This window comes from Cryptomeria japonica, chromosome 2 (assembly GCF_030272615.1).
Source record: "Cryptomeria japonica chromosome 2, Sugi_1.0, whole genome shotgun sequence".
NCBI lineage: Eukaryota > Viridiplantae > Streptophyta > Pinopsida > Cupressales > Cupressaceae > Cryptomeria > Cryptomeria japonica.
In genome coordinates, this window is record NC_081406.1 from 604,603,182 (window position 1) to 604,675,270 (window position 72,089).

The 72,089-nt window shown below is 35.3% G+C and overlaps 1 protein-coding gene, 1 long non-coding RNA gene and 1 pseudogene across 2 annotated transcripts; all 3 read left to right on the forward strand.

Annotated features, from left to right (window-relative positions):
• Nucleotides 1–34,741: 34,741 nt before the first annotated feature.
• On the forward strand, nucleotides 34,742–36,271 carry LOC131873666 (uncharacterized). Its single transcript, XR_009371593.1, has 2 exons — nucleotides 34,742–35,118; nucleotides 35,424–36,271. It is a non-coding gene; the product is annotated as an uncharacterized LOC131873666 (long non-coding RNA).
• A 5,769-nt stretch (nucleotides 36,272–42,040) lies between these two features.
• LOC131043856 (expansin-like A1) lies at nucleotides 42,041–47,733 on the forward strand (annotated as a pseudogene).
• Nucleotides 47,734–62,994: 15,261 nt separating this feature from the next.
• LOC131043855 (expansin-like A1) lies at nucleotides 62,995–65,776 on the forward strand. Its single transcript, XM_059215545.1, has 6 exons — nucleotides 62,995–63,061; nucleotides 63,121–63,336; nucleotides 63,428–63,537; nucleotides 63,782–63,960; nucleotides 64,369–64,501; nucleotides 64,706–65,776. Exons 1-6 carry the CDS (start codon nucleotides 62,995–62,997, stop codon nucleotides 64,976–64,978), a joined length of 978 nt encoding a protein of 325 aa, XP_059071528.1. The 3' UTR covers nucleotides 64,979–65,776.
• The last annotated feature ends 6,313 nt before the right edge of the window (nucleotides 65,777–72,089 follow it).

Genomic DNA, 72,089 nt, shown 5'->3' on the forward strand with positions numbered 1-72,089 from the left:
CTAATCATAGCCGACCTCCTTTTACACCTCTCAATCTTATCCCTCCATTTCATATAGTGTCTTCTATATAAGGAGATGCTTCCCTCATTATAAACCCTAATTATTCATTCTAATGAATCATCTTTTATGCAATTGACTACACTACGATCCTACTTGCAACCACATTCCATTCTTTGTTGAGCTCTTGTGCACATAAAATCTGAGAGCAAATACATCAAGCAAGATCAATGGAGATAGGAAGAATGGAGATCAAAACCCTATTGGACATGTGATGGTATAATCTTGGTGATTTTGTTTGATTTGCATTGTCTTAGGTAATCTTCATATGTTATGGTGGATCTTTGTTGTTGTTAGGCTAGGGTTTTGTGGTTGAATTCATTTAGCTTTTCAATATCAATATTGTTGTTATCCATTTTCACCATATACACACGCACTAAGTACAGAGTGCCAAATCATCATTTTGGGGGGGTTCTTTGATTGAGTAAATCTGGGGGGGTGTCTTGTATGATTGTGCCTCTCTTTCCTTGTGCTATTTCATTTTTGTTTCTATTCCACATAAATTTCCACCTTTAACTCCTCATAATTATGCATCTTGGAAAATTAAAGCATGAAGCAAACTAATGGAAAAAGAATTCACGCATTACATAGATGGAACAATAGTAGCACCACTTGATCCTAATGATCAGTTAGAATGGATCACTAAAAATTGCATGGCTCTTGGAACTTTACATAAGTATGTATCAGATCACCTCATTTTTCACATTGAGAAGTGTTCTACAATCAAAGAGGCTTGGGACATCTTTCAGAAATTGTATGGTCAAGTTGATGAAATCAGAGGTTACAAGATTGACAATGAGCTCACCAGCTTGGATCCCAAGAGTTTTGATACAATCCAAGATTATTTCACCAAAGCAAATGAGCTAAGAGCAAAGCTTAAGGATTGTGGAATTCACAAAAAGGATTCTTAGTTGATATTCAACTTGTTGGACAAAATTTCACCTGAATTTGCAACATTTGTTTCTATCTTCCAAACTTAGCGTTTCACAGTGGGGAGTTCCTACACTATGCCTTCATTTGATGTTTTCACAGAAATGTTGATGTTGGAACAATCTAAGTTGTTGAACATGGGGATTCTCAAGTCTTCAAAGTCCAAGGCTTTGGTGGCTAATCAAGGGAGTCAAGGGAGTCAAGGCAAAGATTAGAACAAGAAGAAGAAGGAATCTAAGTCAAAGCCACAACAGGAAAAAGGCCAATCATCCTCTCCATCACAAGGCGATATTTCATCCTTTTCCAAGAAGGGGACTCCACCTAAGAAGGATAAACCAACTTGTGCTTATTGCAAGAAGTATGGTCATGATGAGCATCAATGCCACACCAAGCAAGCTGATGAGTTGACACATCTTCTTAAGAAGAACAACATCAATTTTCCATCCACCTACAACAAGAAGGATACATCTCCTTCCACTTCATCATAGTCTAAGGGAAAAGGGAAAGCATTTGTAGCTAAAAAAGGTTCTTCACAGTAGTGGATACTTGAATTTGGGGCCTCTTATCACATGGGTTCTGCAAAAGACTAGTTTTCTTCATTGGAGCCATCAAAGGTACCTCACATTTAAATAGGAGATGATACACAAGTTGAGGTTGAAGGGAAAGGTTTGGTTGACATTGATGATGGAACAGAATGTTCTTTACTTTTCTACCAATCTCGTCTCTATCTATGAAATCACTCACTATGGGAATGGGAAAAAGGTTGAGTTTACATCTAATTCAGTTGTGGTAAAGGAACTTGATAGTGATGCCTTGGTAGCAATGGGACAAGTCAATGACAACTCAAGGCTTTATTCATTCTCCCACTTTGTGCCAAGTTCTCCTTCTAGGGCCTTGCTTACTCATTCAAATTCATAAAGTAAGCTATGGCATGAGCGGTTTGGTCACCTTAACTACCATTATCTTCAGTGGCTTAGCACTAAAGACATGGTCACGAGTCTACCTCGAATAATTTTTTTAGAGGGTGTATGTTCAGGATGCTCCATGGGCAAGCATCCCAAGGAGAAGTTTGATAAGGGGAAAGCTTGGAGAGCTTTGGAAGTTGTTCAACTTGTTCACAATGATGTAGAAGGTCCATTTCCATCACTTTCATTTAGTAGGTCCCGTTATGCCCTCACCTTCATTGATGACTACTCTTTCTTCACGTGGGTCTATTTTCTTATTCATAAGAGTGAAGTGTTTGACATATTTCTAGACTTCAAGGCTTATGTGGAGAAGCAATCAGGGAAAATGATCAAGATTCTTCACACAGATAATGGAAGGGAATATGTGAACAAAATACTTGAGGATTTTAGTACATTTGAGGGGATTGATCTTCAACATTCTATTTCTTACACTCCACAATAGAATAGAGTTGCATAATGGAAGAATATAACTCTCACAGAAATGGCTAGTTGTATGATTCATGCAAATTCTCTTGATCCCTCCTTTTGGGAAGAGGCTATCAGTTGTGCCACACACATCCAAAATTGGGTTCCTCACAAAGATTTGACAGGTATTACTCCTTTTGAGGCTTGGGCTAGAAGGAAACCGATTGTGAGACATTTCAGAGTCTTTGGGTGTCCAGTATGGTCTCGCATTCCTCTACAAAAATGCAAGGCATTGGAAACTCAGAGTCGGCCTTGTATTTTTTTTGGATATCCTGAGGGTGTTAAGGCATATCGATTGATGGATCCTGAGACACATGAGGTGTTTATTGCGAGGAGTGTTCATTTTGAGGAAAGCTCTCCTAGCTTAGCCTCTCTTCTTCCTCTATCTTCCTCCATTGTGGATAGTGATGATAGTGATTCAGATGGGCTTGACAAACACTTGAGTCCACAGGTTCTCTTATTGGGGATCCTTCAGATACATGGAGTGATGGGATGGGGTTTCGGATAGACTAGCCTAGTCTATGCTCTTGGATCCTTTCCTTGGATCACCAGGTGTTCTAACCACCCCTAAGGTCTCTAGGACTTCCTCTGCTTGAGGAATCCCCTAACCTTGCCCAATCCACCCACAATCAACTTGAAAAACTACTCCTAAGATCTCACCTACTCATGAGTTTCAAGGAACCCTTACTTAGGATAATAAGGGTTTGGCTTGTTCCACACCTTCCTAGGTCTTAGAAAGGATAGTTCAGGACTAATACAAGGTTTTTCCACCCATTCATGTGCCCCCAAGAGGTTTCAAGCTTCCTACCTCTTACCGATTTCACAATTTTGTCTTTTGCCTACAAAATAGGGCTACAAGGATTGTCACCAATTAAGCCTCCTACCCAGTCCTTTAGGGCTCCCTCTTGCAAATGATGCACATGCTTGTGAAAATTCCTAAAAGAACTACTATTCATTTGGCAAGGGCTCAAGGATTTTCCTAGTTTTGGGCCTCCAAGTGTTCGTACACTGCCCTAGGTGGATTTTAAGGTTTTTAAGGGTTTTTAAGAGGGTTTTTTTGGCCTGCCAGGGTCACAATGTAGGTTTGGTGCTCTTACCACCTTATCTTGATTGGTGAAAGCTCCTCCTTCACACCAATGGTGCTCCACTCACCCCTCTACAACTCCTCCAAAGGGAGCCTCCTCCTCTGACCTTTCTTGCTCTCCAAGACCTCTGCAACTTAACCCTTCCTAGTCGGGCACTGTCCAGTCTTGCCTAGGAGTGGGTCTTTAAATGGCCTCCCTGCATCTTCAAGGGCCCTGCTTGCTTTGAAGTATAGTACAGGGTCTATACTCTCATTCACCATGGTTTCATGGTGATTTCACAATGGGGAATGGAGTTATGATCTCATTGACACAAACCAGTCCAAAACTGGACAGTGAGAAGCAAGTTTACAAACTATTTACAAATACACACAACCTGCAAAACAAAACCTAATCTAAATGATCACAATGAGAGTAAATACACCATACAAGACACTACACATATTTTTGCTTGAAAATAAATCCATTAACAATCTCCTTTTACTCCATTTGTGTCGGCTGGCAACAAAATTGCAGTCACAGTCAAGTCACTTTGCTTGGGTCGTACAACATCTGACATCCAACCCATTATCTTAGGGTTTGCAACTACTTATAATACCCTTTCCTTGGTCTGTGTTCCCATATTAGGTTTGTACATGCTTAAACTAAAGATTTTGACCACTAGGTGGAAAAGTTGCTTGACAACTTTGAAAAGTTGTCATGCAACTTTTGAGCAACTTTCTCAATGTTGCTTTTCTTGACTCCTAGGCCCACATTGGGCTAACCTAAGGACACCACCATGCTAAGAAAGACCCCTAAACACCACAAAGGCACACCTACCCTCTACTTTCAAGAAAAACTCATCTTTGACTTATGACCCTAGGACCTCAACTAGGACCCTAAACTAGACCCAATGAGCACATGGCTCTTATTGTATATACAATGGCTTCTTAAAGAAGCAAGAACACAATCAAAATCAAATAGTGGGAGCCCTTTGAATGGTGCTCCTGCACCATACTCCCCCTCTGCAACAAACTAAGGAATTAGGGGAGTGAGAAGAGTCGGATCAATGCCAAGCTTCTTGAACTTGCTCTCCTCAACCCAAGTAGCTTCAAACATAGGTTGACCTGCCCATTTCACCAAGTGCTCCATGTAGACCTGGTGTCTAGTAGACTTCTTCACTCTTGTCTCCAAGATCTCTTCTGCTATAGGCTTCTTCACTTGAGGTAAGGCATTCACATCCAAGTCTTGTTGCACCTTGGCTTGGTTCTCAGTCTACCCTTCTATCTCACCCTTGTACATGATCAAATCAGCAACATTGAAGACTGGTGAAATGGCTAAGTCTGAAGGAAGTTCAACCTTATAGGCGTTCTCACCATATTTTGCCAGAATTCTACAAGGTCCTACCCTCTTCATTTGTAGTTTAGTAGGCTTGCCACTTTGCATTCTAGCTTTGCTCAAATGGACCATCACAAAGTCACCCACCTTGAACTGAACCTCTCTCCTTTTCTCATCGATTTTGGCCTTTAGTTTTTGAGTGGATTCAAGGATGGTTTTCTTAACCTTCTCTTGGACTTCCTTGAATGTTTGAGTGAAGTCCTCTGCTTGCCCACTCTTCATCTCCATGGAACCAAGTTCCCTGAGTTCACACACTCCTCTTGGATGTCTACCATAGACAACCTCAAAAGGCCTTCTTCCAGTGGTCCTATTTACACTGTCATTATATGCATACTCTACTTGAGGGATGATTAGATCCCATGTTCGCCCATACTCCTTAGTTAAACACCTCAACAAATTGCCTAACACCCTATTAATGACTTCAGTTTGACCATCAGTTTGTGGATGGTAAGCTGAGCTAAATGAGAGATTAGTTCCAAGTCTCCTCCATAATGTTTGCCAAAAATGGCCCATGAACTTGTTGTCCCTATCTGAAACAATGCTTAATGGGAGTCCATGAATCCTAACAATCTCCTTAAAGACAAGATGTGCAACATAGCTAGCATCATGTGTAGTTCTACATGGAATGAAATGGCTCATCTTGGAAAATCTATCTACTACCACATAGATGTTGTCCATACCTATTTTTGTCTTGGTAAGTCCTACTACAAAGTCCATGCTTACACATTTCCAAGGCCTCCTAGAGACTAGTAATGGTTGATAGAGACCTGCATTACTTGATCCTCCTTTTGCTCTTTGACACACACCACTTTGCTCCACATACCTCTTCACATCTCTTGGCAACTTGGGCCACTAGTAGTACCTTTGTACTAAATCCAAGGTTTTGTTGACTCCAAAGTGTCCACTTAAACTACCATTGTGTTTCTCTTGGATGAGGTTTTCCCTCATGGATCCTCTAGGCACACACAATTGATTACCTTTGAAAAAGAGACCATTTTGGAGAGTGTAATATGCATACTCACCATGGAAATGGTTCTCAAACTCCTTGCAAACCTTGTAAGCTGATGAGAAGTCTTCATCTCCTTCATAGAGGTCCTTGAAACCTTCTATTCCTATGCTCTGCAACTGTAGTTCTTGAACTGTCAACAACTTCCTGCTTAAAGCATCTGACACCTTGCTAAGTTGCCCCTTCTTATGCTTGATGGTGAAGGTGAAGGATTGGAGGTATTCCATCCATTTCAAATGTCTATTGCTAAGCTTCTCTTGAGTGTTAATGTAACTCAACGTCTGGTTATCTGTGAACACCACAAATTCCTTTGGGAGTAGGTAATGCCTCCATTTCCTAAGAGACTGCACTAATGCATACAACTCTAGGTCATAGGTTGAGTACTTCTTCTTTGCTTCATTGAGCTTCTCACTAAAAAATTCCACAGGTCTTCCCTCTTGACTCAATACACCCCCTACTGCAATTCCACTTGCATCACACTCCAATGTGAATAGCTTGTCAAAAGTAGGTAGGAGTAGGATAGGTATTGTGGCTACTTCTTGCTTCAATAATTCAAATGCTTTGTCAGCCTGCTCAGTCCATTTAAACTTAGTTTTAAGGCCTCCTTTTATGGTGTCAAGGACTGGTGCACATATGCCACTGAAGTTCCTCACAAACTTCCTATAGAATTGAGCTAAACCATGGAAACTCCTAACTTCAGTCCTTGTTCTAGGGGCAGGCCAATTCAAGATTGCCTCCACTTTTCTTGGATCCATCTTCAAGGTCCCCTTAGACACCATAAAACCTAAGTAGACCAGCTCTTGCTTCAAGAAGTCACACTTCTCTAGGTTGATGGATAGCTTCTCCTCATGCAACCTCTCTAAGACTAACCACAAACCTACCTGTGAAGTCTTTTAACACCTCATTCATCAACCTTATGAAGGTGCTTGGGGCATTGGTGAGTCCAAATGGCATCACAAGCCATTCATACAACCCTTCTGTGGTCTTGAAAGTAGTCTTCCACTCATCTCCCTCCCTAATTCTAATCTGGTGATAACCACTTTTAAGGTCCAATTTAGTGAAATACATAACACCTCCTAGACAGTCCATCAAATCCTCTATTCTAGGAATAGGAAACCTATACCTTATGGTGATCCAATTGATTGCCCTTGAATCAGTGCGAAGTCTCCACTTGCCTCCCTTCTTTGATGCTAGCACTACCAGGACTGCACATGGGTTGATGCTCTTGTTGATCAGTCCTTGTTCCAACAACTCCTACACTTGCCTTGCCACCTCCTTGTTTTGGTCAGGTGTGAGCTTATATGTAGCTTTGTTAGGTAGGGATGCACTGGGAACAAAGTCTATTTGATGGCTTATAGACCTTCTTGGTGGGAGTGTTGCAGGTGCTCCATCACTCACTATGTCCTTATACACTTGCAACATTTGCTTCACCTCCTTGGGTACTTCTGTCTGCAACTTGTCTTCCTCCTCCTTTGGCTTCACAAAGATGGCACACATCACTATCTCCTCCTCATGTAGAAAGTGTAAGAACTCTTTACCAATAGCCAATAAGACACTAGGTGTTCTTGAGGTTCCCTCTTCATTCTCTGTCAAAGACTGAATCTTAGAGGTTTTGTTGACCTTCTTGAAGGAAATGGAGTTCTCCTCTCCATCATAGATCACCTTCCTATCAAATTGTCAGGGTCTACCTAGCAATAGGTGATAGGCATCCATGGGTAATACATCACAAAGGATCTTATTCTTGTATCCTCCAATAGAAAACTCTACCCAAGTCTATTCATTGCCTAGCACACTCTGCTCTTGATTCAACCATGTCACCTTGTAAGGGTTAGTGTGGAGTATCTGTTAGGGTTTCAAGCAGATCCGAAGCAAATATGAACTAACAATTATATGCAGATTTAAATACAAAAGATAAAGAAATAAAACAGGACACAGATAACACAGAGATTTAACGTGGTTCACCCAGAATGGGTTACGTCCACCATACACAGCCGTCCAATCTTTCTTATTATCCAACAAAATAGTACATCAACCTTACAATGCCTTAAGCATCCCAGCCGCTTATAACATGCATTTTTGGGGCAACAAACAAAGTCGGCCTTTTTTAGGTTTTTATTACAATGTCAGTTTTCATCAACAAAAAACGGCAAAAAAAAATTTCTCGGGGGCTACCGCCCCCAAACCCCCGCTTTCTTGGGGGCTACTGCCCCCGAACCCCTGCCCAGGGCTCGGCCCAGCCCCAGACCCCGACAAAGGATACGTGTTGAGTGTATAGTAATTTGCTTATCAGTCGCCACATTTCAACAATCTCCCACTTGGAGACTGATACTACACGACACCACTATACATGCAACATCCACTAGATAAAACACTAGGACTTGACTGGTATAAATTTCACAATTATCAATCAAGAAGACCAATAGAAACTGATGAAGAAATCAACTTCTCCTGTGGAACTGCCTTTGTGAACATATCGGCAGGATTCTCACTTGTGTGAATCTTCTCAAGCCGTAACTGACCCTCCTCCAAAATAGTCCGGATGAAGTGGTACCTGAGTTGAATGTGCTTTGTCCTTGAATGAAAAGCAGAGTTCTTCGCAAGATGAATGGCACTCTGGCTATCAGTATACAATGGGCTATCCTCTTGTGTCTAACCCAATTCCTTCAGAAAACATTGCAACCAAATCATCTCTTTGCTGGCTTCTGTAGCAGCAACATATTCAGCTTCAGTGGTTGAAAGTGCAACAACCTTTTGCAACCTAGAAATCCAACTGACTGCAGTTCCCCCTATAGTAAAAACATACCCTGTAGTACTCCTCCGTGAATCAATATCACCCGCCAGATCAGAGTCAACAAATCCACTTAGAGAAGCATTAGATCCTTTGAAACATAATGCCTTCGTAGTAGTTCCTTTCAAATACCGAAGAATCCATTTCACAGCATTCCAATGTTCCATACCCGGATTACTCATAAACCTGCTCACAACTCCCATTGCATGTGCAATATCTGACCTTGTGCATACCATTGCATACATCAAACTACCAACAGCTGATGAATACGAGATGTTAGACATTTTATTAACCTCTTCCTGTGCCTTTGGGCACATCTCCTTAGTCAATTTGAAATGACTAGCCAAAGGTGTACTAACTGCTTTTGCATCCTGCATGTTAAATCTTTTCAACACCTTCTTTATATACTCACTTTGGGACAAATTCAAGGTTCTATTTTTCCTGTCCCGTGTAATCCTCATACTGAGAATTTGCTTAGCTGCACCCAAATCCTTCATAGCAAATGACCTGGCTAATTTCTGTTTAAGATCATTTATATGTTGCATGTTAGACCTAGCAACAAGCATGTCATCAACATAAAGAAACAGGATAATATAACTGCCATTATCAAATCTCTTAAAATATACACAATGATCAGAATGACATCTATGATAACCGTGTTCAGCCATGAAACTATCAAATTTTAAATACCATTGTCGGGGTGCTTGCTTTAGGCCATACAGACTTTTCTTCAACCTGCACACCAAGTTCTCCTTACCTTTGACCTCATATCCCTGTGGTTGCAACATGTAAATTTCCTCCTCCAAATCTCCATGGAGAAAAGCTGCTTTGACATCTAATTGTTCAAGATGTAAATCATCTGCAGCCACAAGACTAAGTACAGTTCTAATTGAAGTCATTTTTACAAATGGAGAAAATATTTCATCATAATCTATACCCTTTTTCTATACAAAACCTTTTACCACAAGTCTGGCCTTATATCTTTTCTGACCTCCTTCCTCCTCCTTCAGCTGATAAACCCATTTGTTAGGCAAGGCTCTTTTTTCTGCAGGTAAAGGGACTAAGTCCCAAGTCTTATTTTTCATCAAGGAGTCCATCTCCTCTTTCATGCCTAGTTGCCACTGTTGTTTGGCATCCACCTGCATTGCTTCTTCATATTCTTCTGGTTCACCAGAATCCATTAATAAAATAGAATACAAAAAAGGAGAAAATCTTTCAGGGGGTCTACTTGTCCTTGTAGAACATCTAACACTTGCAGGAGTTTGTGGGACAATCTGTTGTTGCTGAGCATCAGGTACCTGTGGCATTTCATTTTCAGGAATCTCATCCAACACCACATATTCTTGTTTGTCCTGTTCATGCTTCTTTTCCTGCATCTGTTCTTTATACATAACCTTCTCATTGAATATAACATCTCTACTTCTAATTATTTTTTTATTTTCAAAATCCCATAACCGATAGCCATATTCATCTATCCCATATCCAATGAAGGTACATTTCTGAGATTTAGCATCAAGCTTGGTTCTGTTTTCTTTATCAACATGGACAAAAGCTTCGCAACCAAAAGTTTTTAGAAAAGAATAATTTACCTTTTTACCAGTCCATGCCTCCTCTGGAATACCACCATCCAAAGGGGTTGAAGGTCCTCTATTTATCAAATAGACAGCAGTATGTATAGCATCTGCCCAAAAATGTAAGGGCAATCCAGCATGCAATCTCATGCTCCTCGCACGTTCCATGATGGTCCTATTCATTCTCTCTGACACACCATTTTCCTGTGGAGTTCCTGGAACCGTCTTTTGCTTTTGAATCCCATTTAAGGAACAGTAATCTTCAAATGCTTTGCTGCAATACTCACCTCCATTATCCGATCTGAGACACTTCAACTTTTTTCCTGTCTCATTCTCAACCAGAGCTTTCCATTTCTTAAAAGTTTCAAAAACATTTGATTTTTGTTTTAGGAAATATACCCATGTTTTTCTGGTTGAGTCATCAATAAAAATAACATAATAACAAGAGCCACAAAGAGATGATACTTGAGCCGGTCCGCATACATCTGAATGTACAAGCTCTAACTTCTCACTCTTCTTCTCTTTCCCAACCTTGGGAAATCTGACTCTTTTCTGTTTACCATAAACACAGTTTTCACAAAACTCTAAATCAATCTTCTTTAGTCCTGGCAATAGATTTTTGGAGTGAAGGATTTTCATCCCTTTCTCACTCATGTGCCCAAGCCTATGGTGCCACATTATCGAATCTGTGCTTGCAACATTTATTGTTGTTGTCCCTGCAGTAACTTTATCTGTAGTAGCTAAGGTAGAGTAAGTGTTACCAGTACACAGATATAATGTGCCTACCTTCGCACCTTTAGCTACTAATAATGATCCTTTAGTGACCTTCCACATACTATCTGAGAAGGTAACTATGCAACCTTCACTACCTAGTTGCCCTGCAGAAATTAAATTTCTTCTTAAATTAGGAACATGTCTTACCTCCTGCAGAAACCAGTCATTACCATTCTGCAACTTGATCTTTATCTTTCCTTTTCCAACAATTTGACAGGGCTCATCATCACCCCAATATACCTGTCCAAAATCACCTTGAACATAATCTAGAAAATATTTTCTATGGGTTGTAGCATGAAATGAAGCCCCGGAATCTATTACACAGGAATCATTAACATTATCCAAACATAAGATTAAAGCATCTTGTAAAGTATTACTTGCAATATTAGCTTCCTTACTGTCATTTTCATTTTTGTCTTCTTTGTTTTTCCGAGACCAACAGTGTTTCTTTAGATGACCAGGCTTTCTGCAGTACCAGCAATCTTTCTTTCCTCTAGATTGAGAGTGTCCTTTCTTTAACTTCCCTCGTGACTTCTCATTCCCAGGGCCTTTTCCTCTTTCCTTTGATCTTCCTCTATTCTCCACATTCAAAACACTACCCGATGATGTTGGAGTCTCACCTATGCTTTTTCTTCGTATTTCCTCGCTTAGGACAACACCAACAATATCATCAAATACCAAAGTATTTTTACCAGAGACAGAGTTGCTTACAGTCATAACCAAGCTATTCCAGCTTTCTGGCAAAGAACATAAAATCAAGAGAGCCCTAACCTCTTCTGCAAAGGTAATTTTTACCGAAGACAATTGACTGGTAATTGTATTAAATTCATTTAAGTGCTCCGCTATAGATCCTCCCTCCCTCATTTTCAAATTAAACAAACGCTTCATAAGAAATACCTTATTCGAAGTCGAGGGTTTCTCATATAGCTTAGCCAATGTTGCCATCAAATCTACAGTCGTTTTTGCTTATGTTATATAGAATGCTACAGACGACGCAAGGCACAATCGAATGGATCCCAGTGCCTTTCTATCTAAAATGTCCCACTCTTCATCTGATATTGTGGTCGGTTTCTTTGCCTTTCCTTCCAATGGCCGCCACAAATCCTTTTGATACAGGTAATCCTCCATCTGCATTTTCCATAACTGATAATTCTGGCCGTTAAACTTTTCGACCTTGAATTTGGAATCCTCCATTGCTCCCACTCAGATCTGAAAGTCCTGCCAATTTACAGAAAACCTCGCTCTGATACCAATTGTTAGGGTTTCAAGCAGATCCGAAGCAAATATGAACTAACAATTATATGCAGATTTAAATACAAAAGATAAAGAAATAAAATAGGACACAGATAACATAGAGATTTAACGTGGTTCACCCAGAATGGGTTACGTCCACCATACACAGCTGTCCAATCTTTCTTATTATCCAGCAAAAACAGTACATCAACCTTACAATGCCTTAAGCATCCCAGCCACTTATAACATGCGTTTTTGGGGCAACAAACAAAGTCGGCCTTTTTTAGGGTTTTATTACAATGTCGGTTTTCATCAACAAAAAATGGCAAAAAAAAATTTCTCGGGGGCTACTGCTCCCGAACCCCTGCCCGGGGCCCGGCCCAGCCCCGGACCCCGGTGAGGATACGTGCTGAGTGTACAATACTTTGCTGATCAGTTGCCACATTTCAATAGTATCCTTGTGAGTTTCAACTTCTTGGTTGCCTCCTTTGATATTATGTTATCAGTTGACCCTGAATCAACTATCACCTTTCAATCTTTACCAAGGATCTTACATCTCACCCTAAACGATGCTCTCCTATGGTTAGGTTCATTCTTAACTGGCTATCTTATCAAGACCCTATTGAACATTAGATTTTCTCCAATCCCTAATTCAATATGGTCCACCTCAGGTGTCTTGCTGCTTGATGTGTCTTCATGAGCATAAGCAACCCTCTTTCCACTGTTTGAAGATGTAGGCTTGTCAGGGCATCTATAGGCCGGGTGTCCCAATTGACCACAATTGTAACATTTCATGGTTGCAAAGTAGGAGTTACCCCTGTCGGTACCTCTACCCCTACTTGGACCACCTTGTGCACCTCTTTCTCTAGAATGGCCCACTCTGAGATTGGCTTCACTGCTATGCTCAGTCAACTTGGCTTCTCCTTGGTTCCTTTGCTCACTTACCTTGCTTTGGTAACCACCTCAGTGATTCACTTGATCTCTACCTCTGCTTCTACCCCTGTTATTAGAGTCTCCTTTCCTTTTGCTCCTCTCTTCCACCTTGGCAACAAGCTGATGACATTTTTGGATAATGGTATGGGTCCATAGGCTTATCTCCTCTTGAATGTTCCACTTTAGGTTGCTTAGATACCTAGCCACCTTGATAGATTCATCTTCTTGGACTTTGAATCTAAGACAAATCTTTTGCAATTCTTCAGTGTAGGAGGTCACATCAAGGTCTTTTTGCTTCAATCCTTGTCTCTTCTTATGAAGTTGGACTTCATAATCCTCTGGTAAGTAGTTCTCCTTGATCTTACTCACCATGGCCTTCCAATTAGCAATAGGTAGCTTCCCCATGCTAACTCTCTCTTCTTGCAGGTACTTCCACCATGTTAAAGTTGCTCCCCTTAATCTTGATTTGGCAACCTTAACCTTTTGAGCCTCTGTCACTCCCTCACACTCAAAGTGGTTCTCCATACCCTCAATCCATTCCATGACAATGTCAATGTCCATCCTTCCACTGAAATGTGACAATCCTTCAAAAGCTTTGGTGTTTAAAGCCTTAATAGCCTTTACAAAAGGTTCCTCATTGAACAAGGGATCTGGTTCAAGTATAATGTCATCTATGTCAATGGTTTTCTTGCCTTTATCCTTGGTGTCTTCAGCCCAAGGTCCATGTGTCCTCTGATCCACCACTTCCTGTAGCTTATCCCTTATCTCACTCATAGCTTCTTCAAGGAGTATATTCTTCTCCTTCTGCTCTTCTACCTCTCTAGCCAGCTCTGCATTATTCACCATTGTGCTTTCCCCTACTTATTCACTAGAATACAGAGACATACACGGTCCACCAAATCTTTAACTTGCTCTGATACCAATCTGATGGGATGGGGTTTGGGATAGACTAGCCTAGTCTATGCTCTTGGATCCTTTCCTTGGATCACCAGGTGTTCTAACCACCCCTAAGGTCTCTAGGACTTCTTCTGCTTGAGGAATCCCCTGACCTTGCCCAATCCACCCACCATCAACTTGAAAAACTACTCCTAAGGTCTCACCTACTCATGAGTTTCAAGGAACCCTTACTTAGGCTAATAAGGGTTTGGCTTGTTCCACACCTTCCTAGGTCTTAGCAAGGAGAGGTTAGGACTAATAAAAGGTTTTTCCACCCATTCATGTTCCCCCAAGAGGTTTCAAGCTTCCTACCCCTTACCGATTTCACAATGTTGTCCTTTGCCTACAAAATAGGGCTACAAGGATTGTGACCAATTAGGCCTCCTACCCAGTCCTTTAGGGCTCCCCCTTGCAAACGATGCACATTCTTGTGAAACTTCCTAAAAGAATAGTTATTCATTTGGCAAGGTCTCAATGATTTTCCTAGTTTTGGGCCTCCAAGTGTCCGTACACTGCCCTAGGTGGATTTTAAGGTTTTTAAGGGTTTTTAAAAGGGTTTTTTTGGCCTGCCAGGGTCACACTGTAGGTTTGGTTCTCTTACCACCTTGTCTAGATTGGTGGAAGCTCCTCCTTCACACCAATGGTGCTCCACTCACCCCTCTACAAACCCTCCAAAGGGTTCCTCCTCCTTTGACCTTCCTTGCTCTCCAAGACCTCTGCAACTTAACCCTTCCTAGTCGAGCACTATCCAGTCTCGCCTAGGAGTGGGTCTTTAAATGGCTTCCCTGCATCTTCAAGGGCCCTGATTGCTTTTAAGTATATTATAGTGTCTAAACTCTCATTCCCCATGGTTTCATGGTGATTCCACAATGGGGAATGAAGTTATGAGCCCATTGACACAAACCAGTCCAAAACTAGACAGTGAGAAGCAAGTTTACAAACTATTTACAAACACACACAACCTACAAAAAAAAACCTAATCTAAATGCTCACAATGAGATTAAATACACCATACAAGACACTCCACATAGTTTTTCTCGAAAATCAATCCATTAACAATCTTCTTTTACTCCATTTGTGCCGACTGGCAACAAAATTGCAGTCACAGTCAAGTCACTTTGCTTGGGCCGTACAACATCTGACATCCAACCCATTATCTTAGGGTTTTCAACTACTTATACTACCATTTCCTTAGTCTTTGTGCCCATATTAGGTTTGTACACACTTAAACTAAATATTTTGACCACTAGGTGGAAAAGTTGCTTGACAACTTTGAAAAGTTGTCATGCAACTTTTGCAACTTTTGAGCAACTTTCTCAATGTTGCTTTTCTTGACTTCTAGGCCCACATTGGGCTAACCTAAGGACACCACCATGCTAATAAGGACCCCTAAACACCACAAAGGCACACCTACCCTCTACTTTCAAGAAAAACTCATCTTTGACTTATGACCCTAGGACCTCAACTAGGACCCTAAACTAGACCCAATGAGCACATGGCTCTTATTGTATATACAATGGCTTCTTAAAGAAGCAAGAACACAATCAAAATCAAATGGTGGGAGCCCTTTGAAGGGTGCTCCTGCACCATGGAGGAATCGATCACAGCATCAAGAACTTCCACGTGCATACATTGCTACCACTTATGATCCACAGACATTTTAAGAAGCATCAGGGGTTCCTGAGTGGGACCAAGCTATGGAGGAAGAGTATAGTTCCTTGATGAGGAACAACAGTTGGGAGTTAGTCCCTCTCCCTAAGGGGAGAAAGATGGTTCAATGTATGTGGATCTATCGGACCAAGTTTGCAGCGGATGGTAGTGTGGATAAGTATAAGACTCGACTTGTTGCAAAAGGTTTCTCTCGGGTTCTAGCTATTGACTATACTGAGACCTTTGCGCCTGTAGCTAAGATGAACTCCATTCGCTTGACACTTGCTATTGTTGCAGCTCATGGTTGGGCTATACATCAAATGGATGTGAAGACTACTTTTCTTCATGGGGATCTTGATGAGGAGATATATATGGAGAAGCCATAGGGTTTCATCTAGGGTTCTTCCTTGGTTTTCAGACTGAGGAAATCTCTCTATGGCCTTAAGAAGGCCCCCAGGCCTTGGTATGCCAAGATGGATTCCTTGCTTCTCTCATCACGGTTCACCAGGTGTCATTCTGATCTGAATGTCTACATTTTGCAACATGATGACTCACACTTGATACTTGTGCTCTATGTTGATGATTTGATCATTACAGGGAGCACCACATCCATCATTATCAGTGTCAAATTTGCTTTGCATGATAGATTTTCTATGACTAACTAGGGTCTTTTGCACTACTTTCTCAGGATAGAGATTTCACAGTCATCTTCTGGGATTACTCTTTCGCAGCCCAAGTATGCTCTTGATCTACTTGCACGCTTTCATATGACTAATTGTAAGCCTGCATCGACTCCCTTTCTTTAAGGATTCAAGCTTGAGGCTAAGTTCTCTTCTCCACTAGTTGATGCCACATTGTATCGTCAACTTGTGGGTAGTCTCATCTACTTGACTCACACATGCCTTGACATTTCATTTGTGGTTGGCATGGTTTCCCGCTTCATGCAAGAACCACATGAGCTTCGTTGGAAAGCCGCCAAATGCATCCTACACTACATCCAAGGTACACATCATTATGGGATTCATTATGTAGTAGGCATAGGACTTCGCTTGGTTGGTTACATAGACTACAATTGGGCTGGCGATCTTGATGATCGTAAGTCTACTTCTAGTTACAACTTCCACCTTGGTTCAGGCCCCATTTGTTGGCAGAGCAAGAAGTAGCATGCTATTTCTCTCTCTTCAACTGAGGTTGAGTATCAAGGGGTTGTTAACATAGCGACTGAGACTATTTGGCTTCAGCATATTCTCACAGAGTTTGGGTTCTCCACTCCATGACTGACAATTTTGCATTGTGACAATCAAAGTGCTATTGCAATCTTGAAGAATCCAGTTCAGCATCAATGGACCAAACACATCGACATTCATATGCACTACATTCAAGATCTGATTCAGGAGCAGGTCATTGATTTGTAGTATTGTCCTATAGTGGAGCAGATTGTAGACATTCACCAAACCCTTCACTGAGAGTAAGTTCTAGTAGTTGCGAGCTCTCTTAGGGGTGCAGGATGTTTGAGCACAGGGGGTCAGCTAACTTCTCCTTCATCTCTTATGGGGGGGACTTTTTCCTCTTTGAGGTTTTGTCCTTCTTCTTTGAGAATCTTTTGTACATTTATCTCTCTTTTGGGTGGGAGTTTTTTCCCACTGGGTTTTCTCCCTTTCTCCTTTTGTGAGGGATTACATTGCATAGGTTTGCTTGCATTTGTATATTGTACATGGGTACCTATCATGTCCTAGTAGCCGGGACCCATCTTGCATTGTTGACTTGAGTCTTCATTCTCCTAAGTTGCACTTAAGGGGTGGTGTTGGTGTAATGATTTATTCCTATAGGATATAATTACACTTTACTTAAGTTAACTTAGGATAATGCATCTCATCGTAGTTTGGATATGAGACACTTAGAGAAGTGTGCACATAGGGATGTAGCTTGTAGGATAAATTTCATCTTTTGTGGTCTTATCTTTCTATTACACTCCACATTCGGTGGGTCATCCACCTCTTGTGGAATTTTATATTATTTCTCCTACCTACCCCTATTTTTTCTTACCTATCCTTGTTTCTCATTGAGCCACATGTCATGATTGTGTGCTCACATATCCATTTGGCCTTGCCTATATATGGAGGCCTATATTCATTGTATTGGTTAATACAATTGATCATTTGTATATTGATGAGAATATAGTTTGTTCTTGTCATACTTATGTCTCTTCTTTATTCTTTTCATTGAGCCCTTGATCTTGGCAAAATCTCACAAGATCAATATGGATTATCGTCCAGAGAGGTCATGAGACTATGATCAAGAATTATACCCTAATGAGGCTCAATAGACATCTAGATGGACCTCTCCATGTGCAGAGCTGAATATAGATTATTGCTGAATAATTTAGTGTCTATGATTTGAGAGTTCGATATTGAGAAATCTAGAATTCAACTTAGAGCTACAGCTTTACAAGGGTCACAAGGAAACTAGATGGAATTCCACTTGATTTAGGATTGGTTTATTCAATGAGAAATCTTCTAAAAAATATGTAATTATTTTATGTAATCAAGTTTTGTGATGTAATTCTTAAGGGAGGGTCCCTTGGTACTTTTGTAAGAACAATGTAATAAGGGGTGGAATGTTGGCGTATTACATACTATTATGCATGTTATGCAAGCAATTACTATTTTATAGCTTATTTAGTTGGTCTAACTACATTTCTCCTCTATATATTTCCTTGCTCTTTAATCAATAATTACAACAACAAACTGTTTGATCATTCAAAAACTCCTACACTTATTCTCCTTAGAAACTTATATATGCACATTCACTTGATATTGTAAGGGGTTGGGAATCAAGGGACATTGTTTTCATTCTTCTAGCTTAATTGTTTTTATTTTGATCTTTAAATTTCTAAGATAAGATAAATTATTCTATGATACTTTATGCAATTTTATGGAGTCTTGGATGAATTCAATTGAATTTTCATATCCTAGTGGTGTGTTGATTGTAAGGTTCTTTATGTGGTCAATTGAGTTCAAGTTAACTATTTATGGAATATCAAATTTTTACCAAGGTTGCGATGATTGTTGTTATTAACTTAGACATGATCATGAAGGTTTCTCACTAATTCTATCATAGTTGAATCATCCTTAGATGATTGCACCATCTTGTGTGTTGGCTAGTAGAAATCTAGTAATAGAAATCTAGTAAAAAATGAGGTTTTAAAATTTGGAGTTTTACACTCAAAAAGCCAAATTGAAGGATAAGATAATCATGTTCAGTTTTATCCATTTTCTCATCCTTGTTTTTCTTTATTTGTTCGACTAAGATTATTTATTTACTCAATTTGGGATTTTGAATTTGTGTCCTATTTAAAATTCTAATTTTTTCGGTCTACAAGTGTTCATGTACTAGATGATTAATGAAATCGTAATTATACATATGTTCATTTAATTTATCTCTTTTGTTTTAAAGTAAAGAACATGATTGCAATCAAAGCCTTGTATTTCACTCCCTAGCTTCTGTTGGAGCCTCTTGAATAGACTTGTTGATACCTACCTATTGGGTTGCTCAAGATAGCATAGAAGTCATAAAATAACCTTGGGAAATTAATTCCCTCTCAAGTAGGGAACAACCTATTCCACATGTTGTTGTATCAAAACACACACGATACTAGAAGCTAAATTTTTTAACAAGCACCATTTCACATGGTCTGGTATCAACCTATTAAGTATATTGTAGGCAAGCACTATTTCTTGTAAATAAGGTATGTAATTATTAAATTTGGTTCTAAAGTTTGATAATTTTTGTTAAGATTGATACATGGTTCGACATATCTAGTGAGGAAATTAATTGGTTGGGTATTTGTACATGAAGAGAGAGAGGGGTTCTTTAAAACACTTGTAGTTCAACAAAACTAAATTAGAGAAACATTGTGTTTTATAAGTCTTATACAAGTGTTTCGATTTCAAGGAGGATAGGTTTAAGTGTTGTTATAGTAGGAGGTTATAAAACTTTGTTCATTTGGTCATTTTAGAAATGGAGAAAATTTGATGAATGAACTTAATTTTCAAGGAGCTCACACCTTTGTAGACTTTAGTACAATATTCCTTTGTTATGTTATAGGGTATGCAAATGGTCATTCATGAGCTTTTTAGTTTTTACATAGATTTTATTCTTAATTTTTTGCTGTTTTGCAATAAGGGTTGTATTTGTTTATAAAATAGATCATATGAAATTGAATAAGTGATTCAATTATTTTAGTGCATATATAGATCACAAATACGTCTCTTGTAATTTTATTGCATAAATGAATTATTATTATAGCAATTTCTATCCTTCAAGCAATTGGTTTAAAGAATTGCATAAATTTAGTATCATCTTGTATATAATTCAAAATTTCACTATGAGGAAATCATCTGTCTATAACAAAGTTTTGTTGTAATAAAAAATTATTGATGTGCTCATTGTAAAAAGAAAGCAGAGGAGCAGAAACAACCTTCCTAATACAAATCCCTAGGAGAGTAAATGCAAATGTCTTTGCAAACCCTTGAACAACATTATAGATAAAAGAAAAAGCACACAATAAAATTTCAGATTTTCACATAAACACATAACACAAAAAATTGAACTTGGGAAAACCCTTTGAGCAAAAAACTTACCACATCAAAGTTTAGATCCTTTTGTATTATAGTAATAACAATTAAATACAAATGCATAGCCTATGCTGTTATAGCTGTCTTCAAATGTGATATAGAAATCTAGTATAATCTTGCTGGGTTTCTCTCAAAATGCATCATACAATTTCTTTTCTACAAAACTATGTATTAATAGAGCTTACATACAAAAAGTAGTGAATGTGTCCAAGTTTAATGTATCTACACAACATATAAATGGAAACTTCTTTTTGGATAGCTCTTGCATAAATATTATTAAATACTAGTATTAAATATTCCACACATACAAGGCATGAGAAAATCAAGCTTTTGTCAATTTAGAACTTTTCAACTTACTCCAAGTGTTAGAATATTTAATCTTTACTTAGCTTAGGTTTATTTGTATTTAGTTTAGGATATTCCTTTGGAATTCCTACATGTAATTTGTCCTCTAGTACATGTGTGAGGACAAGTCATTTCTTTTATTTTCCTTTATTAAGGAATATTAGATTTCCTCCATAAGAGGATGTGGACACATGGCACACACATTTTATGAATGGTGGCATTCATAGATTTGGGAGTTACTTTGTAACTCCTCTCCTCATCTCTATTTAAGAGATGTCTTCTCTCTCATTTTCTTCTTAATGACAATATTGTAAAGAGCTTCTTGCTCTCTCTCTCTCTCTCTCATTTTAGGCATTGCCTCATTCATAATATCGCAAGGGGTTTTTCTTTGCTTTTCCCCTTTCAAAAGTTCTTGTGCCTCTCTTCTTCACATTTGGGTGATGCTCCAAGGTTTTTTGCTTTTCTCTTGGTAACATTTACTTCATCAATAAAACTTTCTTGGATTTTATTTTTCTTTCTTTGCTCTTGTATTTCCTTTCATGGTATCAGAGCAGGTTTCTAATCCTTGTTTTAAGTTGACATTGATGAAGGTTACCATTCTGTGGAGTTTACCTTGTTGGAGGCATTCTTGAGAGGAGAAGAAGTTCTTTTTCTAATATTTTCTATTGTGCAGGTTTTGGTTTCAGATTTTAACTTTTTTTCAAACTTGTTAACAAGTTTGCCTGCATGTTTAATCTTCTATTCTAGTTATTTTTTATTAAAAAAAGGGCTTTGGAAGGCTTGCCGCCAAAGTTTCTAGTTTTTTTTTAGTGTGAATAGTTTGGAAGGTTTACCGCCAAACTCAGCCTCCTTAATCTATTTGGTCGGCTTGCCGCCAAATCTGATTTATTATTACATTGCATTAGTTCTCATAATTTGTTTCTTTGAGAGGAAAAATTTAAGTTTTTAATAGTTGTTCTTATCAGAATAACCATTATCTTTAGCTTTGATATCTGTGTATTCTTATATCTCTATTATATTTTGCCTCTTCTGTTTATATTTCAAATCTAATCTGTAACTTTCTCTCCTTAGTTATCTTTTGATTTCAAATCTAATCTGTAACTTTCAAATCTAATCTGTAACTTTCTGTTCATATTTTTTTTAGAGATACTTTATCTAAAACTTCAACATCTCTTCACCTGTTGAGGAGTAAGCTCAAACTTAAATTTGTTCTTCTCATTGTAGTTATCTTTGATTGCTTTCTTGAAAATATCTTCACCCAATGGTAAGCAGTCTTTATGAATACGAAAGCGAACCTGAGCAGGAAATTTGAACCCTCTAAAAGCATCTGGCTCCAAGTTCATAGCTCCAGTACACGTCCAAAGATACCATTACATCGACAAAACCCAAAAATTACCCATTACATGATAAAACCAATGAGTATTGGTCTATAAAATAATTGTCAGCAAAAGCCAATTATATAGTATACTAATATCGATTTCTAATACTAATCAACCCTAGAAAAATCAGTACTCCTCGCCATCATCTTCATCGCCTTCAGCAGACTCAGCTCCAACTTCTTCGTAGTCCTTCTCCAGAGCAGCAAGATCCTCACGTGCCTCAGAAAACTCTCCTTCTTCCATACCCTCACCAACATACCAGTGCACGAAGGCACGCTTGGCATACATGAGATCAAACTTGTGATCAATGCGAGAGAAGACTTCAGCAACGCTGGTGGTTACCGGTTCATTTTTTTGCTTTTGAACCACCTGTGTTGGGGGTTACTGTACTTTTTTCAACACTCCCAGGTGTTTGCTGATCGCTCTTAGATCTCTTCCTGTTCCTTCCTTTCCCCATATTGTTCACTGCCTGCCAAATGAGCTTCTCAGATTTGTAAGGCACTCAGTAAAACCTCGGCCTTTCTCTGCACCTGCGTTTTGTATTCATTTTTTGACATTCAACGTCTCTCAAACCTACGTTAAGGTGCTCAAAGCTTGCAATCTGTTATTTTCTGTAAACCAACCTAGATTAGATTCTCCAGTAGCACCCGTTGAGTTTGCAGTAACGTCACATGTGCAAAGGATCTTCCTGCCTCTTCTTCAGTTTGCAGTAACATCTCTGTTCTCTTCTACCGAATTCAGAATTAGACTGTAGAACACAGTGCATAACCGTTTATTTTCTTTTCATTATCATTCATAGGAATCTTAAAATGTTTTTTTATCAAGATTTGTCTATATTATAACGTTTAAATAGTATTAAAGTTTATAAAGTTTTCTATATATGACAAATTTATAAGTTTTTTTAAAACTTATTTTATTTAAATAGAGTTTATCCTTTCTTTAAATTCTTTCATATTTTAGTTTATTTTCAATAAAATTTAAAATTTAGTTTAATATTTAAATTTTATTAAACTTTTGTTATTTCTTTAAAAAGGTTTTTAATTTAAATAGTTTTATTTTGTTATTATTAAGATTTAAAGTTTTTTTATAAAGTTTGCTTAAATAAATTTAATTTTACTATTAAGGATTTGAAAATAATACTTTTTGTTAAATAGTTTTTTAAATTGTTATTTTAAAAAAAAAAAAGTTATTATTGAATTTTAGTTCAATTTTTAATCAAGGAGGTTAAATTTTTTTTTCATTTTTATCCAAGAGGGCATTTTTTTTCAATATTAAGCATAATTTGTTCATTATTTTGCTATCATGTCTACATTAATTCCAGAAATTAAATTAAATAGCTCCAATTATCATTCATGGAAAACACATATCTCGTTTATTTTTCGTTTCAAACACCTTTTGGATGTTGCGACTGATAAAACCTTTGAACCCGCTACAATTGCTCCTCAAGCCGACCTAGATAGATGGAAGGCTCAAAATGAGGAAGCACTTGGTTTAATTGGTATTTCAATGGTTCCTGATTTGTATGTTTTAATTGGAAATTGTACAAAAGCGCATGAAGCTTGGGAAATTTTAAAAACAACTTATGATAGCTCAAATGAATCTCGAAAAATTCAACTTCAAGATCAACTTGAAGATCTACGGTATACGGATTTTAAAACTATGGATGAATTTTTATTAAAGTTTGATTCTATTAATAGTCAATTAACTGGTTTAGGAGTTACTCTAGCTGATTTACGTTTAATTCATCTTATTCTTAAAAAATGTCTTCCTCGTCAATTTCAACAATTTATTACGAATATTCATGCTCAACTTGCTATTCCTAGCTTAGCTACTCAATTAACATATGATATTTTTCGTAATTTATTGCGTCAAGAGGAAGCTAAATTAATTCAATTTGGTACTCTTAAAAGTAGTGAACATGCTTTTATGTCTAAAAATCAAAATCATAATAATAATTTTAGATCCAATAATAATAAACATAATCATAATCATAATAATAATCATAATAATAATCACAAATCTTCTCATTATCAATCTCATTCTAAATCCTATCATAACAATTCTCATAATAATAATCATAATAATATGTACAATAATCAAAGGAATAATTCTCAAACAAGACCCCATTGCACATATTGTGGGAAAGATGGACATATTACTAATAATTGTTTTAAGAAACAAAATGGTAAAAAGCCCATGAATCAAAATAATCAAAATAATCAACATAAACCTCATTATAAGAAAGGTAATAATAATGATAATTCATCTCGTCATGCATTTACATGTACTTATAATGTTTCTCAACCACTTGAGTGGATTATTGATTCTGGTGCATCTCAACATGTTACTTCTCATAAAGAATGTTTTGAATCTTTGCATCCCGATACTTCTAATATTCCTATTCAATTAGCTAATAATCATAGTTGTAAAGTTGAAGCTATTGGTGATGTGAATGTTCCTAATGGGAAATTACATGATGTTCTTTATGTTCCTGAATTAAAATCAAATTTGATTTCAGTTCCTAAACTTTGTCAAGATTATAAGATTAACTTTTATAGGGGCATATGTTATATCATTGATCCAAACACTAATCATGTTATTGCTACTGCTAAAATGGATAGTGATAACTTATTCAAGTTCTATGAATTTGCTCCTCCAAAGTATTCTTTGCTTACTACTGTTGATTTTACTATATGGCATGAAATACTTGGCCATCTCAATTCTGATTATATTTCATTGATGCAAAAAGAAAATATGGTTGATGGATTGCCTAGTATTGTTCCTTCTCAAATTGTTTGCAATGGTTGCATGAGTGGTAAGATGCATAGGGAACCCTTTCCTCATGGTCAATCTTGGAGGGCATATACTAAATTGCATCTAGTTCATAGTGATCTTTTGGGTCCCATGGAGAATCCCTCCATCCAAGGTTCAAGGTATGCACTTACCTTTGTTGATGATTTTTCAAGGAGAACATGGATATATTTCCTTCATAGTAAGGATCAAGTGCTTGATGTGTTTATTGAATTTCATATGTTTGTAGAAAGGCAATCTGGTTCTAAAATTAAGATTCTTCGTACTGACAATGGAAGAGAATATGTAAATAATGCATTTAATGCTTATTTGAAATCGTTTGGAATTAAACATGAGCTTACTGTTCCTTATACACCACAACAAAATGGTGTGGCAGAACGGAAGCATAGAACAATTGTTGAAATGGCTAGATGTTTATTGCATGCAAAAAATATGGATTACAAGTTTTGGGCTGAAGCTATGGCTTGTGCAACTTATTTACTTAATAGAACACCTACCAAAGCCTTAAAGGATAAAACTCCCGAAGAAGCTTGGTCTGGTAGAAAGCCTAATTTGCAAAATTTAAGAATTTTTGGTTCCATAGCTTATGTTCACAAACCTAAGGAGAAAAGAAAAAAATTAGATGCTAAATCTTCTCCTTTTATTTTTGTTGGTTATGATGAAAATACTAAAGGTTATAGAGTTTACAATCCTATTACTAACAAGGTAAAAGTTGCAAGAGATGTTTGTATTGCAGAAAAAGGCATTCATGATTGTTCTAAAGTAGAGGATGATGAACTTGCTCAAAGTAAAGTTGTGCTTGTGGAGGACCAACCTCCTTCTCTTAACCCTACTCCTAATGCATCTCTTTCTATTCCTTCTAGTGATAGTGATGATGATAATAATAACTCTACTCCTCATGACTCTTCTTCTAGTGATGAATCCATTACTTCTAAAAGAAGACCTAAATGGTTTAAATCTTTAATTCAAGATAGTGATGAATACTTAGCTAGAATGGATAGACTTCAAGCTAGAAGAGTTAATTATTGTAATTATGCTTTAATGACTACTATTATGAATTCTAATGATCCTAAAACATTGGATCAAGCTAAAAATCAACCACATTGGCAAAAAGCAATGAAGGAAGAATATGATACTTTAACTTCTAACCAAACTTGGGATTTAGTTCCCTTGCCTCATGGTAAAAATCTTGTTTCTTGCAAGTGGCTTTATAAAACCAAATTGAATGCTAATAATCAAGTTAGTAAATTTAAAGCTAGATTAGTTGCTAGAGGTTTTTCTCAAATTGAAGGCTTAGATTATACTGAAACTTTTGCTCCTGTTGCTAAAATGCCTACAATTAAACTTGTGCTTGCTTTAGCTTCTAGAATGAATTGGCCTATTCACCAAATGGATGTTAAAAGTGCTTTTCTTAATGGTGATTTACATGAGGAAATTTATATGTCTCAACCTCCTGGTTTTATTAAAGAAGGTAATGCACACTTAGTTTGTAAATTAAAGAAATCAATTTATGGATTAAAGCAATCTCCTAGGGAGTGGTATTCAAAGATTAATGAATTCTTTCTTTCTCAAGGCTTTATTAGAAGTAAAAATGATCCTAACTTGTATATTAAACATAGTGAAGATGATATTATAATTATTATCTTGTATGTAGATGATTTGATTCTTACTTCAAGTTCCAATACTTTGATTTCTGATATTAAGTTTCAACTTAATCAAAAATTTCAAATGACTGATTTAGGTCTTTTACATTATTTCTTAGGAATGCAAATTTGGCAAACCTCTAAAAGAATTTTCTTATCTCAAAGTAAATATGCTCAAGATCTCATAGATAAGTTTAAAATGAATGATGCTCATCATGCTTCAATTCCTATTGAATTAGGCACTAAGTTAATGCTTGATATGCAAACTCCTCTTGTTGATCCTACTTTGTATAGACAATTAGTTGGAAGTTTAAATTATTTAACTCTTACTAGGCCAGATATTGCTTATAGTGTTGGTTTGGTTTCAAGATTCATGTCTAAACCTCAACAAACACACTTTAAAGTTGCTAAAAGAATTTTAAGATATATTAAAGGAACTATTAATGTAGGTTTGTTTTATGATGCAAATTCTGACTTTACTTTAAAAGGTTTTACTGATTCCGATCTAGGTGGAGATCCCAATGATGGGAAATCTACTTGTGGTTATTGTTTTTTTGTTGGTTCAGGAGCAATTTCTTGGAATAGTAAAAAGCAACAATCTACCTCTCTTGGATCCACTAAAGCTGAGTACAAAGGATGCACTAATGCTTCCAAAGAAGTCTTGTGGCTTAGAAGATTACTTGAAGATTTGGGTCTACCTCAACACGAACCAACTCAATTGTATTGTGACAACCAAAGTGCCATTGCCTTGGCTAAAAATCCAGTTTTCCATGCAAGGACAAAACACATTGCTCTCCAACACCACTTTATTAGAGAACAAATTGAAGACAAGCAAGTTTCACTCCTCTATTGCAAGGGGGAAGACCAAGTTGCAGATATTTTGACCAAGCCACTTTGTAAAGAAAAGTTCCAATTTCATTGTAAAAATCTTGGATTACAACCCATTGAAGGGTTTGATGTAAGCTCCCCAAGTAAAGCTTAAGGGGGGGTGTTAGAATATTTAATCTTTACTTAGCTTAGGTTTATTTGTATTTAGTTTAGGATATTCCTTTGGAATTCCTACATGTAATTTGTCCTCTAGTACATGTGTGAGGACAAGTCATTTCTTTTATTTTCCTTTATTAAGGAATATTAGATTTCCTCCATAAGAGGATGTGGACACATGGCACACACATTTTATGAATGGTGGCATTCATAGATTTGGGAGTTACTTTGTAACTCCTCTCCTCATCTCTATTTAAGAGATGTCTTCTCTCTCATTTTCTTCTTAATGACAATATTTTAAAGAGCTTCTTGCTCTCTCTCTCTCTCATTTTAGGCATTGCCTCATTCATAATATCACAAGGGGTTTTTCTTTGCTTTTCCCCTTTCAAAAGTTCTTGTGCCTCTCTTCTTCACATTTGGGTGATGCTCCAAGGTTTTTTGCTTTTCTCTTGGTAACATTTACTTCATCAATAAAACTTTCTTGGATTTTATTTTTCTTTCCTTGCTCTTGTATTTCCTTTCACCAAGCCTATTCGAGTGGAAGATATGGTCCCCTTAAGGATCTTTCCAAATTTATGCAAAGGGTGTGGTCAAAGCTTATTGCCACAAAGGGTTTCTTAATGTTTATCTTACAATCAAAAGTGTCCGATTACTCTTCTTCCCAGCCTGTCAATTGTATGTACATATTTCATAGACCCATAGATTATTTTTCTTGGCATAGTAGTTTATCCTCGTATCTGAGTAATAATTCTATTGTCTTTTCTATGTTATTGATTCACGCCCATCCACCACCCAACGGGTAAAAAGCATGAATGGTGACAGAAGATTGCATGGTTCAATTGAAGGAGAGCATAGAGTATTGCCTAAAAATGGAGGTATAGGTTTTGGGAGTGCATCTATACTCTAGAAAACGTTCCTGTTCACATGCGGAACATTCTTCTCAAAGGCCAAATGGTGTTATAGAGGTTGTCCACAATTATCTAAACGCAAACATGTTACATGCCTCATTCTGTAAGTGATTGACCTATCTTTGTGCAAATGACAAAGAATTTCTCTCTAGTCATTGTATTTCTCTTAGATTGTCTTGTCTGTAATACCAGCTAGTGCAGCAATTCTAGCTCTGTACTATCTAATCACTATTTTATTTGTCATGCCATCCTTCTTTGTGTTGTATTTTTTAGAAATGGTAATTTAAAGGTGAATGGTCATTTTGGAGGCTGGTGGCATCAGAGGATGGAGGATTTCCATTATTTTAAATTAGCTTCACACTTTGAGATGAAGTTTTTCTTGAGAAGTGTTTTTTGGTTTTTTCTTTCTTGCTTTTCTTTTATCTTTCATTGTTGGTGTTAATAGATTCAAATAACACATGTAACATGAAGATTGATTTTTCAGGACAAGTAAGGGATTTGGTGTTGAAGCTCAATATGGATTGTTACCCAAAGAGTTCATGAGACTATGATCAAGAATTATACCTTTATGAGGGTCAATAGGCAAATTGATGGACCTCTATGTGTGTAGAGCTCAATATATTCATTTTTGTCAAATAATTTGATTTCTGTAATTTGAGAGTTTGGGATCGAGAACTCTAGAGTTCAACTTAAAGCTACACCTTCATGAGGGTCATGAGATAGCTTGATGGAGCTCCACTTGATTTAGGATTTTTTTCTTCAAAGAAAGATCTTCAAAAAAATATGTATTTATTTTATGTAATTAACAAGTTTCGTGATTTAAGTCTTAAGGGGGATCCATTGGTACTTCTGTAGGAACAATGTAATAAGGGAGAAATGTTGACGTATTACATATTGTTATGTGTGGTTATGCAAGCAGCTATAGTTACATAGTTTATGTAGTTGGTCTAACTACATTTCTTCTCTATATATTTCATTATTCTTTAATCAATAATAATAGCAACAAAGGATTTGAAAATTCAAAAACTCCACACTTATTCTCCTTAGAAACTTATGTATGCAAGTACTCAATGTTGTAAGGTGTTGAGAATCAAAGGAGATTCTTTTCATTCTTCTAGCTTATTCATTCTTTTTTATTTTATTTTGATCTTTGATATTCTAATCTAAGCTCAATTATTCTATAATATTTTATCCAATTTCATGGATTATTGGATGAATTAAAATGAATTTTCATATCATTAGTGTTGTGTTGATTGTAAGGTTCTTTGTGTGGTTAGTTAAATATTCAACTTGACTGTTTATGGAATATCAAAATCTCATTAAGATTGTGATGATTCTTGTTATCAACTTATACATGATCATGGCAGTTGCTCACTAATTCTATCATAGTTGAATCTTCCTTAGATGATTCCATCATTTTGTGTGTTAGTTAGGGGGAACCTAGTAAAAGATGGGGTTTTAAATTGGATTTTTCTACTAAAAGATCCAAATTGGAGGATAAGATAATCATGCTCACTTGTATCCATTTTTTCAACCCCTTTTTTTGATAAGCTAATAGCTGCTAAGAGGCAACACCCATTATATTGATCACCAAAAATGATATTATAGTTTTGATAATTACAACATCTGCATGTATCCATTGCTGATCTATTTTGATCCCACCTATACAACATCAAAATAATATATAAATCCCAAACCTATCATATATCCTTATCCCCAATTGCAGAAAACTTGTATCCATACGCTAATCCAAAGTAGCCTCGATGTTTATAAAATTGGGGACAAATATCTAGTATCTTCTATATCTGTCACCCTTTAGAAAATGACAACATTATCAAATAACATATACAAAAAAAATACCATATTTTTAGTGACGCAGTCCAGTGGATGAGAACCACTGCCCAAGGTTAGGATTCTTCTTCTACTCTCAATTTATCTACCACGAGCACTCTAGCACCATTGGACACTCAATGCCGCACATGTCATGGGCATGACTCTTTGCCATTTCTTCAATGTCATGGCTATCATTCTCCACCCATTCTTCCCCATGATCTAGTCCCCAATCCTCACCATCCTCACTCCCTCCTTCTACCACCAGTATTTATGCTTCCATGTATTCTTTGACCCATTCTTCTTCTGAACCGGGAATGATTTCAGCCAAATGAAGCAAGAAGATAATGCTCTATTCCATCTCCTCCCATTGTGTTTCTAACATCTCCGGTTCTAGGGTGTGGACAATAGGGAATTTCCTCACTTCTCCACCACAACCCTTAGACATGTAGTAATTCTGAGGTAGTAGAATGAGCAGGTTGACATCCACATTATCTAGGACTGCATGAATTTCCCCTAGAAATGCATGCTCAAACAACATTTGACATATTTTCTTGGCCTTGGACTTGGTCATCGCCATATAAAGTAGAATTATCAAGAACATTGTCGTGAGATCAATATTAACCCGATAATGGTGGTAAGCATTAAAAACTCTCTCCCTAGCACAATTTTTACAGCATGCATCACCAGACTGTGGCTAGAAGAAATTATGGCCGCCATTCTTTTGTCTGTCACCTCCCCCAGATAATACGTCTTCTATTTTGTTGATATGAGTAGGATTGACATGCCCATCACTCGCAATTAGTTAGACTACTAAAAATAGGTAGAAATGAATGAGTCATCCATCATTGCTCACTCCTATTTCTTAACACTCGCCTTATGTCACCATGATGAGCCATTGAGCCGCTTAATAAATGTTATGTCATTTAGCTCATCATACCAAATTTGGACGCCATCTATGGAGACGAAAATTTGCACCCCTTCATAATGTATTTTCAAAATAGGACCCTTATAAATACACTATGAGAATGCAAATTTTTGCCCCATAACCATTTCACCAAATTTGTGTATTGCCTTGTAGGATTTCATTTGAGTTGTTCCACACATTTCTGCCCTCTTCCGTATGTTTGTCATCCATATGTGACACACCGCAACTGTCACGATGGACCATCCTCAATATTCCTCTATTCCTACACATAACATGTGTCTCTCAATCGGACACCCTCGTTTGATCTCTTCGTCATGTGTCCATTTGTGAAAAACACCCTCTCCATCTTATAATTACAGTAGTCTTTCTAAGAACCACCCACCGTATGTTATTTGTTGTGTGGGCAGAGATCTTGATTCATCACATCTCATATTGGGTGGTAGGGCCAGTACAAGTACGTATGAGTGACTGCGTTTTGCTTATTTTCATGCTCTAATTAGACTTACCTTCCTACAACCACCTCATCTCAATTTGGCATCCTGTCAACCTCCTCTTTTACTAGTTTATCAGCCACATCGTTGCCTTCGCGATAGACATGGCTAACCTTGAATTTCACAAATCTTCCAAGAAACTCCTTAATGGGGCAAAGCCAATGACTGAGCTTCTAGTTCAGTGTATGGTTGAGATGAATGTCATTTACCATTATAAGGGAGTCTCCCTCGAGATGAATACTGTTGGCTCCTATTTCCAAACCCATTTGTAGTCTGATCAAGGTAGATTTGAATTCTGTCACATTATTAGTGGAATATACACAGAGAGATACAAATCTTTGTGCAATTGTTTTTCCATTTTCATCTCGTGCAATGCACCGGACTCCATTTAGATTAGGGTTGTTTTTGGGCACCATCAAAGTTGATCTTAATCCAGTCTATATCGGGAGCAGTCCATCTATCCAGCTTCATTAATGAGCTTATTTTTCATTTTATATCTATTAGATTAAAGATTATGATCTATACATTTGATTTGGGATTTTGAGTTTTTGTCTTATCTAAAATTCTATTTTTTTGGTCTATAAGTATTTGTTCATGTATTAGATGATAAATAAAATCACAAATCAGACATTCATTTAATTTATCTCTTTTGTTTTAAAGTAGTATTTCACTCCCTAACTTCTATTGGAGCCTCTTGAATGGACTAGTTGATACCTACATATTGGGTTGCTTTAGAAATCCTAAAACTCATAAAAGAATTTTAGGAAATTAATTCACTCCCAAGTAGGGAACAACCTATTCCACATGTTGTTGTATCAAAGCACACATGGTACTAGAATCTTAAATATTTGACAAGCACTAATATTTTGCCAATTGGCAAGTGTATTATTTAATATAGTGTAGACATGCACTATTTCTTGTAAATAACGTATGCAATTATTGAATTTGGCTCTAACATTTGATAATTTTGTTAAGATTGATGTGTGGTTGAACATGTCTAGTGAGAAAATTATTTGGTTGGGTATTTGTAGGTGAAGAGAGAGAGGTGTTTTAGAACACTTACAGAAAAAAAAACTAAATGATAGAATGCTACTGAGCGGATGGGCTCTATGAACTACAATTTTCTCATTCAATTTTTTGAGGCCTTCAAGACTGTTGTTCATAGTCTCTTTACTAATCTCCACCAAACCCCTGAGATTACCCTTTGGTATATCCATACCCTTCTCCAAATTGGTTATTCTAGCTTCAAGCTCTGTTTTCATGACCTTCACATCTTCGGTTAGTTTCTGGGTCATTTTCAAGAGCTTATCGGTTTCATCAGGCATTGGGTTCTCAGTAAAAGTGTTGATAATATCTTTTATACCTTGTTTGATGAAGAGAATTTTGCTAGTCACCCAATGGAAGCATTTTTCCTGATTGGTGGTCGAATTTGCTAGAAGCATATCAATATCTGCTTCATCAGTTTTGCCATCTCCGGGGTCCACCTGATCCACATTAAGGGGAATATCTAATTTAATTTTGTCTTCCCCTTTGTCTTTTGTCTCCACTGCTTTCCCCACCTTTTTCTTTTTAGAGCTATTATGGCCCATCTCCTAGGGTTTGGAAGGAGGGGTTTTGTACTTTTTGGCTGCAAGTCTAGGGTGGGGTTTACTCTTTCTACTACTGCTAGTGCCGGGAGTAGCCTTTTGGGGGGTCCCCTCTTCCTCCTTCGAGGGCCAGTATTCAGGATCATCTTCTACATTGTTGTAGAAGTCTTATACAAGTGTTTTGGCTACAAAGAGGATAGTGTTGTTATAGTAATAAGTTATAACAAATTGTTCATGTGGTCATTTAGAAATGGAGAAAATTTGATGAACGATCTTGATTTTCAAGGGGTTTATGCCTTTGTGGACTTTAGTGCAACATTCATATGTTGGGTTATAGTGGCATGCAAATAGTCATTCATGAGGTATTTAGTTTTATATGGATTTTAAAAATAAAAAAATCTGCTCGTTTGCAATAAGGGTTGTATGTGTTTTGACAATCAATCATATAAAAATGAAGAAGAGATTCAATTAATTTAGTGCATATATAGATCACAAACAAGTGTCTTGTAACTTTATTGTAAAAATATAGAATTATCATAGAAATGTCTATCTTTCAAGCAATTGATTTAAAGAATTGTATAGATTTATATCATCTTCTAGATAATTCAAAATTTTACTATGAGGAAAACATTCATTTATAACAAAGTTTTATTGTAATAATTTTTTTATCAATGTGCTCATGAAACTTAAAAAGAGCTTAAACCACAACATGTTGACACTTTAGGTGAAGATGGTCCCCACCATAAAATGTTACACATTGACAACTATATATTAACTGTTTACCACAAATTATTTAACATTTAATTTTAATTACTGATATATAAAATTATGTAATAAGTCAAAGTATACAACCTAATAAATTTAGAAGTTATAAAGTATGATTTAAAATTAAAATAATAGTTCACAAATATCAAATCAAATGTCATTGCTACTTTATTTGGTTTGAAATAATCGAAATGGGCATTACCTGGATGCAACATTATCTGGCATATCCTTACTGCTATGCTGTCCTTGATCTTCTGAGAAAAAAAACTTCAATGAGAAACCAAGTTTCAAATTTTAACGGTACAATTTGTAGAGCCTAGTCGTTAAAAATAGTGAAAACATATGTTTCCTGTGCAGGAAGCTTGATAACCCCCACATTTGGTCATTGGGTCCAGACCTCAACATCCTCCCTCCTGGATGAGTCAAATGAAACCAAGTAAACAAACAAAAACACAGCGAAGAAGATTTTGTGCAGCTGGAATGAGTTCATTCATACCCATTGCCAATTGGCACATCACACAAATATATGTGGTTTCAAACAAGTGTTGAAATCCGTAGAGAATAGTGACTGAGTTAATTGCTTGTCAGCTGTCGGTGTAGTGGTTGCATTAAAATGTCAAAATAGGTTTCTGTTGTATTCTTATCATCCCAAAGCACCGACTGGAGATGCTAATTGGGTATATATGCTTATTCCAAATGGCTTTCTGTTGTATTCTTCTTTCAAATAGCACGCCCATACGGTCGGTGGTAGGAAAGGCTGTGGGATTACAGTTGGCGAGCAGATTTTTGTTTCCTTTCAATGGATGATTAAATCAGTGTTTCCAATGTGCAGCTGTCTGCATTTTACGCGGCTTTCCTGCATTATATTTTCCTATAAATCCTTCTATACTTGCCCCATTCTCCATCAGATAAACACAATGGAGTTGAAAAATGTGTGTTCTGCAGCATGGATATTAATGTTCATCTTGCCCACAGTCTTCTGCTGTGATCGGTGTGTTCACAAATCAAAAGTGGCCTATTACTCTTCCTCCCAGCCTGTCAATGGTATGTACAAATTTCATAAATCCTTTAAATCTTTTCTCTTGGTAGACTAGTTTTGTTAGCGTGAGTTTTGCATCCAGTTTGCATGATCCTCTCTAGCTCTCGGTGAATGATGGACCGCTTACATGATCCTCTCCATTATCTCCAAGAATATTGGATCTGTCTTCCATGCAAACTGCAGATCAATAAGTTTAACTAAGCATCTTTCACTGTTAATTTCATATTTTTGTGCGGAGCTTTTTTCTATAAATCATGCTTTTGAATACTGAATTAATATAATTTGGTTTTGCTTCTTTCTTTTCTGCTAGATCTATTTTATTTTGCAGGATTAGCTGCAAAATTCTACATGGTATCAGAGCCAGATTGTTAGGAAGAAGAAGTTAGACAAATTATTTGCAGGCAGATTTCTGAAGATTAGCATCACCATGGAAGCTGACGTCTATTTCTGAATGCATGCATATTCTTTTCCTAATTTTTGCATGCTCCTTGCTTTTTTTTCCTACATTGATTCTTTAAAATTGTATGTGCTTTGCAAGCACCACATGATGAAGATCTGGAAATTTTGGGGCTTTGTAAAAATTAAACTTTTAGAAAGTTTATATGGGGTTTTGCTTGATGCATTTAGTCTAGGTTTCTTTCAATAAATCGAAGATTAAAGTTTCTATGCACTCTTCCTCCAATTGACAACCAAAAATGTTCTTTTTTTCTAAATTCTTGTCTACATGAGATTCCAATGTTGCAACTTTGTTTGCTCCTAGAGATTCTTTCTAGCAGGGTTCCTGACTACATGAGATTCCAGAGTCGCATCTTCGAGTGCTTCTAGAGTTTCTTTCTAGTGGGACATTATTGAGCAATGGATATACAATGGCATCATCCCAATCGGAGGTCATCTTTGCAGTTCTTCAGCTTTGAGCACATTTATTCAGATTCATATCTTCCTGTCTTCAGATGATCAGTTTTTGTATTCAGAGACCGTGTACTTGTCTGTTCATCCATTTGAGCAATGCATAATATGTACAATTGCATTTTCAAAGTATCCTAGAGGTACTCATGCAGTGGTTTCTATGATTCTGTACAATCCTGTTGCAGTGTGGATTCATTTGCAGTTTGCAACTTTCTTCTCTAGTTTGAATAAATGGTTAGGAGTTTTTCTCAATTGAGATTTCTCCTTTCTTATTTGTAATTGGGTTCCTAATCAGACTTCGTTACCAGGACCCATATCTTTCCTCTTTTCATATATCTCCTTAATTAGACTTAAGGGGAGGTGTTAGCATGAGTTTTGCATCCAGTTTGCATGATCCTCTCTCGCTCTCCATGAATGATGGACCGCTTGCATGATCCTCTCCAGTCATTGAATATATAGTTGCAGTTGCAGTACAATCACATATATATTTCAAGTTCAACAAATTCACTGTAGATCTCTGTTTTACACGTCATAGAAGGAAATTGCGCTCCATTTCACTAGGGAACCCCGCACTGTATTTAAAGTGTTTTGTAATGGTCTAATTCAAAACGATCTTAAATGTTATAATGAGTGACAATCATTTGATATGGATAAACCTTGTTGATATAGAACGTACATCACAAAAAAAAAGGCCACATAAGTTCAATTCAATTCAATACAGTCTTCTATTCTCTTAAATGAGGGGTCGCTAAAGTTTGATTTTACTTACGAAAAGCTTTCACTGTGCATATGATTTTTTCCTCAAATAATCAAGCCAAAATTTAACCTTGCTAATAGGGCAAGACAAGTTATTCAGCAACAATTGTTCTAAAACATAACTAATTTGCACACAAGTAGTGTTTATATTCTAATTTTAAAATAGTGTCATATATTCATTAATAAAAAATGGTAGGAAAAAATATATTCCTAATGTAATTGATCGTGAGTAAGATAATTTTCACTTTAATTTTTTAATTTGAATTTTTATCTTTTTTATTTTGATATTTTATGAAATTGTCAATTAGTGTTTTAGCTTTTTCTTAAGTCAAGGGATGCGTATTTTAACAAAGGATTCATCTTCTATGATAAGGAAATAATTTATTTACTAAATTTATTATGGAGACTCAATTATTGAGAAAATGGTTAAAAGAGTCATAAGGCATTTCTAAAATAAAAACATCTTTTTAGATGATAATGAGGAAGATAATATACACAATTTAGGTGGTCCCAATTGTCTTCCTCTAAATGGTGAAAAGAAAGAGGTGGGAAAAATGTAGCAACTGTCCTTTGATCTACAAATGAAGATTTCATATTATGATTTTTTAGGTCCACACATGAAAATTTAGATTGTCCTTTAATGTGTAGAGAATATTAATTTTAAAATAAAAGCATCTTTTTATATGATAATGAGGAAGATAATGTACAGAATTTAGGTGGTCCCATTGTCTATATCTAAATGGTGGAAAGGAAAAGGTAGGGAAAATGTAGTAAGTGTCCTTGGATCTATAAATGAGGATTTTATATTATGCTTTTTGTAGGTCCACACATGATTATGACTTTTGTAGGTCCATAAATGAAAAATTGGATTGTCCTTTAATGTGTATAGAATAAAAAAGATAAGATAACAATCTAAACGTGACATTATAACATTTGGATAGTGTTGACCACAATAAGGGAGAGATATTACAAATAAAACATATGTTATTGTTTTTATTGGTGGTGTAAGTAAAAACATGGAGCCATTGACACCTAACCTATGTATTTATTAAAAAAAAATGTGCCCATGGTAGAGCACACACAAAAATTTCATCTTATGGAGTATGAGTCCAGGATTTTTAAACTTTAGTAAGACTGACATTTGAAAATAGTTATTTCCCTACCTAAAATAGGAATTTTTTTCTATTGGGGATCTTATAAAGTGAATTATCAGAACTCGTTAGAAATATTTCATTTGAAAAGAAGGGGGGTAAAGAAGAAAACTTGAGTGCTCTTATTTTAAAAATTATAGTCATTATTGTGAGTTTAAGATAATGATGGGAAAAATAGTAGCAATGACAAAGAATTATTAGATGAAAAAGTGAACATTTAGATGGAAAAAATTATTAAAATTTTAACTTAAATTTTGGATTCATTCTAATTTTTCTTTTGAAATTACATTGATTTTAGGAAATTTGGAATTCCAAAATTAGAAAATCAAGAGCTTAGTGTTATTTTAAAAGTTTCCATGACTTACTGTCAGTGCACACATTTTCCTAAATTGATCTAATTTATCACTTTGAGAAATAAACTAGAAAGTACATCAAAATGATAAAAAAATTATTAGAATAAAAAATAGTTTGGATTAAATCTGCTAAGGTTTTATGAGTTATTTTCTTTCATCTTCTTTCATGGTATTACTAGTTTTTGTTCTCTTTTTTTTTTGTTTACCCTCCAACGGTCTAGTTAGAGGGGACCTATACCTCCTCAAATGTTCTTATAGGATTTGGATCCTTGGTTCATTGTAAGGAAATTGATGCATTGTTAGAAACTAAGGACAAGTGTAAAATTGAGTAGTTAAGATCAATGCATGCTATCACTATAGGACTCTCCAATCATCAACATTAATGACTAATTTTTTAAAGAATATGTTTACTTTGCATGGTATGATCCTATATTTTAGATTCCCTACTATGTAATTTTCTCCCAAATACTTGTATCTTTGGGTTTGCATGCTTGTAATAAAGATTATTTTATTATTATATTTGTAATGAATTTGATAGAAATAGATTCTTTTGCAGGAATTTTTTTTTCAAATACTATACTCTTTATGAAGCACTAGCAATAGATTCTAAATTGTGCAATAAAATTCCCATGATTAAAAAAGTTTGATTTCACATGTATGCCTCTCTATTTTGAGTTTTGGTTATTGTATGGTTTTTAAATAATTGTTAGGGTAAAATATTAAAATCTAGCCGTTACCCTTTCATAAATTATTACATTGAAGGATAAAGAGATCAAGTGGATCTAATCTCTAGATTATAAATCATAGGTTTTATTTCTTTCATGAATATGGACATCATACTATAAAGTACCCAAATACTAAAGGAAAAATATAGAGACAAAATATTCAAGAATATTTCAAGAAAGATATAGATATTTTTATAAAACCTAGAAAGAAGAGTAGTGTTAGGAAGAAAAATATTTAGAATATTAAAAAATGGCCACTATCATAAAATATATTAATAATATATAATGGAGAGGACAAAATTTTAAGAAAGTGGGTATGAAGACAAGGAGGATTTGTTAATAGCCTACAAATTCAAACAAGATCTCAAAAAGATAGTTGATGAACAAGAAGCTAAAAAAAAACTCTATATCTAAAGAGTAACGATAATAGAACCAATCCCCTTAAATATACCTTAAAATGTAAGGATCGATATAATCTTGGACAACCCTTACATCTTCAAGAAGAATTAGTCCAAAATCTAAGGTTCAAGTAAAGCTGCCATATATAATTAATTTGAAAAAAGAGAAGTATAATTTAGTTAATCTAAGGTGACTAGAATCAATAGATATTTATTTCTTTAAAAAATGTAGTTCTTGGGGATGTAGTTATTAGGAACCTATTATAGCTATATATTAGTTTAGTAAGCACTAAGAAATCAAATGTTACCCTAGAGCTAATGATATTTGGGAACATTTAGGGATTGAAGGAACCCCACCCCCCTAAGAAAAGGATTCTATAGATATTCTTGGAGAATTTTAATCCAAATATTAGTGCTATAAATAATAAACTTATAACAATTTATTTTGATAATGTTTATATTCGAAGAAAAAATAGTTTTTCTACACAAAACTACTCGATGTTCAGCTGATGGTACAACTATTATCTAGAATACATATGAAATCAATTTATAATAAATAATTTATATAAGTTGTTGGCTCACTGGGTTGGTTTAATTTCTAGCCCCTAATTCATGTTTCTCCTTCATTAATGTTTATGGACCATAATCACCCTAGGACAAGATTCACTATTGGGTAAAATCAAAATTCTAAGAATAGATGTAGAAGATAATTAGATTATTGTTGAATATTTTGATGTTGGACTTGATTCCTTATAAAAAGGTTGGTCTCTTTCACCTGGGCTTATAAGAAGGGAATATATACTCTCTTTATACTTTATTCTCTCAAGGATATTTATCTTCAAATATTTGTTTTACTTGGACAAAACAATTTTGAGGGATCAAATTTTGGGAAAGATTGGTCATTTCTTGGCATCTCTCTTATGGTTGGACAACAAACTAATTTATAGGTCCAAATTATTGATAAAATGGGGCTCAAATCCATCAAAATCCCTAGACCATTTATCTTGATAATTTTCCCCAAAGTCCTTTTGAATTGGAAAAAATGTTGGAAACACATCCTAATTTGGACCGAGTAGTGTATTCTTCTTAATTAGGTCAAAATGACTACTATGTGATGAGAACTTATTTATTTGATAGATAAAGGTTTTCAAGATAGGACACAAAGAATGGAACTATTATTTGCCTTAAAGTTTTTCAAGGAAAGGCTACTTGTGAGGAAAAATGACAAAGGTCCAATATTCACTCTTATATAACTATAATTTTGAATATATAGTTGAGAAATAAACTTCAAGATCTCTTGTGACCATCACACTATTTATAAATGAAAAGAGGGCTTTTAGAAGTAGATATCTATTATTAAATGACTTCAAGAGGGAGCCAAGAACACTAAGATTTTTGTTCTAGCCTATAAAACCAGGAGATAGATGAATCATGTTTATACAATTTAATTGGCAGAAGGAAGTCTCATTTGGGACCCTCAAATATTCCTTGGCTTCCTTCTAGGGTAAAATTATTTTTATGGATAATGAGGGAAGTATGAACAAGTAGGATCTATTTGTTGGCCAATTCCCCTCCTTGATTAGCCAAATAAGAAATGAAATTCTCATTAAAGATATCTCTAAATAAGAGGTTTGGGTTTATCTCTTTGGTATGGCCAAGGTTCCTTGGCCCAAAGATTCAGGGAATCTTAGTGCATGATATTTTGAAAGTTATCTAAGAATCTCAAATTTATTTATCCATTTTAAATTCTTCATTTTCTCTTTCCTTATCCTTATTCCCAAGAAGAAGGAAGTGATCAAATATTGAAGAATTTATATTGATTGCCTTGTGCAATAATATTAAAAAAATAAATGCTAAAGTTAAGTGATCCTACAATAATGAGTTCCACTTTTAACCAAAGTCAAACATTGAAATTAATATTTTTAAATAAATTCTCACTTTCTAATACTTATGGCAGCTATTTACCATTAAGAATTTGAAGATGACACGAGCTAGTGATTTGTGAGATTTTATCTATAGATTTTAAATATAAATTATTAAAAAACTAATAATAAATTATGATTTTTAAATGTATCTTTTAGTAACTTCAATTTTTATAGTAAACAACATTTTTTTAAAATGACATTTATATCATAGCACGTAACTTTTTCAATAGAGAGCATAAAATTATAATTTTTAAAATATAGATTTGTAACACCAATATCTAGGGCATGAATATTTTTTATTATTTAGGTGCATATTTTTTAAAATCAATTTTCAAAGTCAAAGTAATTATAATTTGGACATAAGTGTATTTAGTAAAGATTAATGTTTTTTTGTATATCAAAATATAATTTTTTTTGTTGAAACTAGGACACTAATACCTAAATTGTAGACATTTTCAATTCTTTTCTTACTATTTTACTATTTTTCCACTTGTTTAGAACAAAAAACTTGATGTTCAATGAAATGCCTATTTTTAGTAAAAAATAGAAAATAATATATAATAAAGTAAAAATATATTAAAACTTATATTTTTTGGAAAGCTCAATTAAAGGTCTACAATCTTGTAAATTATCTTTTCAAGTTCATTCCATTTAAATTTTCAACTAGAGGTTTGAAATATAAATTTCTAAGGAACTTTTTGGGTAGAGTGAAAATGGCGAGCCAATTGAAGGGTGTGAAGGTATGCCATTCCCACAAAAAGGGAAAGGAAAAAAACCCTTTCAACAAAAATAATTTCCAAAGTGGAAAAAAGAGACCTTCCTTTGAAGCTCCTTTTTATTCCTCTTATGGCAGTTTTTTTGTATTGATATAGTGAATAAACTGTAGTACAAAATTGGGTGTAACTGGTTTATCAATACGTCATAACTGTGCAAAATAATATCAACTTGTACATGCTATGTCTATCAAGTTTTCTACACAACATATATGTCAGATTAATAACATCAGTTTTCCAAAAAAAAAAGTCTTGCCCATGGTGTAAGCCTAGTTTAAATCTAGGCGATCCATCCTACAGCTCCTTCCATCCAAACGAGTCAGCGATCATCCAACATCCTGGAAGATTGGATCATTTGTTGTCTCACCTAGTGGCCATTGCCCCTGATTTCCTCCATGAGAGCATCAAGGGCATTCACAAATGGAGTTCTCTCAGCATTGGTTCTTCCCCCTGTGTAACCATGAGACAGCTCGAAGATGAATACTGTGGCATGCCCATCTAATAGGAATCTCCAGAACTTCTCTTTGTAAATGGAATGAGAAACAAAGGTCCATTTTCCCCCCATTTTCAGTAGTTTCCATAAAAGGAATAAAAAGGTAACTTCAAATGTAGGTCTCTTTTTTTCATTTTTTGAAATTACCTTCATTCGAAGGTTTTCAACTTTTGAATGAAGGTACTTTATCATATATGTTCGAATGAAGGTGTTTTCAACTTTTCAACCTCCATATAAGTTAAAAAATGTGATGTCCCAAGTTTGGGACTCATTATTGTGGAGTCCCTTGGTTATATGAACCTTAGATTAAAAACTCTCCTTCTGCTCCTATCTTAGAGGAGCAAGGAAGTTTTTATGCAAGGTCAATATGTCACCAAAAATATAGTCATGATGCATGAGTTGATTCACTCCTTTTAGGCCAACAAGAGGAAAGGAATTCTTCTAAAAATAATTATATCTAGAAGGCCTATGATAAGTTTAACTAGAATTTGAAGAATAGATGTCATCAACGATCAAGTTTAGATTTTATTAGAGGTCTTTGAACAAAAATTTCTATTTTTAGCTGGATTCTTAGTGATGGTTAATGACATTTGAGGGAAGGTGATTTATCACATCTTTATATTATTCCATTATTATGGTGGAACTACTTGGTAGTAATATCATGTCTTTAAAAACTAGAGGATCCCTTTGTGAAAATATTTTACTCACCAATAAGTTGAATTGATGATATGTTTTTTTTTGTTGGAGTAATTTTAGGACAATTATCTAATTATTTACTAATTAGATCCTTTAATTGTTTTTTCACTTAAGCTAAACTTGGGTGCTTTTTTGTTATCTAGATTTTTCTTTTCTAGATGTAGTTGAACTTAATTTAGCTCCTACTTTGCATTGCTTTAGTTCTCCTAATTTTAGCATTAGGTTTTGCACCCAGGGTTTCATTCATCCTCTATAAGGATTCATTCATTCATTGTAATTGTACCTCTAATATTTTATCTCTAATATCAATTTTTCAATAATACATAATTCTTTGGTTGTTATAGAGAATACAATCTTTGCTTGATCTCTTTTGTGTGATAGGCGTTTTGTTTGCAAATCAATCTTGGCTCTTGTGGTTGATTGTCAACTTATATATGGTACCAAAGAGTTTTTGTCAAGTTTATATCTACATGCTTGAGGGATTCAACATGAGGTGAATTTTCAATGCACTGCCATCACATTTGTAGCATCCAAAAGTAATAGATCAACTATTGTGTCATCATAATTGGATCAATTGGGTCAAATTAGTTGAGGGCACATAAATTGAGGCAAAAAATAAGGGTATATTAAAAATATGGGCAAATTTGGAGAAAATAAGAGGTCACCATCGCACTCTGAAGGCTCAAAAAACCCAAAAATCGCCTGTCAATTTGTCGAAATCGGAGATCGAGGAATTCTTTGCATTTTTTTTTTGAAAAGTTTTTATTTTCAGAAAGTTTTTGTTTTTGACAAGTCATTTATTTTGGAAAGTTTCTATTTTCAAAAAGTTTCTATTTTTGGAGAATTTCTATTTTTAGAAAATTTCTACTTTTAAAAAGTTGCTATTTTGAGAAATTTTCTATTTTTGGGAACCCTTCAAGCTTTCCAAGCCTTAGTTGACATGTAGTCGGTTTCTTGCCCATAAATTTGTCATAAAAAGTCAAAATTGAGCAAATGAGATATCATCAGAAAGATGATTTGGTGCTGATCTGATTCTCTAAGTGGTTTGATTAGATTCTACACAATTTTTTGTACCAGGCCTCGAAAGTCAGCCTTCAATTTTGCGCTTCCATATCTTGGACAACTAGACTCTATTTTTTTACTTCCGCACATTGTTAGAAAGCTCTCAGAGTAACCTATTCAATTCTCATGTCCTTTTTTTGTAGAGTTTTTATCAGGTACTTAGAAATATCATTTTTTTCCTTTTGCGCTACATGCAAATCTAGTCTCTATTAGTATTGAGGGTTTCCATTTTTGTATTTCTTTTTGAGATCATTTTAAGGAGTGAATCATGTATAAGGGATGTAGGTGTAAATATAATGGGAGCAATCAACATGGCCATGAATGTGTCCTAATTTCTCACATAATTATTTTCAACTCTTTCTTAAGTGTGCATTTAAATCTCAAGTTGCTCCTTCTCCACTTGCAGAGACAAGTGTTGTACCTTCATTGATTGAAACTCTTATTCCTATTAAGTAGGATAATTCATCTATTTGTCTTCATAATTGAGATTCATATTTGAAAAACATTGCTTCAATATTTATGGAGTCTCATATTTTCGATTTGGGAGACACATTTGAGGGTGTATCTCTCCCATTTGATGATAGCTGTGATGCTCCTATTGTCACATCTTATTTGTCTTTTGAGCTTGGATGATACTGTTGCTATAAAAAATACAAGTTTTTTTTCCCAATCTTTCTTGAAGACCATCCATCTATCAATTTTGCATCTAAGATGATGTAAACAAGTCTCCAAAATGAAAGATTATAAAATAAACAAAATGTAAGAAAAATAACAAGTGTATAAAATTGCAGAGAAGAACAAAGTTGCATAACACTCAAATTTACATGGAAAAACCTGGTCAAAATATACCAGTAAAAAACCACAGGTTCTCGGGAATTACAGAGTTACAACAATCTCAAAATTGTAAATCAAAACATGACTTCGAGGAGAATAAAACAACCAAGTTGCAGAGTCCTAATTGAAGACAACTTACTAACTATAGTAAGTATGACTCGCACAAGTACATGTAAAACACATGTCGAAATTACTATTTATAGAGAGTAATCCATGATGATGCAACCACTGCTAGCTAAGAAGGCCATGATGACTCAACCACTGCTAGATGGGAATCCAAAATGACTCAACCACTGCAAGCTAAGAGCCCAATTTGAACTTCACATTCCAACACAAAACACAGGGTGGAAAGTTTGTGCAGAATCCGTTCGATGTCCATCACCAATTGGCACTATTTAAATATATATGTATCGCACTGAGTGCATCTATGGTAGCTTACAGCACGCGTTCAAATCCGTAATATTATAACTGAGTTGACTGTTCGTCGGCCGTTGGTGTAGTGATCGTATTAAAATGTCAAATGGCTTTTTATTATATTCTGATCGTGCCGAAGCACAGTTAGAGATACTGGTTGGGTATATTTGCTTTTATTGTATTCTTATTCTTATCGTGCCGAAGCACCTCTATACGGTCGGTGAAGTGTAAAAGGATGTAGGATTTTACTTGGCGAGCAGATATTTGTTTCCTGAGATTAAATCAGATTTGCTTGCCTTTCACATGTCTTTCTTGCATTCTATTTCCCTATAAAGCCTTGTATGATTTCCCTACTTTCCATCAGAGAAACATAACAATGGAGTTGAAAACTGTGTGTTGCGCAGGATGGATATTAATGTTCATCTTCCACCCAGTCTTCTGCTGTGATCGTTATCTTCACAAATCAAAAGTATCCTATTACTCTTCCTCCGAGGCTGTCAATGGTAACTATACACTGCATAAACCCTTAAATCTCTTTTCTTGGTAGAGTAGCTTATTCTTAGATCTGAATGATAACTCTATTGTAAATTACAGTCGGAGCATGTGGGTACGAGTCCTTTGCATCAACCGTGAACAATGGAGATGTGGCCGCAGCGAGCGCCAAAATATACAGGGAAGGGGTTGGATGTGGTGGCTGCTATCAGGTATGAACCAATCACTCATAATTTCTTTTGCTTTTTACTTCTGTTTTAGATTATGAATAAGTCTAAGATGTAAATATTATGCTGTGTAATTGTATATCATTTATTTGTATTAATATTTCGAATCACATTCTATGAACCGTCATAAAAAGCTGTGATAAAACTTTTATCTTTTCAGATAAGATGCACTGAGATTTGCGCAAGTCAGGGATAAAAGTTGTGGTTTCAGACTTCACCCAAAACAATCAGACGGATTTGTGCTGCCCAGTCGCACCTTCTCAAAGATGGCGCAACCCACAAAATCTTCTAAGCTTCTGAAGATGGGCATTGTGGATATCGAGTACAAAAGGTTACTAATTGGCATTAAATCATGTTTTGTTTTGAATTTTCACCATTTGGCCAAACAAACAAAAGAGTGTTTCAATTTTACTCCAATTTTGTTTTGGCAGAAGCCTGCCCCTACCAGAGTTATAAAATATCGATAAAGAGTTATAAAGTAATCTCTTTTTATCGATTTGAAGGCAAATGGATCATTTGACAAGAATCTTTTCTTTCATAATTTCTTGACAGAATACCATGTGAGTACCCAGGGCAGAACATGACGGTGAAAATAGACAAGATCAGTAATTACCCATACTTTCTTGCCGTGCAATTTCTGTACCAAGGAGGCCAGACAGATATCGTTCTCGTGGATGTTGCTCAGGTTAGAGACAGACATGACATACTTATTACTGTCTTCAAACCTAAAAGTTAGAGATGAGTAGGTAATGAGGTAAATTTGCAAAGTGCAGGCTGGATCTTCGAATTGGAAATACATGACGCCCAACCATGGGGCAGTGTGGAGTATGCAGCAACCTCCAATGGGGCCTCTATCTTTACGGCTGGTTGTTACGAGCGGATACGATGGTTGTTGGGTGTGGGCCAAGGGACCTGTGCTCCCTGCTAATTGGAAAGTAGGCTCTGTTAACGACAGTGGAGTTCAGATCAACGCCATCAAACAAGAAGGTTGTTCTCCTTGCCCACAAGATGACTGCTCCCCCTGCGACACCGGAGATTGGGACCAATAGGAATAATTGTATGCTAGTTGCATACAAGTACATAAATTTCAAGATCAGGCAATCTCTTGTAAATTTCTGTTTTACACGTTGCAAACTGATATTGTGCTTTACTACAACATTATATATACTAATTCTAGTATTTCATGGTGGGTTGAAAAGTGTTTCAATTGGGTCAGCTTTAAACCCTACACACTAAGCAACATATTAAGTCTAGAGAATGTCAGTCAATCTTGAGTGTAACACTTTTAAGTCTAGAAGTCGAAGCTTAGTGTGTGTGATTTAAGCCATCTGTTTCAATCGATTGAGTACAATTGGTAAAGATGATGGTATGTGATATGAGATCCTCAACTAAGGTTCAAACTCTTGGATGTACATTCTGGTCAAGTTTGACCTATAGATGAGTTTGACAAATCAGATCGCCTTACACACGGCTGCTTAGTCGAAGGTGACTTGTGGCTTAAAAGTATGCTTTCTCAAATGGGTGTAATCCACTATATAAAGATAGAGATGGTGACATCTATGTATTCCAACTTGTTTCCTATAAAAACAAAGGTGGTCTTATCGCTTAATTTAAAATAATCCTTAACTTTTGAAAAAGAAAAAGAAATAGTTTCTTAAGGGTTAATCTAGGAACAATGGTTCATTGTAAATCAATTTAAAGTGATTATAAAGATAAGAGACTTGAATATTTAAATGTTAAGTCAGGGAGTTGAATGTAGAAGAAATTAATATTGAGTTTGATAATTATAATTGTTAGTAAATAGATGAGATTTTAGAAATGATTTGATGCAAAATTTGGAAATAGAGCTTTTTTTTTTAATGAACTACTTGAAATTCTATGTTGGATTTATATTAGAGAAAAAGTTCATGAAATGGAGGATAATTTTTCATTGTAAATCTATGCTTTAGTTTTTAAATCAATGTAGAAATCTGTAATTTTTTTCTCTATACAAATTCGCTTGATATGATATGTGACATTCTCTTCTATATTTGAAAGTTTGCAGACTAGCAATATTTCAAATATCTTAAAGCATTGTTGTTACATCACAAAGAATTATTGTCTAATCTAATCCTCAAAAATGAAACAATGATGAAAATAATAGGGAAGAACCTAAGTATATATATTTTTTTCTTTTTATTGAACCAAATAGAAATTTGTCACTATTAATTGTTCTCTAGAATGATTTATTTATAACCTGTAGATTATTCTTTGTTGATTCTTAGATGATTAGAGTAAATGTGTTGAATATCTTAAAATACTAGCATATAACACTAATCTAAGCATGCAATTAGTCTACTTTAGGTGGAAGGGTAAAGAGGGATAGGTTGTCAACTTTGATTTTTAAATTTTAAATTCTAAATTTTAAATTGGAAATGAGCATGTTTATGACAAAAAACTTGATCTTAAATGGAATAATGATAAAATCTATGTGGCAAACAACTAAATAGAGGTAGGTGCATATGCAAGTGTAATGAATAAGTGGATTATTAAGACTATTGTAAAAATGTGTTTGTAAATGGATTTGATAGGACTAGGTGTATAGGGATATGTATTTGTAAAGGGAGAAAAGGCTCGAGTACTGAGTCTAACTTATAATGAACCTAATAGGAAAGTAGGATGATGCAAACATAAATGCATAGAATACAAAGAAATATAGTAATTTTTATTATCTTCACAGTGCCACTTAGAGAAAGAAATATCCAGATATAGATTATATTATGAATGCAACTTTCTACGGTTCCCTCCACTTACAATATTATTATATTATAAAGAGTCTACTTATAAATGTGGGATGAATAATTTATTCTAACTAACAAGTGATAAAACCTATAAATTATATGCATCTACATATTATTTAGAATTACCTACGGGTTACTGACAAAGCATGTGCACCTTACTAATATTAGTTGATATAAATTACATATAGTAAAATGAAGTTTGTAATATTTCCTCTCCTATGATATGAGAAAAAATTATCCTCAAAGATTGAAATGAGGAAACTTGTACAGAACGCTAGCTAGTTTTTGATTAGGGTAAACAGGTTTTGAGGGGACCAAAAATGATGTACAATGGGTTTTGAAGGAACTTGAAACCCTCAGATTTATCACGGATCCAGAACCAACAAAGGGACGTTGCAAACAGTTACAACCAAACTAAATAGCAGCAAAGTCATAGTCAAACAAGAAGGAATAAAAATAACAACTCTTGTGGCACCAGAGGCTGGAAGACGAGCAACCAAAACAAAACAAGCGCCAACCAATCACAAATGAAGGACAATACAAACTAGGATGGCAACAACAACAAATCTAAACCACCTTATAAATCAAAGACAAAGAAAACAAGGGTTTAACTGGCACCCCCAGCCAAACATCAGGGTTTTCCTAGGCTCCCTTAACCTATAATAGAGTCTCCAGCTCATCAACAACAAAACTTGAGCCTAACCCAAAACACAAATTGACCAGACTGGGCCCTTGAAAACTGTCTGCATCTAGTTTGTCCATGAAAAAAACAAAAAACCAAGGGTTTTTATAGAATCCCTCAACCAAAAAAGTGGGTTTAAAAGGCTCCCAAAAACTAAAAAAATGGGGTTTTGAAAGGCTCCCTTGACCTTGTTCTTGGGACTGAATAGAGAAACACACATAATATTCTCCAAGATCCCCACCTCGATAGGGGAAAGAGAAGGAGAAACAAAAATAAGACCATCCTCTATTCTCCAGAAGTAAAAAATTATGCCATAAACAACCCTTCGAGAAAACATGGAGTTTTTCTGGGCTCTCCCAACCACCATGGGTTTTATCATGGCTCCCATAACCACGTGCTTTAGAATATGCTATACTGAGAGAAACTTGCCCAAATATCTCTCCACCTCTATAGAAGACCCACAAAATATAGCAATAATATCAACAACAACATCCTTACAACCAAGAAAAGGGGCTCCAACAACCCCCAAAAGAATTTCCAAGAAACATCAAAAACATCAAGCTCCACCTCAATAGAAGATAGGTCCACTCCAGCCACATACATCTCCCCCTCAATAGAAGACATGACCCCCTTTATAGGAAAGCCAAATTAACCCAAAGATGTAGAAAGAGAAGTATCAAGGCCTGAAACATAGAGAAGATGGGAAAACAAAACCCCCATCAAGAATAACACCAGGGGTCATAAGAGAAGATTCAAGAAAACCAAGCCCCTTACCAAAAGAAAATTTTGATCTTCGGGGTTCAAAAAGAACCCAGAACAAAAAACCATTCCTTGACAAATCAAGAACAACCATGGACCAAAAGGAGGGATTAGATAGAAGGACAACACCAAAGCTTCAAGACAGGCATGGAGAAGAAGCAAAGAAATAAGCCCTCAAATAAACAGACATAAAGATCCTCATGTCACGGCAAGAACCACTTCTAAACCGCCTCCTGGAACAAGGAGGGAATCTTCCAGGAAAAAAACATGGGCCCAAAAAAAACAATGCTTCAGAACAACCCCTCTCACAAAAAACCAAAATACCGAACACAGATCCAGGGACGCGCCAAAGAAGGGTCGCAATATAAGGGAAGGGGGGAAGTCAGACTGGAACCAATAAAGCTCAGCCACCACCCACCAAGCATTCCTCCGAAACAAAAAACCCAATGGCCCAGCCAAGACGACCTCAAACCAAACACCACAACCCTTCATGCCCGACATCGGCACCCACATAAACCGCCACGGTTTGCACCAAGGCTCACCGCTAAAACATAGACCACAGATGGAAAAATGGGATCCGACAACACCAAAGGGGGACCCAAATGAACTGCCTCCCCATCTGGGTCCTCATCATCCTCATCTCTTGCTTCCACATTCGAAACCCTAGCCGCCCTCCTCCCCTGCACAAGCACGACCATCCTCCCCTGTGTGCACACAATTATCCTCCCTTGTGTGCGCACAACCATCGTGTTTCTGATTTAATTGTCATCACCCTATTAGATTGTTAATATACTATCACCTATCTAGTTTAATTTTTTAGTGCCTAACATTTAATTGTGTAGTTGCGTACTTCCTTCTACCATTTTCCATCCTAGAGAATGCTAGTTAGTTACTCCAATATATGTTTGTAGTTTTGTTGGCTTATGAGAAATGATCCTAATCACTTTCTTGAGGTAAGAGACATGAAAAAATAGGTGGATATTAGAAGAGGGTGGGAATATACATTCTTTGATGCCACCTCATAGTTATATTGCACCACCGAGTAAGCGAATTTTTTTTGGACCCAACTGATGTGGACTGATAAATGGGGTAGATAATTCTGGCTTGCAATGTCTTATCTATTTCTCTGAAAATGGAGTCAGTGATCTTTGGATTATAATTCCTCTGCTTCTACCAAAAAGGAGAAGTTCCTTGTTTCAGAGGAATATGATGTTGAAATCACCCATTCATGTAATTCTTTAGGTCATCATAACACTAGGTGAGTTCACATCTTTATACTTGACTAAAAGCTTAATCAATCTTTCTTTTTCTATAGGCATACAAAACATACCAATGCACACTAGCTTTGGATTTTTTGGGCTCCGAATATTCACAATTTCATACTCTTTAGAGACACTATGTGATTAAGACAAGCTCTTTTTTATATAATCATCGTGCTTGTTGAATAACTACTCTAGCAATACCATTCCTTTTGGGATTTTGTTACCTTAGAGCTGTGTTATTCCTTCTTTGATCTTCTTCTTCTTGCTTGGACATAATTCTTTGCAATCAGGTTAACTACCCTCAAAGTAGGCTTCTACAAATGCCTCAACATTTTCCAAAAAATATCTAATCTATCTATTATTTTTAAAAACCTGCCAAGATTCCACATTATCAGGAACATTTGGCAGATATATCATCTCAATCCTACAGGAATCCATCTAAAAAACTGGGTGAGAGAGAAATAGAAATGTTGATACAACTAGTCAGTCAGCTCTAGAATTTTGTTCTCTAGGAACTGCTTCAATGGAAAGGGAATCAAAATCCTCAATTCCATCCCAAACTTGGTTGTGTTAATGTTTTAGCCTTTAATTATTAACAAAAAATTGGATCCTTGCTTGCTTTACAATCAGCTCTGCATCTCCTCTTTCTATCAACATCTCAATGCCTTTCTCCTTGACCATGGCTATTCCTAAAGCAATCCTTCAAACTTAATAATATTGTTTATGTTTTTAAACTCCAATTTGTAAGAGAAAGGAAAATGTTCTTCATTGGGTGAGACCAATATTATTCCTATGCTATAACTAGAAGATGAGAAACTACCATCAAACTCAAGGAGCCTTAGTTTTGTAGCAATGTCAAGACCCAATGACTCTTCGACTGGTAGATTATTAGAGAAGAGCATATAATTCTTAAATTCCATATCTTCATAAAGTATCTGAGATCTAGGATCATCAGATTTAAGCACTGTAAACTTATCTTTGGCTTTAGGTTCCAATTTAACCATCTTTCTCTGTAACGAAATAAGGGCATGTGACAAGTCCATCTGGATTTCACCTCCCAGGTCTTTGTAAAAACTTCTACTTAGGAGCATGTCATATTTGATAGAAATATTTTCTACTAGAATAGTTAGCTTGAGGCTTTTTACTAGGTGAGCATCTAATAACACTTGCACATCTTTGATCCAACCTATCAAAGGAATTTCTTAGAATCCGTAGAATAATAAATTTCTGAGGTTTTGGTCAAAGTGAGTCCCAAGGCTTTGGCTACAGAGGCATACATCACATTATCAGGCACTCTAGAGTCAATTATGCTATTGCTAAGGCTATGATCGCTGATGAAAAGAGACAAAAAATAGATTTGGCTTGACATCTAGCAAAGTAGGCATATGAATTTTAGTTTTTGATGAAAGAGCCAAGGCAAATGTGTCATAAATAGTACATTGACCTTAATATAGGTTAGTTGGGGTAGTTTTTGGTTTGACATATTTGACTAACCTATCTAATTCACTTGGGTTTATGTTTAAATATTCAGCAAGTAAGATTTGAATTTTAGAAGACACAAAACTCAATAATGTCAAAAGAACTATTGGTGATCTTACCTATAGGTTGAGATGAAAAAATTTTAGGAATGATTTTTGGAGCTTTAAATGGGGAGGCATTTCTTAGCTGGGCAAGTTTGGACTTGTGAAATGCAAGTGCACCCTTTTTATTTGCAGTGTTCTATCTTTTGCTGAGTAGGACATATAAGGACCCATCTAAGGTGGTTAAAATATCACGTCCCCTTTCAGAATCAGATTCATATTCCACCTAATTAATTATAGAGTTGCCACTTGTAGCTGGAATATCTCTTGCATCTATAACTTCTTCCAGTACTTATTCCATTCATAGTAGGCATCTAAATGCATATACTCATTTCAAGGCTAGTACTACCATCATGGTTAGTTGTGAAGTGAAAGATGAACATGTTGCATTTACCTGCTCTAGGTGGTGCTTCTATCACCAACCTCTATTGGGTTGGTGGAAGTTGTAATTGCCTACTACCATTGTTATTACCAAGCTATGAACCTAGACCTCTCCTCAAAAGATCTGGATATGGTTGTTGAAAATATTGGACAACTTTTGGTAATTGCCTCTTCAGTGAAATGATGTCATTTTCCAATATTTGGATCATGGGGTCTGAGGATGTTGATAAATGAGGGTTACTAGACTATAATTCCTTCTTACATTTTCCAACAGTGATGAAATCATCCTCAAGCTATATGGAAGTTCTCTGAGCGGCTACCAAATCTTCCACTCTATCTCACCTTAAAAGAAAGCTTATATCTGATAGTATGGAGTTTATGAAGAAGCACTTTTGATTATCTAGGGTTGGCCTCTTATCTTGAGGAATACAATTCACAATCTTATTGAATTTGACTACAAGTTCTCTCATTGGGTCATGGATCTCCTTCTTAATTGGGGTATGTTGCACCAATAAGGAATGTTCATCTTTAGCACTTTTAAATCTAGCCTAAAATTGTGTTTTCATGACATCCCAAGAACTAATTGACCTCGTTGGAATATGATAGAACCATTCTGCGACACCTTCAATAAATGTCTCAACAAATAGTCTTACTACAACATCCTCATGTTTAATACCCAACACTCCACAAGCAGTGAACAAAGTAGCCAAATGCTCACCTATTGATACTTTGTCGTCTCCTTTGAACTTTGGCAAATTATTCCTCGAATCCTTCGACAACTCATTCAATTGAGCCCCCAAATTAAGTGGGCCAATGGTTTCTCTCTAAGGCACTACCACTTTTTTAAATAAAGTTGCTAAATCGGGGATATTGAGCCTATATAATATTAATGCTTGAGAAGTAGAATATTGGATTACTTTCTTTGGAAGAGGAGGTGGTCTAATTTTTTCCTTATGCAAAGGAAGTGCATGGAAAAAAATTAGTCTTTAACTCTTTAAAAATGGGATCTATTAGGGTCAATGCGAGAAGCTGAGTCCACTTTTTGGCCCAAAAGTGGAAGTGTTTTCCCTGATTTTCAGGTTTTGTCTCATTTGAGCTTAAATTTTGAAACACTTGGAGATTTAATCTTGGAAAAAGTCCGAAATATAAAAGATAGCCCTTTGAGTCTACTTTCCAAATATGTAATTTATTTTTATACCCACATAATAAAAAATAACTTTTTGAATGGAGTTTTAAAAAAAAATGTTTTGAAAATGCATGTTTAAGGACCATACCATGCATGTGTATGACCCACGCTTTTTGACAAAATTAAAATTATTTTCTCAAACCATTTTGGGAAACGGTTTTTAACACACTAAAGATTGATGAGCATATTTTTCTGTATTTTTTTTTAAATATATTTTTTTAATTAATTTTTTAATGATTGTAATTATCTTTTAAAAAATTTGACGTGTATGGCCCACATAATTTGACACAAAATTAACATTTTTTTAATTTATTTTTTTTAAATAGAAAACAATTTTCTGTAGATTGATGACATATAAATTTTTTTTCAAAATTCATTAAAATAAAAAAAGTTATTAAATTAATAAAATTAGTTAATATTTCAAGTTTATGGACCTGATTAAATATAAATTAAATGAAAAATAGTTAAAATAATGATTTTTTTTTTTAATTACATATTTAGAATCTAGACAGTATAATCTGAAATGTGTTTTAATTTTGTATAAAAATTCTATTTCAAAAGTTCATATTTGTGCTTTCATTCATGAAGATTTGAATTTGCGGGTCCATGTCTCAGGTGTGGCCATCCCAGGCCTATCCCGAACCTAATCCCAAGGCAAGTGGCGAGTTGTGGAATCAACTTCCACATAATGGGCCCCTGTTTCGAAAACGAGGGCTCGTTAACGAAACGGGGGCCCATTCTTTTTTTAACCGTAAAAAATGGGTAAATCGGATTTAAAAATGAGACCCCCTTTTGTTTTCAAGTGGGGCCCTGTTTGAGAATAAAATGAGGGCTTGTTTCATTTTGCCTCAGACCCCCGTTACTTTTTGCCTCGGGGGCTCGAAGCAAAAATAGGCCCCCATTTTTTGAAAACGGGTCCTCATTTCTGAGAGTGCATTTTCCAATGCACGGACTTCCGCTAATTTGTGACCCATTACCTTGCACTTACCCATTACTCCTTTTCTCCGTTCTCCTCTTGTGAATCTTTTAAATTCTAGGGTGAAAGAATGTTACTAAAGACACTTCACAGGGCTTCACTGGCTAGGCAATATTATATCACGTGCATTCATATTGAGGGGTTTAATATCTCAAAAATGAGGGTACAATATATTTCCTATCAGTGAAAATAGGGGGGTTTTTAATTCGGGCTATGAAAAAATATAATATCTAGTGAAAATAGAGGGGCTTTTAATTCAGGTTGTGTATTGGAAGGGGGTGACAAAAACTGAGTTTATGATAATATTTTTTGAAAATAGGGGGATTTTTAGTATGCCATGAATGTATGTGATATAACCTAGGTTCACTAAGTGAAGCCCCCGTGAGATAGGTATAGGATGATTTTACCCTTCCCCCTATCTATCTCTATGGGTTTTGAGGCTGATTATGGTTTGGCCTTTGTTCTTGATTCAATTGGGGTCTTTGTGATTTTTCTCTTGTTATAATCACAACAAAAAATCTCTCATCTACACTCTCAAAAACCACTAATGTGTTTAATATTTTCTCTTCTTCTTCTAACACAAGGTTAACCCACATATACTTAGCAATATTACTCCTATGTCTCGAGGCAAGAGTATTCAACTAAAAAATATTGTCCCCTTATTTTGCATGAAACCAATTTGTGTTAGGTTGAATGACAAAGGACACATTCTCCTGTGGAAGAACCATTTTTATGCTTCACAAGTGACTGATTTAAAAATTCTTATTCTTTCCCCAATAGAGTCAAAAAAAAATTATTGGTTAACATATTTGCCTTTTCAAAATTATAATTAATTTGACCATCTTTTCCCCAAACGGAAAGATAACTATTAACAAACAGCTGGGTAAAATAGATTGATTAGTTTCCCTTTAAATTTTGGAAAGGTACAAATCCCTTCATATGATCATAATATTGGATTTTTTTTAAATAAAATAAATTGGGTTTACTTCATCTAGAAATTAGTAAAGGTAACTAACATTTGCCTATCACCATAGAACAAACACGGATAACAGAGATCTAAAAAAACTAAATATGTATAACATTAAGATCAGAAATCAATATAGAAAGATTATCATATATAGAATAATATTCCAAACACATGCACCAACTCAAAGATTGGCAACCAATGATTGGGTAGAACAATTGATATACTTGGAAACAACAACTAATTTCTTGAGAAAATGACTAATGTTTGTATAAATATTAACATTCAAGAGAATATCAGATTCAGATTTGTGCAAACTCAAAGATTTACAACAAACATAAGAAAAATCCAACTCCAATACACATAGACAATGTTGCTCATAAATTCAGCAAAACTTTATTGATCTTCAAAATTTGATCGAGTCACACTCATATGTCATAGCATAAGGAGGACCAAAAATTGCCAGTTCCTTCCAATGTCCAATTTCAACATATTTAAAGCTTCCAAAATGTAGATATTCAACAGATTAAAGAAATTGATTCTCTAAAGAATCGTAAAAAACATAATTAACTTTTTACAACAATGACATAAAACTTAAAGCAAGATAATAAAATAGCATTATGAGAAATGACTTCATTGTGTGGCTGGTGTATCTTTAGGCTGAGTAGGTTATTGTTGCACTTGTTGGTTCTTGAAATCCTATAGATCCTTGAGAACACTTGGAATTCCATCCTCATTAGGAATGATTACATTCTTGTTTTGCAAAGCTCACTACGACCTCCCCTTCCTAATTTACTTTTCCTTTATGATGAACACCTTATAATGATTGACACATTGAATCGAAGATACATCAATCCTTACTAATTTTCCATGCTTCTCCTAATTGAATTTATTCAGGTCTACCAAGCTTTCAATAGTGTTCTAAAATTTATCCTTCAACTCATCAGTTGTAGCACACCCTAAATTGTCTCTTATTTTCAGCTAGCAACCTATGTTGAAACAAATTCTTGAATTATCCGAGTGAGCATCTTATTGGATTCCTTCAATAACTTTCTCTATTAAATTTGATGTTTTATATCAAGAATCGATGCTTCCAATCCAAACTCTGGAGCCATGTAGTGCAAATAGTGTCATCAGAAGGAGGAATGCATCTAGTAACAACCACATCAATGCCCATATCCATGGTTTCATTTAGTTCTTTTCTTGCATGTTTCTTCCATCTTAGAATTATTGATATCCATGAATAGGATATTCCTTGCTATAATCAATTCATTGTATGACCTTCTTAAATTATCGATAAATTGAAGGCCTTTAGCCTTCACCTTCTTCACCCAATCCTTGGTGATCCTACCAAAATGGTTTTCCAATCATAGGTTGGCCACTAGCTCTTTATTTATATATGATTTGAGGTTGAGTACTCCTTCTGTAGGGCCTAAAACTTGAGGAGATGGATTCAATAATAGCTTTAGACATTCAGAAATAGTATCCACCAATACCTTCAAACCTTCATCTAACTTCTCTTTCTTGACCTCTTCCATTACCCTGGTGGTTGTGACCTAGAAATTATATAAATCTACATACATGGGGGCCCCATATATATGAAAGTGAGGTTGAAGGTAGCTATGATAGCCTAACTTAGATTTGTCTAGGTAGTGGGTTGAGAAATTTCAAGGAAAAGGTAATTAGAGGTTTCATCCTCTATGAGGTGAGAAGTCATTTTGAGCTTCTTGGCTCGTAGAGGGGGATTGTGGTACATCATCCCTTGATTTTTTCCTAATAGAATCAAGTTTTTTATTTTTTTGAGAGAGAGACTTCCAGCCAATGAGGGGGATGCTAGAGCACTGATAACACTCTTCATATCTTTAGGACTGAATAAAAGGGTTGTTTTGATAGGAGGAGTTTTATCAATACTCTTCCAATCAAAAGGGAAGGGAGACCTAGGTTTACCTTGGTTTAGGTCCTCTGTATTGTTGACTTCTATTGTGAGAACATCTTATCCTACATCTTCTACCACATCTTTTCCCTCCCTCATCCTGTCCTTTACCAGTATTTTATTTAATCTCCTTCTCCTTTTAAATTTCTATAATAAGCTTGGAACCTTCCCCACAAGCCTTCTTTGGAGACTTGTTATTCTTAGGAGGTTATTCATCATCTACATCACCTCCTATTGTGATAGAGGATGTCATTTGAGTGGCAAGTGTTTATTTAGGGTAGGTGACATTGTTGGAGCCACTTGGTGTCGAGGTCTAGTTTCTTTTAGGTGAGGTAGCCTTAGCAATCCTATCTTTCTTTTTTTCTACCCAAATCATCGTCTTTCTTAGGGCAATTGTTGTTCTTCTATCAAGATTGTCATCTTCTGGCCGATCCCAATTGATAGGCTCTAAGGGTTGAGCTTGTGTATCAGAGAGATACACAGGGTCAATAAGATTAGACCCATCATCTATAATTCTTGCTATATATCCCAACTTAATTGATAATATTTTATTTGCTTCAAAGTCATCCTTGACCAATCTCTTCACCTTACTTTAAGATCATCAACACAATCTTCATAATAATTCTCAAGCTGGGCTACATGATTAAATGTAGGACCCAAATACAAATTGTCCCTAACAAAATTTTTGTTGTCACAATTTAACTTTAAAATATTAAAAGTATTTAGGGTATACTTATTTAGGCCTTTTATATAGTTGAGTGCATCTGATTGCATCTTGCAAGAATATAAGCCTAGAGTGATAGGAAACTTAATACATATATATTCTTCCTTTTAGTCCACCTCTTGTTCACTCCAAAAAAATTCTACAATTTTCAATAAGAAACCATTTATCTACAACATACCTAAGTAGCTTCAAGGGGAAACCATCAAAGTCTCCTATCTGGATGTAAGTAAAGGTAGGAATTTGTATGAAGAAGCTCCCATATGTATTGATTAGAGTCACATATTCTTGTGAGAATCTTTAGTGTAGATTCCTTTTAAGCTCCCTTACCAATCCCATCTCGATCCTTCTAAAATTGGCATAGCTCTTTTCCAACTGTAAATCCAGGCAAAAATCACAAATTTGAATGTTATCATCATATTCCTCCACATAACTCAATCCTAGCAAAAATCTAGTGCATGCTAGGGCATAAAATATATATATGATGGCATGTAAAAATACTTATTCAATTTGGATTGGGTGATCATGGTACATGTAAATGATCACTAATTAATACCTCCCAATCAAGGTACATTTTTCCAGCACAAATAACTTGAATGAAGAACATACATTTATCTAGGTTTAAAGCATCTTCATCTCCTCTTTACCCAATCGAAGGATAATAATATCCATAATTTCTCCTTTGAGGTAAGACTTGTGAATAGTTTTAGGAAGCCTTGATTTTCCTCTCCTAGGTACAACAAACCATTCCTTTCAAATCATATTTATCTAGCGAGTTTTATTTCAATAAACTCACATTGTGATAACGTTAAGTCCCAATGAGAGTATACCACTCTATTTGGGAGACAAAAACAATTTTGTATGGTGGCATGGTCTAGGGTTATGAGAACCATATTATCTTATGCCCTCACCTCCCTAGTACAAAGGTTATTCCTATTAATATTCCTATTAATGCTTTGTAGTACTAGCACTGTGCATTATGTAGCAATTGGGAAAGTGGCTTCTTTGAGTAATCCACTTTATTCTAACCTCTATGTGATTATATGTCTATTTGGGTTTCTCATTACTGGTCAAAACTCATTTAAATTGACGTGCCTGGGCTTCATATCTCCTATTCCTGACCTAACGAGCTAGTCAACTTGTCCAAATTTTTATAGCCTATGTATTTAGATTTCATTTTTCTTGAATTCGTAGGACTTTCACAGAAATCAATTGAAAAGATTCTCATTGTATCTCCCTTATATCACCTTAATCCTGATATTAAATTTTGAATCAAATACAAGAACCTTGCTAATTTTGGATGACTCACCTTTTTAGAAACAATTGTCAGAGATGTTGAATTTACGCATAGTGCTCAATCTCCTTTTCAAATTCTTCTTTTAATAACAATCGAGCTTTTGAATAATTTATTTTAAGGCCAAAATGGGGATAAATAACTTAGTTTGTAAGTATAATCAATGCACACCTACTTTGACTCTTGCAATTAATGCCTTAAATTTGAAATTCAAAATTTGGTGCCATCATGTTACTTTATGAGATTTCAAATGTATTGTCAGGATTTGCTATGAGTTCTAGAACTTGCTTTCAATGGTTCTTCACAAAAGTCTTCTTTATTTGTTTTCTTCATGCTTTAGAAAGGAGTAAACCATCTTCAAAAGTACCATCAGATTCTAGCATTACTTTTTGAACTTTTCCTTCAATGCATCAAAACTTTACTTTCCTTTGTGTGCTTTGATGCCACTTGTTTGGTTGGGCTCCAACAGTAGTTCAAGAACCATCATCTGAACTGCAAGACTTCAATTCTTTGAACTAAATCTTCACAAATAGAAAAAAAATAAGTTCATATTTTGGAGTTCGACAAAGGAGATGGAACCTAGAACTAAGTGCAAAATGGGGTGTCAAGGAACACCATAGCATGAACTAAGACAAAAAGCAATATAACAAAGGAATGGACTCATAAAAGGCTGAAGTAGACATTGGTAAGTGTCACTCAAAGTACAACTCAACCAAGACTGATAGTATTTAAAAGATACTTAAGGAAAAGAGGACTTGTACTAGTTCAAAATGACTTGTCGAACTCCAATAGGGATTCAAGAATTGACTGAAAAAATAGATAAGCTTAAAAATGCAACTTAAATTAATTTCACTCAACTTATAAAATTACAAGGTAAGACCCAACCTAGGTTGAAAGAGTGAAATTTAGGAAACAAACCATCATGATGATTTATAGAGGGTGTCTAAGGCTTAAGTATTAAAGTAAAAGTAACACTTACTTTACTAGACTCTTTGTTGGGAATCTAGCTTAACCAATAATTATAGCTATTTTGAGGATATTTGTAAATCCCCAACATAGAGTTTAGTTAATCGATGGGTATAATGAAGAGATTGCACATCAATTTACAAAAACCCTGGCGAATAATGTGGAAACTATGAAAGGATTTAAAGTGAAAAAATCTATAGAAGTTATTTTAGAAGTATCAAGACTGCTCACAACTAGGGAACCATGTTCAAAGAAACCTAATGTAGTAGTTGTGTGTAATGAAATGTGTCTTCAAAGGAATTGAAATTACAATAAAAATATTCAGAACAAACAAACAAACAAACAATTAGATAAGGCCAAAAAGGAGCTCAAATCAAAAAATTGCATCCATCTTTTCTTAATTTCATTCTGACACTAGACTATGGAATAGAATATATTTTCTCGAGTTGAGGAAAACAAAATAAATAGAAGTTAAGTCCAAAACATTTCATAAATGCATTTGCATGAAGTGTTCTTCAGCTTTTGGTTGGAGGAGAAGAACCATGAACTTTTGCCATTATGGCAATTTGGAGGTGGTGTGGATGAGGCTAGTCGTCAAAACTTGTGAGTTTGTGTAGAAATACTCCCAAATAGCACAACAATCCTCGCTGCTAACACCAACAATGTGGGAATAGAGTTTATACAAGTTTTGAACGGGCCAAATTCTCCATAGGGTATCGACTGCATGAAACGAGCAAAGAAAAACAAATATTTAAAAATCGGTTATAAAATAGGGGGAACAGTCTAATTAAAAGTCAACATATTAAGCCTAGAGAATGTCAGTCAACTCTGAGTGTTTAACATTTTTAAGTTTAGAAATCAAAACATAATGTGTGTGATTTAAGTCGTTTGATTAAAAGTGACCCACATGCACCAGCCACCTAACAGTCAATGCTTATCATACGCGGGTTAAATCCAGCCCTCATAATAAGTCACTCAAGGTAAGAGAGACAAAAACACACCGAAGATTGTGTGCAGTCCATTCATGTCCATCGCCAATCGGCACTTTATATATATCAAAATCGTATAGCACGTGTTCAAATCTGCGGTATAATAACTGAGTTGAGTGTTCGTCAGCCATTGTAGTAGTGCTAGTATTAAAATTTCAAATGGCTTTCAATTGCAATCTTATCGTGCCAAAGCACGCGTAGATATGCTGATTCGGTATATTTCCTTTTTGCAAATACAACCTCCATACAGTGGGCGAAGTGTAAAAGACTGTGAGAAGATATTTGTTTCCTTCCAATGGATGATTAAATAAGATATTTCCTAGGTGCAGTTGTCTGCCTTCACACGGCTCTTGCATTTTACTTTCCTATAAACCCTTGTATACTTTCCCTACTTTCCATCAGAGAAACATATGTAATAATGGAGTTGAAAACTGTGTGCTATGGAGGATGGATATTAATGTTCACCATCCCCACAGTCTTCTGCAGTGATCGGTGTCTTTACAAATCAAAAGTAGCATATTACTCTTCCTCCGAGGCTGCCAATAGTAAGTATACTGTTCATAAACTCTTAAATCTTTTTCCTTGACAGTGTAGCTTATTCTCATGCCTGAATAATAATTCCACTGTTAATTACAGTGGGAGCATGTGGGTACGAGTCCTTTGCATCAACCATGAGCAATGGCGACGTGGCCTCAGCGAGCCCCAAAATATATAGGGAAGGGATTGGATGTGGCAGCTGCTATCAGGTATGAATCAATCTGACGACTTAAATCATATATTAAGTTTTGATTTTTAGATTTAAATATGTTAAATATTCAGAATTGATTTTTTAAATATTCAAAAATTGACTGATATTTTTTAGACTTAATATGTTGCTTAATTGTAATTTAATACCGACCTGAATCAATCACCCACAATTTTTTTTTGCTTTTGCTTCTGCCTTAAGATCAGGAATAAGATTAAGGCAGTTTCAACTGATATCTTGTGCAGATAAGATGTACAGACCCTGAGATTTGCACCAAGTCAGGGGTGAAAGTTTTGGTTACAGACTTTCCCGAGAACACTCAGACGGATTTTGTGCTGCCCAGTAGCACCTTCTCAAAGCTGGCGCAACCCGCAAAGTCTTCTCAGCTTCTGAATAGGGGTATTGTGGATATCGAGTACGAACGGTGAGTAATTGACACTAAATCATACTGTTTTGAATTCTCATCTTTCTATCATACGAGCAAAATAGGGAACGGTTTAAATAATATATTAAGTTTATATTTATAAGTTTAAAAGTGTTAAACATTCAGAAAACTGATATTTTTAAGGCTTCATATATTGTTTAATGTATGTAATCACACTAATAATATATGATTAAGTGTTAAAAACTCAGAATTGATTAACATTTTCTAGACTTAATATGTTGCTTAATGTGTAAAGTTTAAGACTGACTAAACTAATATTTCAATTTTATTCCAATTTTGTTTTGGCAGAAACCTGTCCCGACCAGACTTAGAAAATAATCTGTTTTTTCCAATTTAAGGTAAATGGGTCATTTGACAAGAGTCTTTTCTTTCTTATTTTCTTGACAGAATACCATGTGAGTATCCAGGGCAGAACATGACGGTGAAAATAAGCAAGATCAGTAGTCCCCCATACTTTCTTGCCGTGCAATTTCAGTACCAAGGTGGGCAGACGGATATCTTAGGCGTGGATGTTGCTCAGGTTAGAGACCAACATACTTATTGCTGTATTTTCAAATCTAAAAGTTAGAGGAGAATCTTACATATTAAGTAATATATTAAGTTTAGAAAATATTAGTCAATTTTGAATGTTTAACACTTTTAAATCTAAAAGTGTACGTTGTATGTATGTGATTTAAGTCGTTCCAAAGATGAGTATGTAATGAGTTAAATTTGCAAAGTGCAGGCGGGATCTTCGAATTGGAAACACATGATGCACAACTATGGCGCTGTGTGGAGTTTGGATCAGCCTCCAGAAGGAGCTCTGTCTTTACGGCTTTTTGTTGCGACCGGATATAATGGTTCTGTCTTGGTGTCACCAAAGGAAGCTGTGCTGCCGGCGAATTGGAGTGTGCGCTGTGTTTACGACACTGCAGTTCAGATCAACGAAATTAAACAAGTGGACTGTCCTCCCTGCGCCACCTCAGATTGGGATGGCAATGTCTATGGAGCAAACTAAAAGCACTGACAAGAGGAACGGCTTAAATTTCATACATTAAGCTTATATTTTTAGGTTTAAATGTGTTAAACATTCAGAGTTGATTGACATTTTCTAGGCTTAATATGTTGCTTAATGTGTGTGGTCACATTAAGAATACACTTCTACGCTTAAAAGTGTAAAACACTCAGAGTTAACTAACATTCTCTAGACTCAATATGTTGCTTAGTGTGTGTGGCTTAAGGCTGGCCCAAGAGACAAGAGTTTTTTACATTTATTAAATAGATTAAAAATCAGATCATAATGTATTTTGATTTTTAATCTATTTAATAAACGTCAAAAAATTGTCTCATTAGTGCTTTTTAGTTTGCTGCATAGACAATTCTGATTGGGACCAATCACAATAATTGTATGCGAGTTGCATACAAGTACATCAATTTCAAGATTAGGCAATCTGTTGTAAATATTTGTTTTTTCATATCGCAAATGATATTGTGCTCCATTACACCATTATAGATAGCATCGGATTCCACACAATCCTTAGAAATATTTCATGGTGGTTTAAAAAGTGTTTCAGTTGGTGGAGTATAATTGGTGAGGATGATGGTATGTGATATAAGACAATCCACCAAGGTTCAAACTTCTGAAGGTGCGTCCAGACCAGGTTCAACCTCTTGGTGAGTTTGACGGACTAGATCCCCTCTACATGGCTGCTTAGTCAAAGGCAACTTTGGTTTAGATATATGTTTACTCAAACTATTGTAATTTGCTATATAAAGGTAGCATCTATGTATTTCGACTTGTTTCCATAAAAATAAAGTGTTCCAATCGCCTAATTTAAAATAATCCTAACTTTTAAAAAGGAAAAAATAGTTTCTTTAGGGTTAATCTAGGAATAATGGAAGAGTAAATCAATTTAAAGTGATTATAGAGATCAAATTGAATACTTAAATGGTTGGTTAGGGAATTGAATGCAGAAGAAGTTAGTATTTAGTTTAATAATTAGAATTGTTAGTAAATAGATGAGATTTTAGAATCTGTTTGATGCCAAATTTAGAAATACAATCTCTTTGTCAATGAGTTATTTGGAATTCTATGATGGATTTGTATCAAATAACAAGTTTGTTAGTTTGAGCTGAATTTTTAGTTACAAATTTAAGCTTAATTTCAAATTCATTCTAGCAACTAGTAATGTTTTTCTCTACAAATTTTCTTGATATGATATATGGCCTCCTTCTCTTCTTTATTTGAAAGTAGGATAATACTATTGGAAGGTTTGTTCCTTTGTCCCCTTGGTTGTTTAGTTACACCCTCGGGTTTTGCGACATGGCTTAACCACCTGTAATGGTTTGTTTATCTCTAATGTTTGTATTAGGCATTGATAGGTCAATATTTTTCTGCAATGACAAACAAGTGGTATCAGAGCTTAGGTCACGGGTTTGAATCTCTTAGACACATTGGAGGGGATTGTTGGAAGGTTGGTGCCTTTTTCCACTTGGTTGTTCAACGTCATCCTCGGGGATTCATGACATGGCTTAACCACCTCTTGTGGTTTGTTTATCTGTAGCATTTGTATCATGTTTTAGTAGGTCGATCTTTTGGCGCAGAGACAAACCTTGGGCTAACAAATAAACACATGAACACATAAAATACAAAGAAATATAATACTTTTTATTATCTTCACAATGTCTCTTTAAGGGAGAAATCTTCAATAGAGCTTATATTGTAAATATAAATATCTAATTTTTCATCCACTTAGAAATTTATGATAATATGAAGACTTTAAAATTAGAGATGACAACCACTATCCTATACATGTGGGATGAATAATTTATTTTAACTAACCAGTGGGGTAACTTAAAAACATATGCACATACATTTTTTTACAATTACCTATGGGTTACTTATACAGAATATGCACCTAACTAATACTAGCCAATATCAATTACATATAGTAGAATGGTATTTGTAATATTGCCTCTCCTACGAAAAATATTTAAATCCTAAAAGATTGAAATGAAGATTTAAATTGGAGGGAATGTTAGTTGATTACCAATTGGAATATTCAATTTATTGACCCTTCCATGGGACGAAAATCTCATCAATAAAATGTACTTATGAGGGTTCTTGGTGTGTTTTTCCAATATAACCTGCAATTCTAAAAATATATATCTCCCCTCATCCAATGTTAGATAATTTGTTGGTATTTGAGCAACATGTCCAATCACTTTCTTGAGGCAAGAGACATGAAACATTATGTGGATCTTTGAAGAGGGTGGGAGTGTAAGTTTTCATTCTACCTCACAATCATATTACATCACCTAATAAGGGCAATAAATTTTTGGACCCAACTTATGATCATGCTTGTCCATCAATTATATCTATTTATAGCACTGGCAACATAGAAAGTCCTAATAAAAAATGATAAATGTATTCTCTATTCTAAGTTGATCAACCTGATATGTCATGAAATTGTTTTCTACCACTAGATTATCATTAAGAGCCTAGGAAATTTTATGTTTATTAATCAAGGTACTATCAACTACTACAACCTTAAAATAACCTAGAGTATAAGTACACATGGAAGGTGGGGGAGTATCACAGAGGGCCTCATAATGAATCATAGATAAGTGTTATGATAAGTGGTATTATACCGCTTCCTAAGAGAAAACACCTAGCACATTGTCCCTATTTTTCAAATAAAAAAATGCATAAAGTTTTAAGGAATTTATTGAAAAACTTAATATGGCAAATAGTTTGAGGATGATAGGCCAAAATCATATTCAAGTTAGTACCCTACAACTTTAAAAAATCCTTTCCAAAAGTGGCCTGTAATTTAGCAGAATCATGATCACTATTTAAAAATATAACAAAGCATCCTAAGAAATTAAAATGCAATCTACCAAGTCTTGAGTGACCACAAGAATTATGTAAGGATGAGACAACACAAAGTATGAGCATATTTTTAAATTAATCAACAATAATTTGTGGATAGAGAAAAAAATGTTGTTGGCAACAACAATGAAGGAAAACTAAGACGGAAGGGAGAGGGGGGGGAGGAGGGGGGGGAGGGGGGGGGCGGGGGGGGGTGAATCAGTTTTTACAGGATTAAACAATTTAAGCACAATCTCATATCTGATCAACTACAACAAGAATAAAGATAAAGACAATAACAACAACACCAAGATTTTTGACGTGGAAAACCTGGTTAAGGGAAAAATCACGGTGGGAACCTACCCACAATAAGATAATACTCTGCAGTAGTATGTGTCAATATTATAATGGGGAATGCATATGCATTTAGGCACACTACATAGAGCTCACTGCTCAAAATACAATGACCCAAAAGGTTCCAATCCTTAGGGAAGGTTCACTACCTTACAATAATATTCGGATTACATGAACTGCAAAGATAGCATCTGCTAGTGCCTGATGACAGTTCTGGTTAAGCTCATTTGTCTATCCTACAATAATCTCTGCTCAACACACCATACCAAAGGATAAATTCATTGATGCACACATACACCACTCTTTGATAATGCAGATGCAACATCAACACCTCACCGAACCACCAACTACATAAATATTACACCCATTTATACAAATCATCAACCTTGACTACAAGGTCGGCCAAACCCTTAACACCTAATTATAAAATTACATCACACGATATATATAAATCAACCACTGGACCAATATAATTCCATAGACAACATATCATGGACCCAAATCAAATCCTCGAACACGCACCACCACCAAAAACCTCGCCAAGATCAACTGGAACACGCTACACCACCAAAAATACCACATAACATGAAGAATATTACCTGACCCAAAAGATCATCAAGAACGCACACAAGGATCAATGCAGATCACCAAAATAACTAGGACATGACTATAAAACACCAACAAGCACATTAGAACCATCCACAATAGCTGCACCAACACCACTTAATCAAATCTTCATCGATCAACACACTAATACTCAAGAACACTTATCACCAAGAATTCAGACTAGAAAGATAACTTGCAAAGCACCAAATCATGAACCATATAAAATGAAGATACACATGAGCATGCCACATACTCCCCCAAATCCACAACCAAATATATAGTCATACCAGAGCACAACAGATCAAATACCAGACTCTGCCAACTACAGAGCACAAAAGAACAGTCTTCATATCGAAATCCATAACTCAATCAGAACACCACATAACATCATGTAATCAATAAAGAATGAAGTTTCTCTAGTTGATTCAGCATCCCAAATAGTTAAACCAACCAAATCAACTCACTACAAATATCAGATCACCAAACAACTCTTTGCAATATGAAAACATAGGAATATATTGACATCAATGACAACAACATGTCCTAGCAGCAACAATATCCAACAATCTCCCCCTTTGGAATTGATGGCAACATATGAATGTTAAAAACATTCAATGCAAAGGAATAAATCAACATCAAAAATCTCCAACAAACTCCCCCTAAGATCATACACAAAAAGCTCTAAAGATAAGGTAGTTTTTCACATGCTTCTCTCCCCCTTTGAAAACAATGCCAAAGCAAATGATGCTTCTCTCACCCTTTACAGGATAATCTCTCCCTCTAAGAAGGAAAATATCTTCCCCTTAGGATAAACTCACAACTTTGAACATCTGAATTACTGACTGATTAGTTTGGCTGAGGAGCAGCACCAACTCATCAACCAAGATATAAGATAAGACTCTAAAGTGAATTGGATTGATGCATCCCAATGCATCTAGTCCTCATCAGGAGGGGAAGATACCCCTAAATTGTCTCTCAAGCAAACAAATGTATCTTCAAGCAAAGGTTTAGTGAGAATATCTACAATCTGATCCTTTGTAGATACATATTCCAATGTGACTTCTTCATCACTGACTTTCTCTCTCAAGAAAAGATACTTTATTGATACATGCTTTGTTTTAGAATACAATATTGGATTCTTGAAAATATTAATAGCACTTAAATTATTACAATATATAACACTAGGCTCATCATAAATAACTCTAATATCCTTCAACATCCACTTCATCCAAACTACATGAGTACAGTTGCTAGCAACAACAATGTATTCAGCTTCAATAGTAGATAGAGATACCATATTTTGCTTCTTACTGGACCATGAAATCAACTTCTTTCCCAAAAAGAAAGATCCACTAGTAGTGCTCTTTTGGTCATCAACACCACCTACCCAATCAAAATTTGTATAGGCACATAACAAGAAATCATCATTCTTTGGATACCACAAGCCATAGTCAACAGTCCCCTTCAAGTAAATACTTGAAGGGGACTATTGACTATGGCTTGATATTTGAAAATTTTCTTCACAACAGTAACATGAGTCTCTTTAGGATCAACTTGAAATCTAGCACAAAGACAAACAACATGTATAATGTCTGGTCTAGTCAGAGTTAAGTACAACAATCCACCAACCATAGATCTATACAAATTCTGATTAACTTTCTAATATTCATCATTTTTAGATAACTTGCATCCAGTCACCATAGGAGTTCCAACAGGTTTGGAATCATCTAACCCAAACTTCTTCAATAATTCCCTTACATACTTAGATTGAGAAATGAAAATGCCTTTGTCAATTTGTGTAATCTGCAATCCTAAGAAGAATTTCATCTCACCTATCATAGACATCTCAAATTCCTTTTGCATATCATCAACAAACTTCATACTCAAATCATCATCTCCTCCAAAAATGATATCACCAACAAAGACTTCAAAAATCAAAATGTTATCATTATCAACCTTAAAGTATAAATTACTATCAGCAGTACCTTTACAGAATCCCAACTTCAACAAATACTTATGGATACCAAGCTCTAGGGGCTTTCTTTAGTCCATACAGTGCTTTATTCAATTTGCATACCATATCTCCTTCATCTGATAATGAAAATCCATCTGGTTGCTAAATGTAGACTTCCTCTTCCAAATCATCATTCAAAAAGGATGACTTGACATCCATCTGATATACCTTGAAATTCTTGTAAGCAGCATATGCAAGCAACAATATAGCAACTTCAATTCTAGCTACTGGAGAAAAAGTCTCCTCATAATCAATTCCTTCCATCTATGAACACCCTTTACATACCAACCTTGCTTTGTTTCTTACCACTTCACTAGCCTCATTTAGTTTATTTCAGAACACTCATTTAGCACGAATCACATTCTTGCCTTTAGGTCTCAAAACAAGCTCCCAAGTGTTATTCTTCTCAATCTGATTCAAGTCCTCTTTCGTATCCTTTATCCAATTCTCATCTTTACTTGCTTCTGCAACATATTTAGGTTCAATCTTGGAATCAAACATATCTCTTCAGTAGCAATCCTTCTCATAGTCATCACACCTTTATTCTTATCACCAATTTTTTTAATGATTCAATCTTACATACCTCAGAGTCTCTGATTGTTCTGATTGTCAGGTTCATGAAATTCTTCACCGCTAGCAAAAATATCCAACAAATATATATGAAGTCTTATGAGACAAGATCCAGATTTGTTTCAACATCCTCAATAGAGTACCTACAAAATGAAAACAATGCAAACCAAAATCTAAACTAGAAACACATATGCATGCTCTAAAAACTACTCTATTGCACTCCTATTCCTCAAGACTTGTGTTTTGTACTAATATTGCTCTCAGAAGCATGCACAAAGGCTATGCGGAAATGGAGATTTTAAATATGATGAATGCAAGATAAGAATGCTAGAATGCAAAACAGTAAGCTCCAATATTAGATCGTCAAATTGATAGATTGGTAGATTGCTTATTAGGATCGATAAAGATGAAAGAATTTTCTTATATAGAGAACACCTTAAAAAATGGAGGAATATGATTAAGAGGTGAAAAGATAAAAGGTCGGCTAGGATTAAAGGGTAGGCATGAAAAGTAATAAAATAATGAAGGGGGTAGGTAGAGGAAAATTAAGACATAAATGGCATGTGTCATAGAGTGAAAAAAGATAATGAATTAATTAAATAATTAGAAATTTATTTAATTAATAGAGGAAATGAGACCAATTAAATAAATAAAATATTTATTTAAATAGGAAAAGGCTAGAATGGATAAATAAATTAATAAAATAAAAAATTA

What these genes read in the sequence shown, in the direction of transcription:
- LOC131043855 (XM_059215545.1), top strand. Translation starts at nt 62,995, where the DNA reads ATGCTGATTCGGTATATTTCCTTTTTGCAAATACAACCTCCATACAGT. An exon ending in TTCCTCCGAGGCTGCCAATA is followed by an intron (nt 63,337 to 63,427) that starts GTAAGTATACTG and finishes TGTTAATTACAG; the next exon opens with TGGGAGCATGTGGGTACGAG. An exon ending in TAGGCGTGGATGTTGCTCAG is followed by an intron (nt 64,502 to 64,705) that starts GTTAGAGACCAA and finishes TGCAAAGTGCAG; the next exon opens with GCGGGATCTTCGAATTGGAA.